Here is a 72,089-nt window from a genome sequence, read left to right as displayed (position 1 = left end):
CCAACTTTATTATTATTATTATTATTATTATTATTATTATTATTATTATTATTATTATTATTATTATTATTATTATTATTATTATTATTATTATTGTTATTATTATTGTTATTATTACTACTACTACTACTACTACTACTACTACTACTACGGATGCTTAGGAGGGTTTTAATTGGTTTGTGTGATATGCTGATGCCACATGGTTGTAATAGTCTGTTGTTGATTTCTGGGATGCTTTTGATGTATGGCAATGTTATTCTTTTTATGGCTTGGCTTGGTTTTATTATATTGGATTAAGTGGTCAGGCACTTTTTGATGAAGTTGTGTGGATATCCATTTTGTTAGAGATAGTATATAGATGATCTGTTTCTTTTTTCTGCTGCCCAGGATTGTTGTAGTATATTTGTGCTTGTCTAAATAGTGTTCTTACACAACTTCTCATATGGGAAGTTAGGTTATTATTTTGGTAGTATAGCAGTTGTTTTGATTTGGGTGGTTTCTCTGTACACCTGTGTTTCTAGTTTGCCATCGTAATCTGTGTGCTGATAAGGATATGCAGGAAGGGAAGCATAGGAGGATGGATCCACTGCTTCTCATCCGCCACTATCCCTCTTTGGGAATTTAGCCTTTCTTGGTGAGGCCACTGAGAGTTCTCTTGATCCAGTTATCTAGTTTCTATTTTGGATTGGTATTCATGAGATCTTCCCAAAACACCAGCCTGATATCTCTCTGTCCAATTGTATCATTATCAGGGACCCCTAGCTACAACATCACAAAAGAATTAAAAATAAAGCTTGGGCACCTCATAGGGGGAAACAAATTCTCCATCAACTCCCCATGACATTTACTTCAAAGAATCAGCGACATGACAATGGATGAGGATGAAATCATGGTTTTATTTGATATCACAAATGTGCCTATGGATTTACTTCCATAGGCGCAGAATTAGCCAACATAGACATAAACAACATCTACATACCATACAAAAGAGATAATCAGGAAGGCAAAAGGGGAATAAAAAAAATCAAATATCTACCCACCAGCAACCAACAGCCAGATGAGCATAGATTAACACCAAGATTAACATCAGACCAACAATCAAGAAGTAAACAATGCACCAATCAAAGAACTGCCAAACAAGTCAACAGTAAACAGCCCAACCAAAACCTACAACAAACAAATAACCTATCAAAATCATTCCCACCAACCCTGACAGGGCAAGCCACCAGTATATAAATGGACAATAACCCCACTCCCTACTAGCACTGATAATGTTACCAGTTTGTGTAATAAAATGTCCACAGGAAACCAACCAAGCTCAGAGAGCCCCAAGGACTCCTCATTTCAAACCTGAGCAACAAATATTCTCCTTTATGAGAAAGGTGTCCCTATGGAAAACCAATAAGAATTTTAAGGGGTTACCTGTGTTCAAAACAGCACAATGCAGATATGAACTATTACAGACTTTTCAACCGGTGGTACGTGTACCACCAGTGGTACTTTGGCACCTGGCAGGTGGTATGCGACCATCCTAGAGAAGTGGTAGCGGGGTAGAGAGGAATGAGCTGAAGCGGCAACAGCACCGCATAAGCCTGAGGGAGAGACAGCTGGAGCTGCAGGGTGTCGGGGCTCGGCAGAAGCACCAGGACCAGTGCCATGCTCCAGCTGATCGGCGCTTCTGGAAGCTGGAGGTGCACTGAAGAGAAAAGAAGGAGGAGGGGCGAGAGATGATAGGATACAAAAGGACTTTGGCGGGAAAGGGCCAGCAAGGATCTAAGGCTGAATGCGTTCCGGCTTTGATGGCCCACACCGGTAGATCAGCGCCACGCCAGCTCGCTGACCGAGCATGGCCACCAGCAGTGCTGGCAATCTCTCCCCCTTCTGTCATCCCTTCCTGAGTGCAGAGGAAGGAAAGAGAAGCAGAGGAGGAAGGAAGGAAAGAGGGGAGGGAGGGAGGGAGGGAGGGAGGGAGGGAGGAAGGAAGGAAGGAAGAAAGGAAGGAAGGAAGGAAGGAAGGAAGGAAGGAAGGAAGGAAGGAGCAAGCTGGGAAAGCGACTGTCTTTTGAGTGCTTCTCAGGTTTACTTTTTTTTAGCTGCCAGAGGCTCCAGGCAGAAGGCTTCCCATTTTGACCCCTCCCCCATCGTTGCTTCTGTGCCTGAAGGGTCTCTGCATGGCTCTCAGCTCACTTCTTCCAGACCCACAAACGTGTTTGTGTTTGTGTCTGTGTGTCTGTGTGTGCATGCACGTGGGGGGGGGGGTCTCATTCCTTGCAGCCCCACACTGTGACATTGGGGAGGAAAAGAACGGGAGAGATAAGAGAAGCTATGATGGGAGCTTCTTGCAGCCTTCCACTGGGCTGGGGGAGGGAACTGAGAGGGGCAGGGTACGATGTGAGCGGCGGCACGTTGAGAAAAAGAAACAAGTTCTTCAAAAAAACAGCTTTCATTAATTTGCAGCCTGCCATCGCAGAAGGTCTCTGTTGAGGACACAGGGCTGCAAGGGGTGAGACCCACCCACCCATGCACCCACACACACACAAATACAAACAAACACATGCATGGGTCTGGGAGAGGTGAGCTGAGTTGACAGCAACGCAAAGGCAACAACAGGGGGGAGGGATCAAAATGTGAAGCCTCTGCCCACTGCTGCCTGCCTGCTGCCACCTCTGCCTGGAGCTTCTGGCAGCTTAAAAAAAAAAGCAAGGGAGAGAAGGTGGAAGGAAGGAAGGAAGGAAGGAAGGAAGGAAGGAAGGAAGGAAGGAAGGAAGGAAGGAAGGAAGGAAGGAAGGAAGGAAGGAAGGAAGGAAGGAAAAGAAGGAGGGAGGAGGGAGGGAGGAAGAGAGGAAGAAAAAAGGAGGGAGAAGAAGGAAGGAAAGGGGAAGAAGGAAGGAAAAGGGGGCAAGAAGGCATTGAGAAATGTTTTCCCTTTTGCATTTGAGCATCCAAGAAGGGACAGGGAAAGAGGAAGGACAAAGAAAAAGAAGGAAAGAGGGGAAGAGAGCAAGGAAGGAAAAACAAGGAAAGAGGGGGAGGAAGAAAAAAGAAAGGAGAATGAAGAGGGAAGAAAAAAGAAAAGGGAAGAAGGAAGGAAGGAAGGAAGGAAGGAAGGAAGGAAGGAAGGAAGGAAGGAAGGAAGGAAGGAAGGAAGGAAGGAAGGAAGGAGTTTATGATGAGAGGAAGGGAGGCTCTGAGGGAAGTCCTGCCTTAGAACTTGGCCACCAGCAGCCCTGCTGCCCTTTGGCCATCCCCTTGCCCTTTCCTCCTTGCCTAACCTGGTGGTCTCTCATCCTATTGCAAAGGATGCTTTGGTTACAAAGCCAGATCTCCTTGCATGGAGAGGGAGTGGGCCTCCCTCTGACTCATGCACTTTGCCCGCCTGCACCATCATGAGCAAGCTGGCCAAGGAGAGTAAGCACAGCAGCAGCAGCCTCAAGTAGGAGGTAAGTGCAGCCAGCACCCCCTCAGGAAAGTGGGGCTGGACGGGGTTGAGTTGCAGGGTCCTGGTGCCCTGGGAGCTCAAGAGCCAGGCTGTGCGCTTGCTCTCTGCTGCCCAGTGCTCTGGGCAGCCCGCACCACTGTCTGGGAGTCCCCCGTGCAGCCCAAGAAAGACGGTGAGGCTCCTCTGATGGACCGTGCCCACCCCAGTCCCACCCCCTCCACTGGAAACCCCTGGATCTCCCCCACAGCCCCCCACCCAGTGGTGGGATTCAGCTGGTTCACACCACTTCGGCAGCACTGGTAGCTAATTTTTTGTTGCCCAGGCCCAGAATGGACTTCCGGAAGCAGCATCCACACAACATCACATATCTGAATCCCACCACTGCCCCCACCCCCACCCCCCACAAGCACCACCCCAGCCATTGACTTCGCTTGTCAAAAGGTTGGAAAAGGGGACCACATAACCCTGGGACACTGTGACCATCAGAAATATGAATCAGTTGCCAAGCATCCAAATGTAAATCACGTGACTCTGGGGATGCTGCAGTGGTCATAAGTGTGGGAAATGGTCCTAAGTCACTTTTTTCAGTGCCATTGTAACTTTGAACAGTCACTAAGCGAACTGCTATAAGTTGAGGACTGCCTGTACTTTATCACTTTGTTCCCTTTTTTTGGTCATCAAGTTTTTGACACCTTGCTAGGCGACTGGTGGTACTCGAATATTGCCTTATCGTAAAAGTGGTACAATCGGTGGAAAGGTTGAAAAGCCCTGCTCTATTAGACTCCCCAATTTCAGCCTGGAAGCATTTCTATTCATTTCCACTTTCTGTGAATTAAATGTGAACCAATCAGCTTGAATCTCAAACTGGAGCAAAAATTCTTCCAGCAGCCTTTCTGGGAATTTAGGGTAGCTGACAAATGCAGAAGTGAACCCCACAGTGAAGGAGAAACCTGGAGAAAATATGAGAGATGATCAAGATAGATCAAGCAATGATGCTGAAATAGGCCTCGTGCTGCCTTCTGTTCAAGCAAAGACTTGACTCTTCTAGCCCCGCGTGCTTATTTTCCATTTGTAATTAGGGCAACGAAAAAAAACCAGGTCTTTTTTCCTGTTCTGCTCCATCAGCATAGCCACAGCAAACATCCTCATTTTCAATAACTCTTCCCCTTTATCTCCCACTGCCTGATGCCTAATAAGCTGATTGCTATTTACTTTGGACTAGGAGCTAATCTGTTAATGATTGATTTTGAATTTTTACAGCCATTTGTCTTTGGCAGGGCTTGAGACAGTGAACAACGGTTCTATGTTTCTACCTGATGAATTGGCTTTTATTTAAAAAAAATTAAGTCAAAAGTCCTCAATGTAGTGTTTTGCTGAAGAATAGCTGATGTACAGTAGGCAAAGAAGATATGGTTGCTCCTTGCAAAAAAAAAAAAAAAACTCATTGGCCTTTGAAACAGTCAGCAAATAATATAAAGGGACATTTGGTTAATAGTAGTGGTAGGGTAAAGGCCTTTCTGTGGGCAAAGTAAAACATAATTGTGCTATAAATTTGCAGAGCTTAAAAATTCTTAATTAACAAAATTGATGTTCATCACTGAGCTGCAGCAAGGGAATATGAACTTATACAAGTACTGTCCTTTTAAAATGATCTTAATTGTGTACCATATGATATATGTATTGGCATGATATACACTTTCAAATGAATTTCATTTCCCATTAAAGAACTGCCAAATAGACAGTTGTTATTTTTAATTGGTACAACCCAGCAATGCGGTGCAGTTTAATCACTGGGTCTAAAAATCAAGGAGAAAATCACTGTTTTCCTCAGGATTGCTCAGGAAAGAATGCTAAAAAAAAATCTACAGCTGACTGCTTTGGATTATTTATTAGATTCTCACCTAAAACACACTGACAGGCAGTGTCAAGAACCTAATACTTAATTTTCTGATTCTCTTTTCTTTCATTTCAAAAACATTAGTATCACCAAACAGTGTGATTTATCAGGAGTGCTCAGCTCGACCCAAAGCTTTAAATGGATCTGCCATGATTTGGCAGACCACCCATAAACATCTCAAGAGTTTTCAGAAGAGAAAGACAGCTTGTCACTTAGACCTGTCAGAAAGAAAGCATTTCATGCTACCAATCAAATCACATTCTGTAGCACCCCTAAGTGTTATTTCCTTTTCTGATGAGAAAGTTGGAATACTGTATATGGTAAGGTATCATTCAATGGCATATTCCAGAATATCCCATGAATGAAATTCTGCTGTTTTAGTAATATTTAGTAATATTTCTGATCTCTGTTGTAGATCACCAAGCAGAGTTAGTTACCATTAAGCAGACTTAATGGTAACTAACTCTGCTTGGTGATCTACAACAGAGATCAGAAATATTACTAATCTGGCCCAGAGAAACTAGTGAACAGGAGGGATACACGAAATGGAAATATTCCTGTAATAAGGCTTCAAGATTTGGTGTGATCTGCCTGAGCAACACAATTTGCTTGGCCTCAAACCCTCAACCTCAACCAACTTCTCTAACAGTCGAAAGAGGTTTCTGAGCATGAACAGAAGCCTCTTTCAGCGTCTGCAAGGGCTGATCAAAGCTGGGGAGGAATTGTCATAGGCCAGATGAGCTGAAGCTATTTTGGTTCTGTTTTGGAATGCCCCTTTGAAACGTCACATAAGCCTATAATAAACAATAAACAGTAGCTTGAGTACAGTTTATTTTATTCATAGTGGAGATTCCTCTTATACAGTAAGTAACCACAGACCTTGGTGCTGATCAGGAGCACACTTTTAGGTCAAGACTATTGGGAGCTTTGATTTCCATACTGTAGTTAATTGCAAAAAAAATAAAAATCTCCCAAAACACAATGACCTCATGTGTAGTTTGGCTTTTTTATTTGCTTTATGCATAGATTTATCTGCTTTAGGTGCATGTTTTTCTATTAGACACAGTTTTGAATATCAGTGCTATCTTTAGAAAAAAAAATGGATAAAATAATTACAAACAATAAAAATACTACATTTAACCCAATACTTTCATCATAATGTGTAAACAAGATAAGATCCTGTCTATTTTCCCACTCCTGATGCAGAACAATATAACCACTGCAAAATATATCAGACAGAAACATCATGAAAGGCAACCCCGTGCAACAGACTTGTAGAATGTGCCTTTTCTTTTTATCTTGGTTATCTTTGAATGTCAGAAAGAAAATGTTTGCCATGCCTACAAAACTTCCACTTCCAAAAGAAAATTGTAATACAGATAGTCCTCAAGTTACGGGCCCAAAATTTCTGTTGCTAAGCAAGGTATTTGTTAAGTGAGTTTTGACTCATTTTATGACCTTTCTTGCCACAGTTGTTAAGTGAATCATTTAAGTTGTTAAGTGAGCAACACAGTTGTGAAGTGAGTCTGGCTTCCCCAATGACTTTGTTTGTCAGAAGGTCGCAAAAGATGATCACATGATCCTGGGACACAACCATCATAAATATGAACTAGTTGTTAAGAGTCTGAATTGTGATCATGTGACCATGGGGATGTTACAATGGTCATAAATGTGAAAAACAGTCACTTTTTTCAGTGCACTGTAACTTTGAATGGTTACTAAATCAATGGTTGTAAGAGTACAGGACTACCTGAACTCAAAGCATCAACTACAGAGATATAGTTAGGATACAGTTACCTTCATTTAGATTCTGCTTTTATTATAGCCTACTTCCAATATTTGCAAATCAAAATAAATATTCTAAATGCATGTGAGCTTCTATATTTTCTCCCTACATAATGAGTGCAATGACAGAGAAAGTGGACTGATATAGTTTGTGTGTACGGAGGCTATATGTTTTGCAAATGCAAAAATCAACTGGAATTATTTCCAGTGTTAAAATATGTCTGTTGCATGCTTTATATATCAAATTTAACTCCCAACATCTCCAGGTAAGTTGGAGAACCACTTATCTAAAACATGAAGGAGCCGCTGCCAGTCAGTGTTGTCACTCATGCATCAGAAGAGCAATGGTTCGATGCATTACAAGGCAGCTTCTAATAACCCATAATTATGTTTATAAAGAAATATTTTACACTCAGTGTCTGGTTAATTCCATTGCACCAGAAAAAAAGAGCACTTGGCCATTTGAAAAATAAAATGTTGCTCATTAATATTTTAGATGCCATAAGACATAGAGACTCCACAGCAGTATCATGCATGGAAAGAATCAAAGTCAGCTTTGGAGCAAAAAGCTGGTCTCTATTGACCTTCTTGTGAAGCAGATATCATGTGACAGAGATTGCCTATCTCAGCAGATGCACTGGAAACAGGAGAAAGTGTTAAATATAATCAGGTAGACAGTGATGAATTGACGTGCTGAAAAATCGAACACTTCAGTAATCAGCCTAAGGATCTGATATCAACAACATTTTTCAGTTTTGTCCAAATTCATTGAAAGGTGTAGTTTAGCAAGTTCACTTCTCATTGGCAAAATCTTTTATCTTTATGCAGGGTTCCTGATTGAATTCTTAGCCATCTGGAATGGATTTCATGTCATCATGGTTCTTTGCATAAAATAACTGTCTAAATGTTTACATAAGATCAAAAAATGTACACATAGCCACATGAAAGTTGGCAGTTATTCCTTTATGTGCATTTGACCTTGCAGTCTTCAGTGCCAAAATGGAAAAGGTCCTAAAAAGGAGGATTTGGGAAAATAATATGATTCTGAACATTCCTCAAGCTGTGATAAATTCCTGAATAATTGTGTTTAAAAAACTAAAGAGAACTAACACATTTTTTTAACTTTTGATGCTCATGGAAATCTGTACTATCTTCATAAGGTCTTCATTTTTTCAGCAAGCTATTCAAAACTCTAATCAGTGAATAGCATGCCATGTTATTCAAAGCATTCATATATACAGAGGCAGAAAAGAAGCCCTGTTCAGGCATTAAATTGATTCACAGAAGGCTACATTAGATGTTCCTGCCTTTAGTTGCCAAGACCATCAATGCTGCCCAAGAGCATTTTCAGTAGCAATGCCAGGATTACCTATGTTGTGTACATATGGCATTCTGGATTATAGCAGAGGAACATAATCAGGTATGTTCACACCTTTCTCCAACTTGATGCTCTCTGTCAATCGTATAATTGGAGTTCAGATCCCATAATTCTTACCAGCATGTGCTATGGAAACTAGTGCAATTAACACAAGTTTGAGGTGAAGGGAACTGTAACCCCATCTAAAAGACAGTGTGATGATTAAGGGAAAGACTAATTGGGCAAACAGTTTTGTCTGTGAATGAGGGGTTTGCACACCTAAATTATTTTGAGTATGGCCAGGAATCATCCTGAATACATAAAAGAAATTACAAAAGGAAGCATTTAAGGTTTTATGAAGGAACATAAGATACTGAATATATAGTACTGGGCCTAAGATGGAACCTTGTGGTACCCCACTGATTACTTTTCTCCATGTGGATGTAGTACCATTGAGGACTACTCGCTGAGTACGGTTTGTCAGCCAACCTCAGATCCATCTGATGGTGTTGTTGTCTATCCCACCTTTAGAGAGGATATGCTGTTATATCTGCTGCTATATTATACATAGTATTGTTATATTAATGTTCACAGATCCCGAATGCTTTATTTATAAAAATGATAGACATTACCTTTTATAGGTATATAATTTTACTAGCAGATGGACTAAGAAAAAGGCATCTTAAGAACTCCAGTCTAGTTATAATAAAAAAAAAGTTCATTGAAAAGGGATATAAATATCATATATCAAGTGCACAAAATGATGTTTTCTGATATTTAAAACTATAAAATATTACCTTTATAATTCTGATGTATTATAATTCTAATTACAGTTACCTAATTAATGTCTTCATGATTTCATTAAATCTTTAGGCTATTTATACTATCCACAGAAATAATATCTATCCATTAAGAGTGCATAAATCCTCAGACTTATCTTTAAAAATGCTGTATGCTTATTTCATCACAAAATACATTAATGGTTATCCATTAATGATATAATACTCTATTTCGATCAAATGTATTTCCCTGTAATACAAAATCAGATTGCTTGCTCTGAAAGGTAGAAGACAGTATTGGAAGATAATTAGCTGCATGGTCAAATAAGCAAAAATTATATTGTCAATATACTTTCTATTGTTTCTGCAGAATCAATCTCACAACCAAAGAAAGAAAATGTGAAAGGAAGTGAAATACACCGTGGAAGTAAAGAAAAGAAAAATAAGTAGTTCTGAGATGAGCAGGGGTATTTTTTTTCTTAAGATTCTGCATAAGCTTGAAAAATGGATACAACTATCTGAATGACTTGCATTAATGAATCAAGCTGCTTTAATGAATGATGTCTCTTTTTTAGGCTTGTACGGTTTTACATGGTCCCTTAGCCTTCTTTTAAAAGTCATCACCAAATTGCAATTTCAATTAGGCAGAATGAGAAATTGTTACCCATAAGGAGAGTATTTAGTTATTTAAATTAAATGGAATTTGGGACGGCAGAGAGGGTCTGACTCTGCTTATCCTAACAGAAGGTCTCATTTCCCAGCAAACCCTATCTAGTTATTTCTTAACTTATAACTACTTTTTTATTGACCAGGATAATATCCTGAGTTTTAAGACATAAATCATATGCATCAACATTAACATTGTCAATTTCCAAATTCTGAGGAGATGGGTAAACTGTTTGGGGTTATTTTGCCCTTATAAAATCCTGTTTATCTTTATTGCACTCTCATTGTGAGCATGTAACTCTTTTAGCCTCTGTAACTCATTGATTCCATCCTTGAATATTAATCTGATTGTGATAGTTGGATGTTATCATTCTTTAGGTATACCAATATAATCTTAGAATTTTGGCTTTTTGAAAAATTTATTATGTTTGAGTGTGTTTCTGAAAATGTCTATTATTTTGCAGCCTGCTTCTTCTCTGGAAGTAGCTTCAAGTAGCTTCTGTTGTGATTTTGTTTTGATAATATAAAATCCAGATATCTGGCATTGTCCTGTATAGTTGCAAGTTCTGATATACTTCCTGATCACGTAATTTAAATCCACGCTTAGTAGTTAGTAGTTCTTAGTAGTTCTGTCAAACACACATTTCATGAGTGTTCTCCACATTTTGTATCTGATGCATGGACTTGTTTTATATATACATTTTATATAAGCTCAATATTACCAGTAGCTCTAATTTAGAAGTAATAGTGTAGCATGCACACTGAAGAAATTGATCAGAAATAGACTTTGAGGCACTCAGTGCTGTTTTGTACTGTTTTCTTCTAAATTCTGAACTGAATCTAGATTAGAGAATTTTAATGCATGTTGAGACAAGACACTTGGACAACATTCAACATGAGATCATAGCTCATATTGTGATGTCTGATTGATTTCATTGGGATAATCAGTTAAAGGAAGTCTATAAATATTGTTTGAGAATCATCATGCTGGTGCAAGACACTTTTACTCAGTTTGGGCATGCTACTGGAGTTTTCTGGAAGTAAAAAATTGCCATTTCTGGATGCATCTCAAGAATTGACAGTCACAATTCTACATCTGCTGGCATCTTTGGCATCACTGAATGCCAGCAATTGTTAGCTTTGTCATTTATGTCCCCCATTGGCATTGGTGTCCATTTTGAGCAGTAGAGTGAAAGGGTCAAGTAACTCTGCCACTTGCAGTATAAATCTCTCGAGATATTGCACTATTCTTTGACTTAAATCCTAGAATATGTGCCATTATTTTGCGCTGGTTCACTTAGTGTTCATTTATATACTGTCAACAATAAGTGACCTCTTTTAGATATGGATGTGTTGCTCTTGTTCAATTTTAGACTTGGCTAGCATTTTGGGCAATCTGTTGTTATGTTGATCCTCACTAATACCATAAACCAAGAGTAATGACAGCTTCTGATTGGAGGATAGGTAGCTTTTTGTTAGTAAGTAGAATGGGTCTTGGAAAAAATGAACATGGAAGAAAAGAGTGAAAATAGAATTACAGAAAATACAAAATTTCTACAAAAATATTTAGAAGATTTGTGTAGAGAGAAAAGGACAGTTGCAGAACTTATATTCAAGGACTGAAATAGATAAATTAAAGTTAAAACAGGAAGACAAAAAGTAGAATGATTTTGATGGAAATAAAAATTGTTTTGGAAGTGAGCAAACAAAGATTTTATGATGGAATTATTTGAGGTGACACTGAAGTCAAGTATAGAGATAATACATACTATAAAGTCTTGTATGGAAATGGCAGTGATATATCAGAGAAAAACTAAAATGAAAGCTACAAATATTAGTGTCTAAGAAAAAGATTCTGAAACAGAAAACAAATCCTGAGTGGATGTTGAAAACTGTTATATCTGTTGGGATAAATGGTGTAATTAGATAGATTTTAAATACAGGCAACTTATGACCACAGCTAAGATCAGAATTTATGTTGCTAAGTAAGAAATTTGTAAGTGAGTTTTGCTCCATTTTATGACTTTTCTTGCCACATTTATTAAGTGAATCACTGCAGTTATTAAATTAGTAACAAAGTTGTTAAGTGAATCTGGCTTCCTCATTGACTTTGCTTGTCATGAACCCAAGACACTGCAACTGTCATAAATATGAGTCAGTTGTCAAGCATCCGAATGTAAATCATGTGAGCATGGAGATGCTGCAATAGCCATAAGTGTGAAAGATGGTCATGTATTACTTTTTTCAGTGCTGTTGTAACTTTGAATGGTCACTAAATGAACTGTTTTAAGTTGAGGACTACCTATACTGTATTTGAGTGCAATTTGCTTATGGAGAGTTTATGGGCAAAGTCTCTCTCTCTCTCTCTCTCTCTCTCTCTCTCTCTCTCTCTCTCTCTCTCTCTCTCTCTTTCTCTCCCTCCCACCCTCCCTCCCTCCCTTCTTCTCTCTCTCTCTCTCTCTCTCTCACACACACACATATTTTATACCTTGAATTTATAAAGCAATAGGAATCAAAAGTTCCCAAAGGAACTTATTTCCAACAGTTATGTAGCATTAACTGCATTTTTATTCTATACTGCTCTTGCCAAAACATCTAAGACACTTTTAAAATGAGAATGTAGCTCAAACGTTCTTTCATAAATAATCTTAAAAATATTAGTATAAAATATTAAAGGATGTTGGGTCATTGTACAATTGTTTCTTTCTGACCAAACCACCTTTATAAGAAAATAAAATAACTCCTTACAGCTGTCACCTAGAAAATTATTTTCCCAGAACATATGGTAGAAAAGGCCAGGTGGCTTTAATGTGAATATGTGAAAACAATTTTCAACACTATTTTGGCAGCAACTCAGAAACACGTTGAGGGTAGGATGAGCAGTGCAAGTGAGGACTGACTGAAGGCAGCTCTTTTCAACCAACAGATGTGCTTGTTACATAAAATAGCAGTTTTGCCCTAAAAATTATTGACCTAAATGTCATGGGTTAAGAAACTGATAGGTCTGGTCAGATTAAAGAGCAATGCAGATAGAGGGCATGGTGTAGGGCTCCCTACATAGATGCTTCTTAAAACATCATAAATTTTGACCTGATATCACTTTGTTCTTCTAAAATAGTAGCTATGATAATATGATCAGAGAACAAGAGCTACCTAAATGAAATAGGTGCACAAAGGAATTCTTAAGAAATATGGGAAGGAGGGAGGGAGGGAGGGAGAGAAGGGAAGGGAAGGGAAGGGAGGGGAGGGGAGGGGAGGGGAGGGGGAAGGGACAGGCAGACATGCTGCTCTATGTTGAATACTCTTCCTGCTTTTTCATGCTTGTTGCGTTCTTTTGTTGCAACAGATGATCAGAGGAGGACATGTAGCAATTACATATACAGTAGGAAAGAGAAAATTAATTTCATATATATTCAGGTTACAATTAAAATGCAAGTTTTATTGGTTACCAATTACAAGTGCTTGGCATGAAAACTTCCGGAGCCATCCATTCTCAGTTTCTCCTCAGCTACTTGGGCAAGACCAAAAAAATGACAGTCATTAAATCAGTCTATTAAGTTTTTGTCCTTACTATACCCGAAAGCAAAATTATCAGAAGCTTTTTAACCAATTTTGGGATAAGGGAAATGAAAGGGAAGATGAAAGGGAACAACTTTAATTATCAAAATCTCAGTACTCGCTGGTTTTAATTTTCAGAAATCATTTTATTTCCTAGCCTAATTAGGTGGGAACTTTCTTAGGCTCTTAACCATGGCCTCTTATGAAAAAAAAGAAAAAAAAGAACTGTTCTTTTAAATAAAAAAACATATCTGATGTTGTAGAAAAGGAATCTGTTGATGAACAAACCACAATATATCATTCCTTGTGGAAACCTGCCTTTAAATTGTATTTTTCCTAATGTCCAGATTCTCATTAAATGGATCAAGCCCAATAGCCCAATGGCTTGGAAAGGTAGGCAAAGTTTACTGTCCTGTGCTATTTGGAACTTTATTTATTTATATTTGTATCCTACCTGATTATTTTTACTAATAACTCAAGGTGGCAAACATATCCAACACATCTTCCCCCTCTTAATTTCCCCACAACCACCCTGTAAGATGAGTTGGGCTAAGAGTACTGGCCCAAAACCCTCCAGCTGATTTTCATGGCTAAGGCAGGACTAGAACTCAAGGTATCCTGGTTTCTAGCCTGGAGTCTTAACCATTAGACCAATTGTTTAGGTGAGATCTGATATCAGCTCAACTACCTTCGTTTCCTGCAAATGTCTGTCTCCAGTTAAGCTTTATGTTCAAGGACAATGGCCAAATGATTACAATTGGGAAATAGATAGGAAAGACTTGTGGGCATTATCCATAATTTATAATAACTTAGTCCACTGTTCATCAATATATTTTCTGATTTTTTTTATTATGTAATATCTTAGTGCTTCAGAATATATACATGTACATCTGTTTCTATGAGTATATGTTATGCACATAGAAAAATCCTGATTCTCCTATGGATTTTAAGAACTTTTACCTTAGTAGATTTCACCTGGCACTTTCTTTATCCTTGGATCATTTACATTACACCCAACTCCAATTCATCATATCAATATAAACTGATGAAGATCTTAATCAAAGAATTATTAATGCTGTTCAATTTCTGCAGAACCTGTCATGATGCAATCATTCAATGGACACTTAGAAACACCTCCTTCTGTGTCTTGTTTATAATGTACCATGTCAGTAGATACTTAGAAGAGCTTTTAACTCATTTGTAATGTCAAGTAACAAGCTGTAATAAAAAGATTTTATTCAATACTAAAAATATTAGGTGTTACAATATGCTATGCAACATTCTAAAAGTATTTGGTTGGTACACTATAAATGAAAAAATAAAATATTATGCATGGCAGTAAAATTTATATTTGCATAACCTGGATTTTTTCTATAATTGGTCCTAAATAGTCAACATTATCCTACAATATATCTCTAAAAGTCAAGCAAACTCAATGCTGCATTTTTTTCATGTTAGATTTTATGAAGCATTTAAATATATAGCATAATTCCAGTGTTACATAAACATAGTGCAGAAATCCATTCTTTGCTGCAGCATGGTAAAATGATTAAATGCACAATTAAACATTACAAAAGAAAGGAAGTATACTGTTTTTATTCATCTTTCTTTCTTAATAGTTAAAATATTAGCTTTCAAAGAATTATACCTAAAAGGTAATGCTAACCATGTGCCCTGAATGGAGTCAGTGGCTTTAGTAAAATAACTGTTTCGTAAAAGAGCTACTAAATTCCATCATAGTGTAATACTGGCAAAGAATAATCATTTGGTACACAGTGCTATTCTTTTATCAATTACAATACACTATCTGCCCATTCAATACAATAAATGGTAATAAAATGCAATGCTATTGTATTAGTCTACAAGTCAATTCTCATATTCAAAAAGCATCCTTCCCCCAAAATGACCAGATCCTAAAACAGATGAAGCTTGATGAACCCTTTAGTTTCTGAGGATTACAGATAGGAATATAGTGTGAAATTCTCCTTGCTAACAAGTCTATCTTCTAATTTCAAGCAGAGATTTACCAAGGTTTTCTAATAAAGGAAAATATAATGAATTCTAAATAATACTGCCTTTAAATTTGCTCTCTCTTTTTGTTCATTTTCTCAGTCGGCTATGCCTATTATTACTGATAATAATATAGTATAAATTTTGTGTAGTTTTTACATTGCTATTACACTTTATTGGTTCTAAAACCTATTTAAATATGTGCAACTTTTCCTATGATTCTTTTAAATGAAACTTTGGCTAATATATAGCTGTAATTTTTCACACAAATGTCCTAGTCCTTTTTGTGATATAAAATTCTACAAACATTTTTAAATTTCATCAGCAAAGTTTTTGTATTTCATTATTGTATCCATTATTGCACTTTTTTGTAGTGTATGAATTTCTAGTTTGGTTGTGTATAACTATACATGTGGAAAAAAATTATAATGAAACAATGAGTGTACATACAAAAAGAAACACAAATCAGCTTTCTAACTGAAGGATGAGGAGTGAGGGAAGATCAATTGTTCATAGCCATAGTCAGCTCAGCAATGCTTGGATTTCTATAAAGGTTATTAACAATCCAATGCCTCTAAAATACTACTAACAATTTTTTCTCTCTCCAGAGATTTCAGGACTAATAGTTATTGATCATTTTCATAAGTGCACTGAAAGTATACTTTACTGTCAATAATTAACAAATCAATGACTTAACATTGAGAATGAGAATATTGGCATAGAAAGTTATCAATAAAATCAGTTAGTTAATGGCCCAAAGTCTATGGTGTTATATTGAAAGCATCTTGAAAACGAAGTGATTAAACTACAAAAATTAAAACAAAAAACAAAGTGGTAACTTTGTTAGCATTCAAAAAAATCACTGCAACTATTATAACTTCAAAATACAATTCTGTGCAGATCAAATGTGCAAAGAAAAATCATGACTTTCTATAATTTTGCTGAATCTGGGCCATACTCTATGTTTGATATCAAATAATTGTAAAGCAGGTTAATGTCAAACAATAAGGTGGACATGTTTTTAAGCATATATATATATATGTATTGCCTTGGAAACTGAAACTACTCAAGTTGTTGAGGAGTTTAAAAATACTGTAAATAAGCATGTCAGGACAATTTTTTCACATTGTAAAGTTTAGATTCATTTAATTGCTTTGTAACTTGACTTTTCTCAGGACCTCAGCACTGCACAAACGGGGATCTTTTCTCATTTTATCTTCACAAAAGCAACCTTGGTAGGATAAACTGAGAGTGAGTTGCACAAAGACTGCCACGTGATAGGATGCTTTCATTTGGTGTCATGCACTGACCAGGAGAATGAATATAATGTCTTAAGTGGCCCCTTTAAATTCTATGGTCCTAAGTCAATCAGCGACTACTATGTTTCAGTGAAGTTTAGGTCTCTCAGATTAGAGTCCAATTATGACATTTCCCAAATCATGTAAGTAATTATGCATAAGATTGCACTTCAAGAGACACCATGCAGTCCAATGTATAGAAAGATGGATTTAAACTCTTGACTGTCTTTGCTCAAATCTGGGCAATTGTTGATTATTTCATAGTCTTAATTCTCCATCTCTGAAATAGGAATCATACCAAACTATGTCACAAGCTTATTGGAAAAGACATCAGCAGGACTGTAAAGCATGTTTTTATGGAAAAAATAAATAAATAACAGTACTCCTGAGGCTATAGTGTAGTAGAATGAAAGAATGCTGACCTCACACAATTTATTAACACAAATTTTCTACGCAGAGACATTGTGCTTAGTATGCTTCGTAATTTAAAATACACATTTTATCACCCTTAATTTTACATTTCCCTCTATTGTGGAATTCATATGCAAATCAATAGATTCCTGCAGACGCTGGCAGTTGCAGAATCTACGACTTTTAAAAAAAATCTGCCAGAATGCCTATAATAGCAACCATATGCAAAATCTAAAAACTATTAAAAGTTTTTGTGGAACATCCCTCTTTATGACCTTGTACAAAAATATAAACTGGAATAGATGCAACTAAAATCTGACAAATATCCAAGGCCAATCAAGAAAGAATCCCTATTACTATTGAGAAAAGTAACTGACACAGCAGAAAGCAATCCAGCTTCAATATCTCAAGTTCTCACTACTCACCATAGCATCTTTTCTTTCTTCTTAATTGTTTAATGAGCATGCATATTGTTGCAGATGCTCATGTTATTGGTCTATTTTTTTCCCCCTGAAAGAAAATGATTCTTATTGCCTACAAAGCCATACAGCTGTCTAAAGATAGCAGCAGATTGTTCTTACAATTACATCTACAATATAAAATTAGCTAGTGGTACCTTTACAAAGTACTATAATGCTGTATATCCTCGAGATTTCTAGAAATTTATGTAACTATGAAATATTAGAGACACCAAGAAAAGTAATCCAGTATAATGCAACACAAACAGGCAAATACTGTCTGTGTGAGTGTGAGTGTGAGTTTGTGTGAGGGTGAGCACGCTGTCATTAGCAGTCAGACTGTGACATTTACTATCTGCAACCAGTCTGAGCCAGTGTGGCCACCCATAGCTTCACAAATGCAGACGTAGCTGTGATGCTTCTTCTCCAATGCAGAAAACAAGAGGGGGGAAGGGATCAAGGATGAGCATTCAGTGAGAGTAAGAATATGAAATGGTTCCCTTGGCTGTTTTCTGATCAGCTATGGGAAGGGGGGGGAAAGGGGAGTGCCATGTCTATTCGAATATCAAGCCCAGCCACACTCAGAGCTTTGTTGACAACTTCATTACCTCCACATATAAAAATGACTGCAGGGTAATGCAAATGGCTTTTGCGTTACACTCTCCTGCATTCCACATGCATGCTGCAGCAGAAAAGGCCCTGAGAGGTAGCCCAGAGGCAGAGAAGCTTTTGTCCAATTTAATAAGCTCTCTCTTGGAGACATTATCCTATCCTCCCACTCATCCTGCTTTATGCAGTCAAGGGATCCAGCGTTTCAGACAATCGGTATGGGTGTATATGTACAAGACATAGGGAGGATAGTCTTGGCTTGACCTCCCTGTCCATCAAAGCTGAATGAAAGGTAGAAATAAGGAAAAAGATGCCCATTTATCTTTAAAAAAAATATAAACATTTAGCAAATTTTCTACAAACCTGACAAGATGATCTGATTAATATTATAACACTGTCAACAGAGTATCATTCGGAGATAGGATTTATCACCAAGGACAGCTGCATAACTGTAGACAAAGGAATTGACACCTTACTACCCTACCATGCTGATGAAATAAGACAAATATCAATGGGATATTTTTAGAGGCCAGAAATGCCATGCTATTGTTCATCAGTTCTTTGGAGAAGGGGATTTTTTTTTAAAGAATTAGGCTATTTTTGTCGCCATTATTAAAAACAGAAAGGAGAGGGAAATCAAAAAGCAAAGATGATTGATAACTCTACAGCATGCAGAATGATTCAAAAACTTAATTAGAGATATTCAGGACCATTGACTTTTGTGATAAATATGTAGCCTAATTATATTTAAGCTCTTTGGAGGGACTTGAATTTTCCAATGATGTAAAAAAATATTTGCAAGGAAATCTTGTTTTGCTACCACTTTATGTCATTATGTTTGTTTATGAAAAGGCCTATAGGCATTTGACCACAGTAGCAATTGGAAAGAGTAGCAAATCATTGTCTGGAATGTAATTTCCCAACGATACCTTATAGTGAAGTGAACTTGTCAGTTAGCAATTTGAAGACAAAAAAGTTATATATCTAGACAAGTAGTACTGGAAAATAGACAAGCTAAGCAGGTAACTGGAGACAGGTAATTGGACAAGACAGAACATATCTTCTAGTATCTGAGCAACAAAGTCCAAAATATGCATAAGGTGGTCTATTCTATTTTAGAATTAGGTCAGTTAAAAGTTGTATCCTGCTAGCTAGAATGTTTCTAGTATAGAGCAGTAGAGGATATAAGCCAGAAATTCTGGCAGTGTAATCTAGATGCCTCTCTGAATCATCAGCCAGTTCTAAAAGACTTTATTGGATTACATGTGGTCCTCTATATTGGCCAAGAATACCATGATTCAGTGACTTAAGAACCAATAGCGATTGAGTTCCAAGCCTGATTTCTCGGTTTGAATATCTGCATCCTGAACTGTAGCAGAAAGCAGACTAGCAGTTTCTTCTACTGCTAATGGTGTATCAAGTGAGACATCCTTGATTCCTAGTTTGAATCGATTAAGCTATTCTTGGGAGCTTTGAGTCATGTAAAACAGAACTGATTTCTTCTGAATCAACACATTCTGTTTCAAATAGTAGATTCTTCAACCTCTTTGTATTTCAGTGCAATAGTTCTTATACTATTTTGAGATTTAGATAGGGGCACTAAATGGCTTCTTCTGACCATATAATTAAAACATGTTCAATTTAGACAAAAGAGGTAATAGGATTACAAAGAATGTCTTCTAGGTGAACATGGGAAGAGGTATAGATCTACTGGGTTTCTGGCAGGATCACAAATGTATTTCCCAATTGTTCTTCCTACCCAATTTGCCTTTAAAGAGTGCAAACAAACTACACAACTTCAACTAATTTGAAAATATAAACTACCAGCCCCTTAGCAACTGATCAAACCATATGCAAGACACTAACTTGTGGAGAGAAAAAAACCTAAACAAGCAAACCTTATAAAATAATTGCTGATTTAAAATGGCTATGAAAAAATTATGTCTTTAACTACTTCCATGATCTTATCAATTGGCATCTATTCATAAAGTTTCTCTGGTATCCAGTTCCCTAGTGAATAATCCTTTTCTCGGTAGAACAGAAAGAAAATAAAATTGTATCATGGTTTTTCAACCACCCTAAATGCTGAAGAAATAAGTAAGAACTTTTTTTTTTGCAATGAACATAGCCCTTTACTAATGAGTAGATGGTTAGGGAATTTCTTCACTTAGCATTTCTCATTATTAATAAATTTTGCACTGACAACTATTAAGTGAACATTTTGGATTTATGCACCTAACCTAATTACATATGCTGCATGTACGCATTTCATTATTTACTTGACAGATTCATTCCTTGAAATCATACATAATTAAAGAAGGATCAAATATTAACAATTAGATACATGTTAATTTTCTCCAGATCTAGTGAAACAAATACATTATATTATTCTATACAACACAGGCAGCAAAAGATGCATTGTTTTATAAAGCCAAATTCTCTTGTTTTATTTTACTTGTAATGAAAATGATATGTACAATTAATTGTCCCCACCCCACCCCTTCACTGAAAAATGTATCAGTGGCTTTAATAAATGTAAGAGGTTAGTAATTTCTTCCTGACATTTTATAAATGAAACAATTTGTTCTGGTTGTTTCTTAGCAATTCCCAATAAAAGGTCTGTTCTTGGCCTCACTAAGTCAGTGGCAAACTTTTGGTGGCCTCAGATGAAGTCTATAGTAAACTGAAACACTTCTGTTAACTTTTTCAAGGAGTAAACATGGGATGGAGAAGGAGGGATAGCAGAACTTGAGAGCAGAGTGAAGAGGGGATCAGCCTAGAATCCCATGTAGCTACAAGAGAACTAAGCCCAACCCAATCCCTGTCTCTTATCTAATTCTAAGCAGGTGCTGGCCATTAGTTGAAAAAATTCCTGTGCATAGGCTTTTAGCAATAAATCAGCTTAACTGAATCTTCATATGTGGATCTGGTCTTTTGGTCCTGAGAGCAGGGGTATATCCACAACAAGCACTGATGCTTCAGACTAATAAGTTCATACTTTTTCATTGTTACATTTTTAACAATTATCTTCCATTGTCATAGATTGTAATAATTTCATTACTACAGGTGTAAACCACAATGATGTACCAGTTGTTCTTTCCCATCCAAACAGTATAAATAGTTTTATTGCTAAAAATGCTCGTTTTACCCATTATAATTGTGACACCTTCTCCTAATTATTATTATTGTATTGTGGAATAGTAAAAACTGAAATAGGCATAATGTACTTTCTTTTTTAAAATATAGACCAGTGATGGCAAACCTTTTAGAGACCGAGTGCCCAAAAACTGGCCCCGCCCATGCTCCACCCCCCTGCCCCGCCCCCACCCCGCTTGCCCGCAGGGCCACTCACCTCCTCCAGGGCCCCCAATCGCCCAAGCAGCCCAGCAGTGCCATTGCGGCCATGCCCTCTGCCCGCGCCCCGCAGCATCAACTGCGTGACGGGGCGTGAGGGCAGAGTCTTGTCTACGCTGCCTGGCTGCCATGTCCTTAGCTGCGCTGCTCCGCGTGGGCCACGCTCGGGGGAGACTTTCCTCCAGGGAGGCTGCTGGTGAGGAGGGGGTCACGGGGGGAGGCAAGGCTGGGGCAACGGCACATGTGCCCATAGAGAGGGCTCCGAGTGCCGCCTCTGGCACACATGCCCTAGGTTCGCCATCACTGGTCTACACATTGCTTTTAAAATGCCAGGTTTTTGACATGTAAAAAAAACAGATCAAGATAAACCATTTCAGAATTTTTTATATCTTTTAATATATAAGCTATACTAAATTGGTGTGTAGACATTTTATATCCATTGTAAAAGGTAGGAATCCATTCCTACTAAGCTACTGTAATTCAGATTAAGTAATATACAATAATTACCAATCAAGAATTGTGAACATACACAAAGTATCCTAAATACATTATCTGTATTAAATCCTAGGCATGCACACATATGCCAAATGTAATTAAGAAATTAAATATGTGTATACATTTATAAAACAGATGGTATGTGTTAATGAAACTGAGTTTTTAAATACTATAGATATTTTATGAGAACCTCTGTTCCCCTCGATCTGGAAAAAATTAAAGTGATAGTGAACTTAGATAAGCTTGGTCTATATCAGTGGTGGCGAACCTATGGCACGCGTGCCAGAGGCGGCACTCAGAGCCTTCTCTATAGGCACACGTGCTGTTGCCCCAGCCTTGCCTCCCCCCATGGCCCCCTCCTCACCAGCAGCCCCCCTGGAGGAAAGTCGCCCCTGAGCGTGGCCCACGCGGAGCAGCGCAGCCAAGGACATGGCAGCCAGGCAGCGTAGATAAGATTCTGCCCTCACGCCCCGTTGCACAATTGATGCTGCGGGGCGCGGGCAGAGGGCGTGGCCACAATAGTGGTGCTGGGCTGCCTGGATGATCGGGGGCCCTGGAGGAGGTGAGTGGCCCTGCGGGCAGGTGGAGTGGGGGCGGGGCAGGGGGTGGAGCATGGCCGGGGCCAGTTTTTGAACACTCAGTCTCTAAAAGGTTCGCCATCACTAATGTAGACTTTCCATATCCACTGTGTCTTTCTGAATTGGACTTTTATCCCGGCAAGTGTGGATAGCATGTTTTGATCCAAGAGTCAAACCGACTCTGCAAGCTATAGATGTGACTTCAGTGAGGTGGAAAGGAAAACTAAGACATGTGCTACTTAACATACTTTTTTCCATGTGCAATCCATTCATGTAAAATATGTACGCACATACACAGGCTTTAGAATATAAAGGAACTGTCCTTGAAGAGTAGAAGCTATAGCTAATGCAGCATGCAATGACCTGATAGTTAAGGGCATGACTAGGTTTGCCCATTTAACTTCTTCTGCAGGTATTGGTAAACTTTTGGGTGCAATTCAAAGTGATTTGTCACCTTTACATCTTGACACAGCTTAGGTCACAGCTTAGGTCACAACTAGACAGGGGTTTCCAGGAGGAGGCAGAATCAGGAGATGAGGGGATTCTCCATAATTGCTTCAGCTGCAAACGGAGTCTTTTTAAGGTTTGTATTTTCTTTGCTAACCATTTTCTGAAATTTAGTATTTGGTTTATATTAGGATACTGGGATCTAAATGGGGATTTGTTTATAGTTGATATGGAATGTTTATTTCACTAGAATATGTTGCCATTTGGGGTGGTTTCCTTGAAATTGTTGATATTTGGAATGGAAAATGTTGTGTATTGAAGCTTGTCTTTTTAAAGGAAAAATGTCCTTCTTTATCATGTTAAAAAAAATTTAAAGTTTTTTTTTTAACTAGAATATAGTACCATTGCATGCCTTTAAATGGAGTTTTGCTTACAGTCAAGATTTGAGATGTTGAAAGCAGATTTATATATATAATCAATGTTAATATTTTAGAGTTCTGTTTGGATTTTTTGCTGATAACCGGATAAGGAGAAAATATTACTTATTTGATTTGTCTATTACTAAGAGGTGGATTATGGGATGAAGAGTTTCATATTTGTTATGAAGGTAAAGAAATTATGAAATGGTTTATGCTTGTGATGAGGCTAGGAAGCTTCTTGCAGGGGGGGTTTCTTTTTTGTTTGTTTTCTTGCACTTTTTTATTCTTTAGTATATATTATCTTTTATTGTTGAAGCAAAAACTTTTCTTTCTCTTTTAATTTTAAGAAAAGAAAAGAGCTGTTAAAGGTCCCACTACTAAAGAAATGTTATCATCAGGGACCCTGTGATTGAGCCTTCTCAGAGATAGCTCTCTTGTCTAGAAAAGTTCAGTCTTTCCCTGATATAAGGAGAATCCATTCTCTATTACTTTTCCAATGAGCCTTGAGAACTAGCTCCTTTACAGTGCATTTGGATCAAGATGGAGTCATGAACTATACCTGAAAAAGAAGCATGCTAGAATAGTACTGATCTATTAATGGACTCTCTTCAGCTCTTTATGAATTTAGAATGCTCAGAGTTTTACAAAATTGGAGATAGCTTTCAAGATTTTGGATACCACTAAGTGGAGTCACAATCACTACCATATAATAATAATTATAGATTATTTGATTCACACCTGACCCATCACAAGACCCATCACATGACCCTCACTGGACATACCCAGCCCTTTTAAACAGAAGAACACTGACACTGACATCCCTTAAATTCTACTGAAAATGTTACCTAGCCTGGTAACGAAACGTTCAGAAATCAAGCTCAGAGAACGAACATTCACCTTCATCCTACACCTGACCTACCAATATTCACCACCATTGCAAACAGTTTAATTGTTTTAGAGAATTAAGAAATCCATTGCTTCCATTTTTCTTACCATTAAATTTGCAAATTTATTAAATGACCTACTTAACTTCCCAGGACAAACTAATATAAATATTGTTTTATTATCATACTATATAATATTGCACCTAAATGTATGTTTAAACACTGTTATTATGTTATATTATTCACTATTTCCATTTGATAAGAAATAATCTCATATTTGATCAAATTTACATTTGCCTATATCATCTTACAGTCTCATCATTTTAAAGATGTTAAAAATTCACAAGTTGCCACGTTATTCATCTCATAAAATTAATGCATGCTTGACAGGTTTTGTAAACATCTGAGTCTCCCTACTGCTCTCAGTCCACCCTCATGTATAGCCCACCCTCTTGAGTGCATATAGCGTCTCTGAAGACGATGTGTTTTGGATGTTGACTATTGATTTCTCCCATCTTTTCTTTCTAATGCTAACGGGAGAATATTGTTATTAGGATGTGATTGCAAGGATTAGTAATCTTTGACCTAACATGTATGATTAATAATGTATGAGTGGATTCAAAACAGATATCCATGGAATAAGCAGGCAATAAGCATTGCTGTTTAAGATTCAGAAAGGGACAATTAGAATACAGAAAAAAAAGAAAAAGTTTTCTTTTTCAAGCATAAAAAAGATTTGAATACAGGTTCAATAACTCTTTATCCTATTAGAATCTACTTCACTTTCTACAGAATTTCTCTGACATTCTGTTCATCTGAATGTAAGCTTGATTGCAGATTGGATTAGGTTCAGGGTAAAAAATATAATAGCAACTGCTGTTTAGCCACTGCAGGTCAAAGATGTAGATATAGATACTGAATAGACCTAGACATAGACTTGCATACAACTACATGAGAATCAATTTCTTTTCACAGATATGAGTGATGGAATATTGGTATGGGTTTAACAAATCAGATATTGACTATTATTAATCATAAGAAGGGGACTCAATGCTGTGGGCTTATTTTCTGTCACTGGAGAAATTGACTATCTCCATTATCTTGACTTAGTGGCACCCTACTTCATATTTAAAATGTCTAGAGAACTTTAAAGAACTAGATGTAGCAAAGAACCAGGTGATTTAGATCTTTAAAGAACTGAGGCAATGTAGGAAATGTAAAATGGCAGTTCATTCCCATGTCTATTGGAGCCATGACAGTATGACCAATCGCTGCAGGGTATAAATCAGCAATTATTGTGAGTGGAGAATCTGTGCCTGTCTGTGCCAATCCTGTCCAACCTGGCTATTGATAAGAGATGATGAACATTTTAGTTCAGCATTGCCCAGATGTTCCTAATCCTTGGTCTACCAGGTTCCATAGCTGACTCAGGCAGTTGATCCGGGACTGTTGTAGAATTAATCCACTACAAAAATAAGTATACAAGAAAAAGAAATGTTGTTTCTTTTTATGCAGTACCTTCCTTGTCTGCATACACAGATAAAGGCTTGCCAAATCAGAATGTTTCTGGTGATAAAAATAACCAAATACACATTTTCCTCACCTAAGAAAATTATCTCTGTGAAGATAAAACTATCTAGGAACGAGTATGAGATATTACAAATACACAGCAAAAACAATTTTATTTCAGATTTTGCCTAAAATAGACAATATGACAATATGAAAACAATCCATTCTTAAGAGCCAGCAACAGCCATCAAATTTTTTTAAATACTTTTGCTATACTCAGCGAACCAAATAGAAACTGAATGGATAATTTACACTTACAGGTGCTACAGAACAATTCATTGAAGCATGATCTAAAAATTGTGTACTCATCTATGAATTTCTACAAAATAGTGTAGTGGTAACATCTTGTAAATAATCTTACATCATTTTTTCAGATGTATTTATCTCACAGGACCTGTCTATTTTGATTGTCTCAAAAGTAACACTATGTATTTACTCATTTAGTAAGATAAGTCTCACCTTCAATCAATCAAGTAACTGGTCTAGCAATAATTATATGTATAAATAAGAATCAAATAGTTCATATTACGAGGAATGAATTTTTTGAATTATATTTCTATGTTGAAAGCGATCTGATTCAACTGAAACAAACTACACTTTTCCAGTAAGAGGATTAAACATAAAGAGGGATATTATCTGAACTGTCAGAAGTTGGCAGAAACAGAAATCTCCTACCTCTTTGTCCATCTTATGATAATCAGATTGTTTGGCAATCAGATGAAGGAGCCCTAATTTAAGTAACCCTTTTAAGCATTTGTCTCACTGGGACTATGAAATGTGGCAGTTAAAGTCTGAGCTACGAACTTGAAGTAAGAGCTTCACTTTTTTTTAATGAAATAAATGACTCCTTAAACTCTTTGAACATTATGAAGTGCTATACGAGTGCTAACTATCCTGTGAAGCAAGGAGGCAGTGGACCCTGGGGATCAGGATAAAGAGCTGCAAATCAAAGGCACAAAGCAGGCATACACACTTGAGCACTGAAATGCTATCCCAAGTTACATGCATGTATACCATTCTTATACACAAAGATCAAGTGGGCATTGTTCACATTCCTATGATTTCTTTTAGTCATGGTTTATTGAGTAACTTACAGCTGACTGAGTTCATACATATTATTTTATAAATCATAAAGGCTGAATTTGCACAATATTATAAGGGCCAAATTCAAACAAACAAAATGCCAAATTGGAATAATTTAAGGTAGTTGGTACAGCAGAACCACTGCACAAGATTCATGGCTTGATTCATGTCCCCCCTTCCCATTCAATAATCTTTTTGCAAATGTTTGAAAGATACCACACTGGTTAGGCAAATGAAATTTATCCCATTTATACTGTATACGGGGGAAATTTCAAGACAGTCAAATATCTACCAGAGCAGAGAATTCAATTCAACAAGTAGCCAACTCAAGATATCCCTAAAAACCTAGTAAGAAGTCTGAAATAAAAATGTTCAACAGATACCAGCTGTGGAAAAAAAAAGGTGGGAAGGAGAGAGAACAGTCTATCGGATTCATGCAAGTGCTATGCTATAGTGACATATACACAATAAAATGGAATAACACAGCCTTTCTCAACATAAAGGTTTTTTTCCTCCTGTTGCCTCCAGGGAGCTTCCTTTTTTGTTTTGTAGGAAACCTTTCAACTAAACATGTCAGGAAGCCCCTTTGAGGTCTTATTAAAATTCTTCCTTCATGCTGCAATATATGTTGTACAAGGCAGATGACAGCACCCCAACAGTTAATTCTTTATAGTGTAAAAATGGAGGCAACAGAAGCAAAGCAAGTAAGCAGCTGACATCTCTGGATAAAATGCACAGTTGGCAACTTGGAACAAGAAATTAATCAGGAGGGAGAATCAGTTCATAATCCCATGGCCAGCAGTCCTGAGGAGCTGGTCTGCATTATTTACAGTGCACAGCTGTGAACCAGATTTACAAGCAATGGCTGCAATCTTGCACCTGGTTATACAAGCCCAAGATCCAGTGACCTCAAGGGGATCATGTTTAGTAAAGATCTATAGAACCAGATTAGTACACATTCTTGACTGATCATGCAGTAGCTATTTTGACACTTTATGAACTAGAATCATTTCTTTAGTCTGCTCCTGGTTGTGTAAAAGTTTGCTTCATATTCATATACAAATACGAAAACCACTCTAAAAGAGTCAGATCTTTATAAGTCTATTAATCCCACTGACTGAAATTCTGCTCTTGAAATTCTGGTCATCAGTGTTCTAGAATCAAATTACAAAATTGGATATTATAGCATCCAATTAATTTAATTACTTGTTAAGATGTTTAGTCTGGAGATGGATAAACAAAAAATTAGTATCCTTTAATGAAAAACACAAACTATTATTAGAATTAATGCATAGTTATAAGCCTAATATACAAAATGAGGTAGCAGAAATTGCAGATCTTCCTTATCTTACCTTCTAAGGTACTGTATATTCATTTCTGTACAAGGGCTAGACCTCAGCATGCAGCCTTTTGTATACTATTTTATTTGCAGTTATAAAAAGATTATCAACATAAAAATGAGCTATTGTGAGAATTAGCATGAGTGTGGTCTGTAAGGAGAAGTTAGTCAGATATGTAAATGTCATAGTAACTTATCTGCACTACCTGCCAATAAAGGATTCAAGCTGAGAAGCGAGAAATGCCAAATCCAAGAGTCCAAATCTATAGGGGGTGACCTTTATTCATCAAATTATTTTTACAGCCTAGAGCATTTCTACTGCTTGGAACAATAATTCTCAGTCATATGATCCTCAATATTGTTGGGCTACAACATGAATCATTTCAGACCACTGCCCCTTCTGCCTAGACATAATGTGAGTTTTAATCTGGAACCTAATGTTGAAAGCCACAACTCTAGAGCAATCTTCCCAGCTCGCAAGGCATTTTGGGACTATAGTCTCCAAAATTCTTCACCAGAAATTCTGGGTGCTGCTCCCCCAGACTACTGAAAGTTGGAGAAGACTGATAGACACAAATCACAAAATAATTTTGCTTCCATTTACAAAATTATTGCCTTTTTGGAGACCTATTTATTTATTGAAAACATTTACATGTCAACCCTTGCCATATTCCAATTTCAGGAAGAAGTGCAATGCAAAATTTTGTATTATATAAAATATATTAATAAAATAGCAAATAAAGATTTATTTTTCAGAAGAGTGAGACATTAAAACAATTTATAATGCTTGGGTCAGTTAAATGTTTTTGCCTGATGTACAAAGTACTGCAGTGAGAGCTCCAGGTGAATACCTTCCATAATCAGAGTACAATTGTCAGAAGTTTGTCTCACTTTCTACTGAATAACCTGCCTCTGATAACACACTGCATCTGAACAAGAATCTTACCAGAAAAACGTAGTGTATGGGTAACCTTGTATAATTCTGTTTCAAGGGTTTGGGTCCCAAGACATTTTAAGGCTTGAAAATAATCTTGAACTAATTTTCTAAGAGTAAAATTAATTAATTAATTAATGGGAGACAAAAAGTGCCCATCTTTTGAGAACTGAAAGTATTAACTTGATATCATGAATTAAGAAGTATGCAACTAAGGCTGTTTAATAGTTTCCAGCAAACAGACAGAAAACCTGGAATGCAAAAAACATCTACTTTCTTAAGCCTTTTTCAGCTTACAACCTTTTGGATTTGATATATGTTAATCCCCAAAATAAGGCCATTCTTATTAGAGGTATGGATCCAAAATATTGTAACATGTAGACAAATATTGCAGAGATATTTTTTTTCCATTAAGATAGCCAATCATATCTTCATTCAGATGCATGGTTCAATGCACAAGGGATAAAAATATGAATAGATTGATGTACCCAAATCATTACTTCCAACTGAAGGTGCTTTTCAAAAATGGATTTTCTTATGTGTTTTTTTCTTGAAAATGTTTCACTTCTCATCCAAGAAGCTTTTTCAGTTCTCAGTTCAATTCTCAAGGAAAATAAACAAGACACTCCAATTGCCTTCTGAAAAGCAGCTTTGGAACAACCATGACTTAGATCACGGGTGTCAAACTTGCCACGTCAAGTGACGTGTTGCGATGTATCACGAGTTTTTTTGCATTGCCAGAGCTGGATTGGGCGCAGCCTCGGTATGATGCAACTGGCCCGCGGCCCCGCAGTTTAACACCCCTGACCTAGATGATTGAGAATCTTCGTGGACATTACCTCCAACATTTGTTTGTTTACATATTTATGTTTCTGAAATCAAAATTCCTTTGGTTGTCTCAAATTCTGCTGTATTATTCCCAAATACATACTTCTAGCCATCCAAATGTCTAAATTTTCTTGCATGGAGATTATTGAAATCTTTAGGTTCTAGAAAGTCAGCAACAAGAAAACATAATTTCACCATGAAAGTTAACTTTTTCTTTCCACTCTTCAAAAGGTCCACAGCAAATTATAATCAATGTCATGCAAATTCTTAAGAAAACATTTTTCCTACTTGAATTACATTCCCATACCCACTTTTCTGGAATATGTCCAACTGAATTCAGTGAATTTATTGAATTGATATAACTAGGGTTCCACCATTTTCCCGTTATTCTCAACTCATTTTTCCTTTTTCTCTCTTCAAAAAATTCTACTTGCTAGTTAATTACATAATACAGTTGGAAGGGACTTTGGAGGTCTTCTAATCTAACCTTCTGTTCAAGCAGGAGACCCTATACCATTTCAGACAAGTGGCTGTCCAGTGTCTTCTTAAAAACCTCCACTGATGATGCACCAATAATTTCTGAAGGCAAGCTGTTTCACTTGTTAATTGTTCAGTTAGAAAGTTTCTCCTTAATTCTAGGTTGCTTCTCTCCTTGATTAGTTTCCATCCATTATTTCTTGTTTTGCCTTCTGATGCTATAAACTTAACCCCATTTTTTGTGGCAGCCCCTCAAATATTGGAATAATGCTATCATGTCACCCCTAGTTCTTCTTTTCTCTAGACTAGCCATATACAATTCCTACAATCATTCCTCATGTTTTAGTCTCCAGGACCTTAATCATCTTAATTGTTCTTCTCTGCACTTTTTCTAGTCTTTATCTTTTTTGTAATATGGTGAAACTGAATGCAGTATTCCAGGTGTGGTCTTACTAAGATTTCATAAAGTGGTACTAATTCTTCACATGATCTTTATGCCTCTGTTTATGCAACCAAGGACTGCATTAGCTTTTTGGCTGCTGCTGCACACTGCTGGCTTATACGAGGGCAATTCAGAAATAAACCTCCGTTTGGTTATCAATGACAAACACTTGCAGATACAGAACTTTTATTATACATTAGAAAACTACAACATTACATTATTTTTGACATAATTGCCATTCAAATTGATGCACTTGTCATAATATCTTACAAGGTTTGAAATTCCTTACTAGTAGTCACTTGGTGCCAAATCTGGGCTATTGTGGGGGGAGATTAAAAATATCCCAACAGAACTGCTTCAAAAGTTCTTGGGTGCATCTAGCTGTGTGCGGGTGGGTATTATCATGAACCAACACCACATTTGCCCCGACACTTGTTATGGATGGCTTGTATGAGTTTTCATAACATTTCACAGTAGACTTCTGAATTGATGGTTGAACCACGCTCCATGAACTTCACTAGCAGTACTTCTTTGGCATCTTCACATTTGGCAGGATTTTCTATGGCACCACTTCCAGTGTGGTGTTGGTTCATGATAATGCTCACCCGATACCACTAGACGCACCCAAAAACTTTTGAAGCAGTTGTCTTGGGATGTTTTTGATCACCTCCCCAGATTTGGCGCTAAATTTCAAAACTTGTAAGACATTATGACAAGTGCCTTAATTTGAATGGCGATTATGTCAAAAAGTAATGTAATGTTATAGTTTTCTAATGTGTATAATAAAAATTCTGTATCTGGGAGTGTCTGTCATTGATAACCAAATGGAGGTTTGTTTCCAAATTGCCCTCATATTTAAGTGATCGTCTACTACAGGGGTGTCAAACTGCCAGCCGGATGCATCACACCAAAACCCCATCCCATTGCCGGCAATGGGGAAAAAATTGCAATACGTCGTGACACGTCATGTGATGTCGCGAGTTTGACACCTGTGGTCTACTACTGTAGGACTCCAAGATCCCTCTCATAGTTACTGTTTTTGAGCCAGATTTCACCTAATCTGTACTTGTACCTTTTCTTTACTGTACTTGCCTAAGATTCATATCTGCCACATTGTTTGTTACTATAGGTTAGATTGATTTTTACACAACTGGCTAAACTATACACTATGGATTATAGCACAGTCAGAATCAAGCATATCTCAATATGGCTACCAAAATGTATGAAAAACTATTTTTATGCATGTTTGGTTTTCAATATGACAAATATACATGCAAAAGCAGTGAGGCAGAATCCCAACATGTGTTCTTGTTTTATTTGCTTATTACATTTAAATCCTGGTTTTCCTCTAAAACTGTAGCATACATGGTTCTCTCCATTTCACCCATTTTACTCAACCCAAGAGGAGGGTCAGCCTAAAAGATATTGATTTCTACTCAGAAACAAGCATGAAAGGACATAATAGTGACTGGTGAACTGATGTGTCCTGAGCCTTGAATCTGCTTTAAATCCATTTCCTCAATGAGTTCTAAGGATCCATTCTTCTAACTGTCTTCTATTGGCTTTACAGGTAGAAAGAAAGAACACAAATATGTTGCCATTCATATTCAGAATGGTATAACAGCACAAAATACACATTCATAGGAAACACAGTATTTCAAACAGCTGAAGGATCAAGAGGTGCACATGGGTAGGAAAGAGGGGAAAAGGAAACTGGCAAATAGTTCTTCAGTTATGGTGGCAATGATCTCATATTTTCCACCAAATAATTTTTATAATATCACATGTTAGTATTGACAACCCACAGGAAATGTACAACAGGCCCTTCCCCTAGTGTCCATTTGTGGGGCCTGGAACTCTTCAGTGGATTTGATTTGCTGCCAAAATTCAGCTCTGTAATTTGTTGTCAGTGCTATTCAAGAGTTGTAATGTTCATTTTAATTCTAATGTTTTAAAATGAGTTGGAGGTAAAGATTTGATTTCTCTTCCCGTGCTTCTTCCCATGGCATGGCTTTGTAGCCCTCAGCCAAGTGGAAAAAAAGAGCAAGTGAGCCCTTACCTATAGTCAGTGAAAGGCTGCCCACCCGTCATATATTTTACCTTCTTTGAAAAGTGTTAACCTCAAAACCCATTTTAAAATAATGAAAATAAAATAGCCTGGCAATAAGACAAGGCTTTGAGGTTTTCTCCATTTCCTTTTCTCCAAAAAGAGTTTCCTTCACTTTATGATTGCAATTAATATTTCCATTCTACTGCAAATGCTGGTGTTCAGTATAAATATTAGCCGAGCGAGCAAAACTGCCATCCTTTCCTCTGCAGTCAGGGTAAACTCCCCCAACCCACCACCGCCCAGCTGTATTTTTCCCATTATTCGTTTAATGCAGAGCAGGGCTGCTGATTACAAAGAGGCAGTTTGACTCCAACAATAGGTCTTCTTCACTAATCCTCACTGTCATAGAAATTCCAGCTGCTACATGAATAAGAAGCTCAATCCATATTTGCCAGCTCTAATATGAAATCTGTCAGCGCCCAAATTAATGAGTTCCAAATTCCTTACATCACGATAACAGGTTAAGACTGGTCAATTAATTACATAAATCCTTCCCGATTCATTGTGCATTTTCAAGCAAGATTGTGTCTTACATTACTCCATGACACAAGGCCTTTTGGCTCTTGTTGTTATGGACGAAAAGGCCCCTCATTTAAGCTCAGCTTGGCTGCCACCAAGAAGTGTTAAATGTCATGCACTGGATTTGCACTTTTCTGTAATTGCTTTTGTTTAAAAAAAAATTAAATTAAAAGCTTTAGCACAATAGTGCTTTCAGGAAAGAGAGGGGACACGGAGGAAATCCTGTATTTCTTGTTACCTTGAGACTAACTCAATGAATGTGAGTGGGATTCCCAGAGTCAACTAAATCTTCCATATACGTTTTTACTGGTTAAAACAATTTCAATATAAAAAATGTAGACTTTGAAAAATACCCTCAGGTTTTGTGATCAAATGAGTAGCATTTGCTCTTATTCTAGATTATCCTGTAACCAATGAGAAGACACTGTACTTTTACTCTATCTACACCAGATTATTGTATTTTTTGCAAAACTGTTCCTCTGTACAGGCCCCCTTGTGGTAAGATCTAAATTTATCACAGTTTTAGTCTCAGTTTTCAGTATACTTTCCCTGATTATTCCCAAACTACTTTTAATATCTTCTTTATGTTCTTTTAAATGATGCATGTAGGAATCTTATATAAAACTACAGAACATGAATAGAACAATTGGAAAATTCACATTTGCATTTACTATTTCTCTCCTTGCAGCATCTTTTTTTCTTTTTTGGGGAGAGTGTAACAGCCTTGCCCAACTTCCATCATCCAAAGGTCTTTGATTTCAATTCCTAACATTCCCATTCAGAGGGCATTAGATTAGGGGGGAAAAACCTGCTGAATAGCATGCTACAGAACACTTATAATACCTTTATGCATGATTTCAATTTTGGATAAATTAAAACATTCCCAAGAACACTTTACTGCAATAAAATTTATGGAACGTCCCTCTTTCATCTAGTGAATGTAGTATTTCCTGAGCATGTTTCTGTGGTTTAAAATATAGAAGGGTAAAATATAATTTGTGCAAATAATCATCCTGATCATCCTGTGGCTAATGTAGTAGTTTGCTCCTTCCACATGACTGCCAGTTACTACCATACCTCTATAATTATGGGAATTGAATTTGAAACTTCTGTTCAGGCTGAGTGTATGCAGTTAAAAATAACAATGTATGATGAATACTGTGTTTCTAGAATTAGGAAATTATTCCTTTAAAACTATTGGTGACAATAGAGCATTGCATATGATGACTTCAGTTGGATGGGAAATTATGCAGAAACAGAAAATTCTAATGTATTTCATCCTTAGGTCCTTATATTTTTGATGATGCATCAATAGCGCCACACCCATTGCTCTTTCATTTACATATACACAGAAACTTGGGTGGTGGTGGTAATCACATAGATTTTATCAATGATATGCCATTCTTTTCCTTGTTAAGTATTTGTTTATTGGATTTATATTCCACCACCTTTTGTGAGGAATGTAAAATGTTCATATTCCATGAAGTAAGTTGTTCTGAGTGTAACTGACTCAAAATGATCTGCAGAGATTCGATATTAGAAGCTAGGTCTTCTCTATACTAGATTCTGAATAAAAAGGTGGACTATAAATTGAAATTCAGTATCATTTGCAGCACTTAAAGCTCGAGTCCTTTATTTTCCCATTAAAAAAACCTGCAAGCTTCAATACAGCCATAATCTTTTCTTAGGTCTTTCATTGTAAGAAGTGTTCAATATCTGGTATGCCACTAGTTCTTCAAAGCCATCTCTTAATGAATAAAATATTTAAATAAAAAGGCCAACAGTAAACAATAAAATAGGATCTGGAATAATGTGGTTAAATATCAGATGTAAGAGGATGCAATTTAAGAATTACAGTATTGTACTTCAGTCAGCTATTCCCAGTCAGGATTTCCTATCTCCTCTACAACTTACAGCCAGTATAAGGAAGATGTACTTGCACAAACAATAATATATTTTGCCTGATTTTGGATTAGTTTATTGTTGCTATGATCCATAAATCACAAATTATGGCTTAGTATTACATGAATCCAGCCAGTTAATTCAGTAAATCAGGGTTTCAGATCAGGCCATTTGAAGTTTGAAAATCTCCAGTGACCAACCGGAGATTGAGCCAGTTGGAGCTTGCAAACCTCCAAGGAGACCTTCTCCAACCAAGGGGAAATCAGGTTTTATGGGCCCGCATAAAGACTCACAACCCAGGGATTTGCAAGACATGGTCTGCTCAAAGGTCCAGCACACTCAACTTTTTTTTCAGATTCTGAGAGAAGTACCCAGCCTGATATAGGACCGGCTTTCTTGAGGTGGACTTCTGTGTCACTGCAGGTCAAGGAATGTATGCATTTGTCATTCAGAAATGGTTGCATAGCTGTTGCATTTATACATCTGTGAATGTTAACATTCTGGCAAGAAAGCACTCAAACAACAAAATACAGAACACATATTACAGAACACAAAATACAGAACACATGTTAAATGAGTTTTGCCCCACTTTATCATCTTTCTTGCCACAGTTGCTAAGTGAATTGCTGCAGTTGTTAAATTAGCAACACAGTTGTTAAGTGAATCTGGCTTCCCTTCGCAAAATGGGATTACATGATCCCAGGACACTGCAACCATCATAAATACGAGCTAGTTACCAAATGTACGAATTTTGATTCTGTGACCATAGGGATGTGCAACAATCATAAATGTGAAAAACGATCGTTTAAGTCCCTTTTTCTTAGTGCCATTGTAGCTTCGAATGTCACTAAACAAATGGTTGTAAATTGAGTATTATTTATACTTTCAGATTGTCCATGTAAAGGAAGTGGGATAGCTTGGCAGATATTTTTGATGCTTGATAGCCATGGCCTGACTTGTTCAGTTTTGTTGACAGAGAAATCAATGCAATGACAAAGAGTAGCAGTGATAGTTAGTCTCCTTGAAAGATTCCTCTCTTGATAACCTGTCCCAATCTATCACCATTGTGGTACTGATCTTTGCACAGATCTTCTCATGTTTCTACTGTTATTCTGTTATTTCTAGATACTTGATTATCCAGTCATGTGTCAAGGAGTCAAATGTCTTTTTGTAATTAGTTCAAACTACATTCAAGAGTTTTCTTCTTTTGCAGTTTTCCAAAATCATCTTAGTCTCTGTCTCACACTGCCTCTTTCAGATCCGCCATGGTCATCCTGGTGTCATCCTTTATAGTGTCCAGCCAGCAGGTACTAGGGCAGCCCTTTCTCCTTCTTCCGCTGATCACTCCCAGCACGATTGACTTTTCAAGTGAGTCAGCTCTCATGACATGACCAAAGAATGACAGCCTGTTTGATGATCTTGGTTTCAAGTGATATTTTTGGTGAGGTTCAGTCTAGGACCTTTTTGTTATTTTTGCAATCTATGGGATGTGTAATAGTTGCCTCCAGCACCACAGTTCAAAGGCATCCATCTTTCTCCTTTCTGCCTTTTTCAGAGTCCAAGTTTCATAGACACAATTAGCAATTGGGAAAAAATATTGTGTTAACTAATCTGCATTGGTTGTGAGGCTGATATCTTTACTCTTCCACATATTATTCATGCCAGACATTGCAGTTCTTCCTATACACTTTCTGATCTCAGGGCTGCAGTCACAATTTTGGTTGATATAGAGCCCAGGAAGATGAATTCCTTTACCATTTTGATGATCTTATTGTCGATCTACACTTTGACACCTATGTGCAGTTGTCACCTAAAAATATGGAACCACCTGAATAGAAGCAGGACAGCTCATGCCAGAACTAAGGCAAAGCTTTTTAACTGAGTATTGGCAGAGAGCCCACAATGTGACTGTGGTGCATCAGAACAAACAGTAACACATATAGTACAAGTATGTCTCCTCAGGAAATTTCATGTACCTGGGTTGATCTCATCAACCAGAAGCAGTTAGATGATTAGCTTTCTTAGCTATCAAATTATACATCTATGCTATTGCAGCTTATTATTGAGATTTTATCATGGTTTTACCCTAATTTAATATTTTATCACATCTATTGTATTGTCCACATACCTTATATACAAGTATTTGTTGATGATTTAAATATATATTTATATTTGTACATATGTGTTTTATCAATGTTGTATATAAGTGACTGTATGATCTATGCCATACAATAAGTAAATAAAAAGTAGGACCTGATCTTTTGACCCTCTGCTTTTTGGCTGGTTGACTGATTGGTTGATTGATTGATTCGATTTAGTTTGGTTTGCTACTCCTCTTGCCTCAAGGCAACTCTGGGCAACTTAAAACATTAAAAGCCAATAAAACCATCAAATAAATATTTCTAATAACAGTAAAAATACAATTAAAAAGATGGGCAGGAAGGAAGCAGGCTAAACAATGGGGGAAGGTGGGGGGTCTTTTCTTAATTCATCAATCACCTCCAGCATGATGCACACACTAAAACACAAACAACTGTAATCACATTAACTGAGTTCATAAATATACTGAGCCAGAGTACCAAACTACACTATTGCTTATATGATAGAAACTGAACTCTAGTGACATGACAAATATGTAGTAAATCATTTTCAAGAGTCACAGATGAAGTCAAACTGTGGTTTGCCTATAGGTAGTTTAACTAGTGTGTGATATTAACACCAACCAGTGGCCTCATAAGCTTAGTTTATAGTTAATAACCTGAGTGAACTCTCCAGCTGTGATTCCTTCAGTATATCATGTTTAAGCCAATCATATCTTAGCGTGTTGCATGGTCATGTGATATTTGAAGATTTTTATTTCAAGAGGAGCTTGAGAAATTACTAGACTATGCCTTATTCTGAAAAATTCATGGCCACTGAGAATGGAAAAGTCTTGCTGTCTCTTCTTTAGAAAATGTGTCTTAGGTTTGGATCTTTAAGGATATTTTAAACCATGCAATCTTTCTCGTTTTTAAAAGGAGTCCAATCTCCCAAACCAGGCTTGCAAGCACATCCTGCTTTTCTTTCCCAGCGTTTAAGCTCCTGTATCACTGCACAGCGCTGAGAAAACAATAACCCTCTTCTGCTGTCCGCCCTCCCTCACCAGCTCTGCTGACCTTTATTTCAAGGAGTCATCCGACTACCTCGGTCCCTGCACAGAAAACGACAGCCGGCTGCCTATGCGTTTGCATAACAAAAGCCCACCATCCAGCCGACGCTTGGGAATGTCGTCGTCACCCCTCGCCCTCCTTCCCTGACTTTCCCCCCCCCCGCCGCCCCCACAGCATATTTGCCTCTCATTTTCCAGCCTCCTGTGTCTGTCATTTCATACATTCATCCAAAAACGCAGGGGGGAGGGGAGGAAGCAATGAAGTATTTGCAAGGAGAGCAAAGCCTTGAAAATCCTTTGTCGTTTGCAACCCCCGTCTCCGCATTGATGTTCCAGAGCGACCGCATCGCTTTCTGGGAGGAGGGAGGGAGAGGCGCGCGTTGACGTATTCTCTATGGGCCTTTTGGAGCAGCGGGCTACTGCTCCCTTGATTTGGGCCGTTGCTATGGGTTACGGGATTACGGTCGGCGACAGGCTTCTCTCTCTCCCTGACAAACAGCCCGCAGCAAAGCTCAGGCACATGGAGGGCGCCTGGAACACACATTCCCCGGGCGGGAGGGGCAGCGAGCGAGCGGGCGAACTGCTGCTGCTGCTGCTGCTGAGCCAGCGCCCTGCGCGCGCCGGCGGTTCCGCGTGCGGCATTTGCAGCTGCGGGGGCAAATGTCCAGCATGTGGGGTTGAAAACGGGGGGGCGGGTGGAAGAAAAAAAAATGAATCAAGGCCTTGAGGTAAGAAACCAGCGAACTACTATGCACCAGGTCGAAGGTGCAAAACTGGCCCACGAAACCATGGTTTGGAGAGAGAGAGGAACGCTAATGGCTAACTGATGACGAGGCATTCCTGTTTCGCTTCTCCTAAAATGAAGCCAGATGGCTTACGGATGGATTATTTTTTGCTTCGTGCAGGGAGACGGGGGAATCTTGAAGCTGCAGGCGATCCCAAAAACCGGGGAACGAGGTATCGCTGAATAGAGTATCTTTTAAAAAAAAAAAAAAAAAAATCCTATCCAGCATAACAATTAACAATGACAGGGAAAGTTTTTGAGCTTGAAGAGGCGGTTTGACGGCGCAATGCTAAGCAGTTGGGTTGTCGGTTGCGGCTGTGTTTGCAAAGCAGAGGCCAGCAAGGAAAGGGTTACGTGGAAAAGCGGAAAAGATGCGTCAGCCCGTGTCCACTGATTCTTTTTCTTACCCGCTTGGCCTTTTGCAATTATAATTCTGTTTTTCTGATTTTATGAGGTTAAACTCGAGAGCTAACCAATTCTTCCTAGTTGATGGATAATTGTAGGTAAAAAGAATTATATTCCCCAATTATTTCTAATCGACATAAAATGATGAGGAAGAGAGAGTAATGTATCCGCAGAAGAGCTAAGCGTATTCGAATAATAAAAAGGTGTATAGAATTTCTTTCTTTCTTTAAATTTTGTGAAATATGATCTTCTAAAAAGAAAGGGTTGTCAAATCCACATTTTATAAAGGATTTGTTAGAAAAAAAACTGGAACAAAAACTTTAAAAAATTTAGCCAAAGTTAAAAGTATCATTGCAAAAGCACTTTAAAAATACACTTTTAAAAAGTGAAGACATTAAGGAAAATATTGAATTAATACACTATTGTTTATAACTACTAAGAAAATAAGCTTTATACTCTGCTAGATATTTTTGCCTGCTTTACATGAACATTTACCAGATTTAATTTATAAAATGAGCTGTACAAATAAATGTGAATTTATTTGCAAAGCTTTGTAATAGCAAGTTACAAGAAAAACTCTTCAGAAATGAAGGTGTGGGAATTACATAAAACCTATGTAAACCATAAAATTAGTCTTACCATAATATATTTAACAATAACAAAAATATGACTGGCAGACTATAAAAATATGTAAACTTAGAAAACAAATTCCTTTTCCTTGTCTTTATAATGCATAAAAGGAACAATTTAAACCTGAGAGAGAACAGACTGAATCCCAAAATAGGACATGTGACTTGGAAAATTCATGGGATTATTTTTAGAAAATTAACCACTTGTTTTATTCATGCTTCCTTAAATATGTTATTAAGTTCAGTATGTATATATATGTGTGTGTGTGTATTTGTATGTGTGTGTGCACACACAAACACGCTATATAATTGAATATCTTGCAATTTTCAAAATCAAGACCACAAAGACAAAAATAAATCAACATAGAAGATGTTTTATTTTGGAAATATAACAAAATAGAAGTGTTTTCTAGACATTTTAAGAGTCCACATATTTCCGTTTTAAGCATTTCACTAATATTTGATAGACATAAAATATGTAAAGGGTCACGCTGCAATCAGATACACTCTAAATAATTTAGATGGATTTACATCATGGTAAGCATGTAGAGCTTTGCTGTATAAAAAGTATGAATATAGTAATACTGAAGCAACATGGTTAATATGCACAGTATTGATAAAACAAATGACAAACTGCATTAAATCCAGCAATTCACAGTGGAATTTTAATGTAACAGTGGTTCCCAAGCCTTCTATTTGCCATACTTAAGGCTGAAATAATTGTTTATCCTCCAGCAGGCATCAATTAAATGACATCACATAAGTCTTTACACATCATATACTAAAATTAGCAATCAATAAATTTATAGCATACACATTGCTTCAAATTGCTTGACAGTAATAACTAGATTTCTATAATTTTAGTAGGCTACAATATCTTATTCCATTTTGTTTGGTCTTTTTTATCTTCTCTTTCCTCAGTTAGAATGCCTTTTGTTCATTTTATGTAACAGTAGCAAACGCTGCACTTGTGATTTTACTTTCATGTTCAGGCTGTTACCTAAGCATAAGTGCCTAGCACTTTTTCTTATTTAGGCCTAAATAGTTTTATCCAATTAAATAAAATAATCTGCAAGATTATTTAATGTTCAACCATAATAGCAAAAGGATTGTTGGCTCTAAATATTTACCACTTCTTCCCCCTCCCTCATTCCAAAATATACTCCATGACCTTCAAAAAGTATTGCTTAATATGAATAGAATATGAAAATTAGTTCCATAATAAATGCATTTTTTGGATTGGGTACCAGTTAATTTTACTGAGGATTTCCAAAATGAATTGAGTTTACGATGCTTTAAACATACATATCCCTAAAAAAATTAAATTATCTTTTGGTATTTCCTGCTCCTCTGGCTAAAATCTAGTTCCTTCACTGTTATATCTAGAAAGAGAAATTTGAAAATATAGCATAACACTTTTATAATGCAAAGAGAGTTTGCTATACAACATTGTTTCTTTATTGCATCAAAGAGCAAGACATATTAGGTTCCTTCAACCTGGTGCCCTCAAATGCGATGTACTTCGATTCCAAAAAGATAAAGTAACGTTTATTGCCTTTTTTTTTATTGTGAGCACACTGGCCCACATAAAAAATGAAATCCCGTTGCCTGCTGTCAATGGGAGTATGGGTCTGAAATATATATTTACACAACCTGTGACAATTGTTAGGCAAGCTTAAACCTACTGACTTCAGTTGCATCTAAGCATACTGACTCAAGCACTTGATGAAACTCTGTAAGTTTGATTATAACATAGTGTTCAAGTATTTATTGAGATGAAGCTAATATTTTAGAATGTTTATTTAAAAGTAATTTGGTCATTTATTCCTGTATTGCTGAGTACATACGCATACTTACCTCGCAATAAGTGTAATTAAAAACAGTGTTTTTTAAATTACATTTTACATTCAGTTAAGTTTGGTTTGTACAATATGATGGAATTATGTGGCCATATTGTCATTTAAAATGCCAAATGAAAATAGAATTTGTACATTTTGAGGTCAGATATTCCAACATATTTCAACATCATTCATTTAGAGGTTTTCTCTGCTCTCTCTTATAATGACCCCCAAAGGATTACATCAGGAAATCTAAGATACTGAAGGTGTCTCTACAGATGTAATTCATAACTGTTCAATAACATAAATCAGGTTTCTCCTGCTTGGCTTGCAAAAGACTTGGACTATTATTTTCATAATTCCCAGCCCATACAACCTCTACTGCATATACTGTATATTTTTCAAAACCGTTTTGAAAACAAAAAGCACGTGCTTTGGGAAGTAGTTTGAAGGGTCACATGCAACTTTCAAGTTATGCCTGTCATTCCAGGAACAGTAGAGTGCAAATAATATTTCAGGGTTCTTCATGAGCTGTGCTTGCCTTATGTCTGTGTGAATTGCTATCATCGCCACTGTGTTCAAGCCCAGAGGATGAACTGCAGAGGAAAAAAAAAGGGGGGGGGGAATTGGTTTTCACAACACACTCAAAGCCTGAGTAACAGAGGAGAACTTTAATTATCCCCAGTCACAAAAGAGAGACAGGAAATTTGGACTTTTAATTAGTCATTTGGAGTGCAGTTGGATATTTTTTTTTAGCGAGATAATTTAAACGCGAATAATTCAAGTCTGACTAAATGAAATTCACATAATCAGAATGCAGATAATTGAATTTCTACTGCATTCATTAATTCAATGTGGAGGTGTATGCAAAGACTTCTATGATGAGCTGTCACAGCTCAATAAAATCTCAGTCAATTAATTTTTCCATTATCTTAGCATTGCATCAACAACAAAAATGCTGAAGTGTTTTTATTATCGTGTATGCCTGTTTAGCAGAATGTAAGGAAGTAACCTCTCAGAATCTGAATCGGCATAATTTTCTTTTTTCTTCTCTTCATGTTCTACAGGAAATCGTCGTTTCAAATAAGCAAAGCCATGGATTGCTTCAGCTACAGAATATTTCGTATTTCCAGAAACACAGGCCTCAATGTCTTCAGGACTCAGTTGTGTTTGTACGAACAGATGAAGTCTACTGTCTGAAAGCAAAACTGGATTCTGGAGCACCCTTTAAAAAATACAAAAAATTTCAGCTGCCTTCCAAGAACATTTACTCAATATTTTTTTGCCTTAAAATTACTTTTAACTTCATACCCATTGCAATTTGACTGCAGTATAAATGTTAGAATGTTTGAGTAAGTGATACTTACCTTTATTAAAGTATTTGGAATTTTAGGTGAGTAAAAAAACATGAAGCTAATAGTTATGAACATCTGTTATATAAGTAATTTTCAAGGACATTTTTTTTAATTTATCCATCTGTTGCTACCATGTGGATCGATTACTACTTTGGCTGGGAAAAGAATGTGCCTCTGTATGTGTGGGGGAACTAACATAATATGGGAAATGATGCATAATCAGTAATTTTGAATATGTAATAAAACTATTGCCTTAAAATAAGGGCATTATAGAATTTACAGAAATTAAATGCCTATGTAAAACAGAAATTTATTTTGCAAATATATCTATTTTTCTATATAAAATATAAAAAATAGTTTACCACTAATGTATGTTAGGTTCAAGGGTGATAAAACTATTTGAGATGAATGTGAAAAAGAATCTTTTACTTCAGTTAATTTTTAAAAGTGTTTTGACTCTAGCATATAATCTTAAAATGAGAATGCCCAATTCAGCAAACATTTAAGACAATTTAATACAACATTAAATATATCCAACTATATTTTTATTAACAACAGAATGGTATTGCTTCTATCACACCATGTCATAAAATCTATTTTTTCCAATCTAGTTTTATTCAACATTAAAATACATTTCTATTGGTTTATTTAGTTCAGCAAATACAAATCCCAAAGTAACATTACTTCAATATTAAAGTTATGGAAGTTTAGATCCCTTGCTTTTTTATTTAATATTTGTTGATGTCAGTTAATTACTTGTATCATTCTGAATAACTGAGGGGGTAGTAAAGTAAACAATTTCAGGACTCCAGTTTATAATTGGCAAGCATTCAGGATAATTTCTACCAGAGAATTCATTATTTTAATATGAGTAACCAATGCTATACTCTGCCTTCTATACAAGGTTATCTAAAAATATCTCATAATCCTGTTCTAGAGAAAGCACATTTGGATTAATTCTATTACAAATAGCTGCGAGAGGATCAATATGGACATTATGCAGCCTTCCTAACCTGGTGCCTTATAGATATTATGAAATTAAAGCCTACAGTATTTGTCATCAAAACAATGGGACCTGTAGTCTAAAATATTTCAAAGATGTCAGATAAAGAAAGTTTGATACAGTGAAGAATATTTTGATATTCATCAGGTCAATAAAACAGAAAACAAGGGTTGGAACTATTTCCTGCAGGCTAACTAATATGAAAAATAATGGCCGTGGCATACCTTTGAGTGGAAGGAAGACAAAAATTAAATCATTTCAAAATTGAGATGATAAAGAAGAGAGAAATAAAATGAGGTTTAGACCAGCCTCAATTATGTGTGCTAGAAAAGAAACACAAAGGCATCTCTTTTGACCTAGATAACCAACTTACATATCTAAGCAAACAAAACAAAACAAAATTAGGCAAGAATAATGAAATTAGTATTGAAATTCTAATTATTCCACTAAGTATATGTAATGTCATGATGCACATATAAAGGGAATCATACTTGTATCATGATCCCTGTTTCATCATTTACCCCCACAATGGACATCCATACTCATTTGTTTCCTGAATTTAAGCCCCCACTTAGCCATAAATGCCCTTGGATTTATCTTCATTCTATCCAAGCCCACTTAAGTTTAACCCACTTTACAAAGTTGTTATGAAAATAAAATTGGGGAGGGGGGAATCATGTATGCTACCTTGAGACCTTGGGGAAATAAAGTGAAATATAGATGAAATAAACACGAATCATACCAGTCCTTGAAACTGTTCTCCCTTAAAATCAAAACTAGTCTACTCACTTCCTTCCTCCAAGTTTCTAATTTAGTCTTTAAAACAAGGACATCTTGGATAATACAGAATTTATCAGTGCCTGAAGCAGCACTCCTGTCTGGAACCACCTCAACCTCCAGTTGAGGGCAAGGTAGCACCTTGATAAAAACAAAAGCAGGTTCCTACACTTGTAGATGTCAATTTTTTTTTTCTGCTGTGAAAATATATTCTGCATATGCATGCTCAGAACACTACTGAACATTTGTCATGTAGCAGCTCCAATACAATACTTGAAAGGATGCAATGAAGAGCTGTGTTCAGAGAATGCTTTGCCTAAGCGACAATCAAATCAAAGGGTTCCCTCTTTTTGTACAGATATAATTCATATATACAGACAATACTGCTCCGATATATTATCTAATTGCATGCACATTAACATAAACATGCAGGAAGCTCAGATATTTGTCAACTCTAGCGGATTCAGCTAATTGCCGTGGTCATTAAAGGTGCTGCATATGTCATACTCCTCAGACCACAATGATGAAAGAAAAGGGGACAAAAATATTACTGATAATCTAACCTGGTATTTTATCTTAATCATACATAGAATATTAAAAAATTCTAAAATATTTAATATTTATTTTTGATCAAGTATAAATTGTCCTTATCATTTCCAATACATCTGCATCAGTGTAAGATATTGGACATTGTTCATAAACAAAGGCACAATGTAGTAAAAAAATAAGCAGTTTACTGGAAAAAATTACTATCTTCTAGAATTCATGAAAATCAGTTGGGATGCGAATGGAGAACAGCAGTAACGTCCACGGCTTTAAACAAATGGTACATAATCTCAGCTTTACTTTCAGTTTCCAGATATACTCTTATAGCTAAATCAAATTGTAATTTTAATTGATAAATAGGGGGAAATGGTAAAGAATGTGGAAAGCAATCACATTAATGATATCTTTAAAATGTATGTTAAATTAAAGTGTGAATCAAATTAAAATTATTTTTAAATGTCTATTTGTTCCCAAAAGTGTTTTGTTTTCAGTAGCATACCTCTACCTCAGCAACCCATTGAAAGGTTAAGTGTAACCTACATCTGAAAAATGTATGCAACTTTACTTTAAATTCAATTTCAAGCTGAATCATGTTACATTAGAAATCCCAAACAAACTAAGCATTAATCATCCCTCTCCCACAAAGGAGAAACCTATTTATTTCCTAACAGAATGTCATAACCAGATACTATTGTTTAAAGTATATATATAATGTTGGAGATAAAGAGAGGGCAAAAATATTACTGATAATCCAACTTGGTATTATTTTATCTTAATCATACATGATCATACATACAATTTAATTCTCAATAGATATTTTCAGGGGTTACTTTAGAAGTGTGATTGTGTCACCACACTAAAACCTAAGTAACTGTTGATACGATTACACCACAGTTACTTCTTTATAACTGTTTGAAATGCGTTTTAGTTTATAAAATAATGGGTAATCTTTAAAATTGATTTTTGATGCTTTGAGGCACTGCACCACAAAAATAATGAACACTAATGTCAATGATATTGGACAGAAATTCATTTTAGCTTTATTTCATGTCCAGTGCAATTTTGCTAAGCCTTGAACTGCCAAAGCACTATTATTAACTTGCTGGTAACCTAACATATGGGAACAGCAAGCAAAAGTGATAAGAGTACAGGTTGATCTAAGCACATCAGGGCTACCAACAGCCCTCCCCTGCCACTACAATTCAATTTCCACTTTTATTTTTCACTGGATTCATTACTTTACAGTCATTCTTTTTTCTGCTTAATAGTGCCATCTGGAGGCTTAAAAAATGATCAGATCAAAGATAATAAATTAAAAACATGTAGGGTGTCTTAGAAACGCAAACATGCCAAGTGTGAACAGACATGTATTGAAAGATCTGTAACGTCTTTCTGTCAGTCCTTTGAGGTAGACCAGGTCAAGAAAAGGGCACTGCGGGAATTCCAGAAATGCTCTTTATTGCAACAAAATAGAGTAACAGAATCTTACTGCAATATTGTTTCTATCCCATCTTAAACAAAATCAACATGGGATTATTTTGAGGCTTTTTTTCCCCAAGCGTCCCTCTATTTCAAAACTCTATAATCTTTTCCTTAAGTCTTCCTTTAACAGCTTGTACCTTCCTTCTGTATCCCCAAGGTCAGTTCTATATTCCCATATACTTTCCAGCAATATTTAATATTTGCTCTTTGTATCCATGATCCAGATTTTGATTGGAAAGGGGGACAGTTTAAATCATGGTTTGATCAGCTATTATGTCTTTCCCCGTCTTGCCTTGTACACTTGGCTTCTAGTTTACTGGCTTGTAAACAGTGCTTAAAACTGCTTTAGGAATCACAGGAGGAGGGAATAAATGAAATCTGTTCCTTCTTTCCACATACCTTAATAGAGATGTGGGGAAACCAAATCCACATGATAAATCCCTATTTGAATACAAGTAGTCTAATCCCTAATCCATTTTACTATCTGGCTGTGCTAAGCTATAATGTGGCTAGTTTGGGTTTGGCTTAACATGAATCATAATATATAGAGGATGATTATATATCTGACTCTCACAGTTGTCATTTGTTTAAAAAAAATCTCTAATATTAAGATATATTTTACCATACTGTTGAATGGTATGGCACTATGGTACTATATAATATGTAGCTATAGATAATACTCGAATTACAATCATTCATTCAGCAGCAGTTACAACTGCCAAATAAATGATGGTTAGCCCCGATCCAGTTCCAGTGAGCCCAGTAGACATGTCTCAATTTAGCCACTTGGCAATCAATTCGCATTTACAACAGTTGCAGCATCGCACATCACACGATCTCGATTTGCAATCTTTCCTGCCAGCTTCCCACAAGTCAATGGGGAAGCCTGCAGAGAAACTTCCCCACATCTCTGCACAACACTCACTGCTCATCAATCTCCTTCATTTGGCAGCAACCACATAACTTACCTGCCCGTTTGCTTATAAACAAACTGAGATTATGCAATTTCCTGCTAGTTCCCTCTCTGACTTTGATTATGAGAAGCTAGCAGGGAAGTGCGAGTAGGTACTTACTTAATGACTCACTTAATGACAGTATCCCAATCCCAATTGTCAACTTCCTGTACCTCAGCCTTAGTAATTTAAATGCATTACCATAATAGGAATTTTTAAAATTTTGTTAGTAAGTACAGGAGATGCTGAAATTATGTATGCAACCATTTATTCTGGTGTTCATGCAACATAACTTGTCAGCTTGAGATTTGATCTGGCCCTTGTTTACAGTTATCAGAAAAGTTAATTAGACTGCAGAGGTCTGCCAAGGGAAACTTGGTTTCATCTAATCAGCTGAGATCTCAAAAGCGTAGTTTGCAGCCCTCTGTTGGACAGAAATAGCTATAGTTGAAATATATTAATTCCAATTAACTAACTGCATATATGGGTGAAGAAAACAAGCTTTCCATTTTATTCATAACTAGTTTTCTATATGCTTTAAAAATATTTTATCTTCTATTTTAGTCTAAGCAATCGCAGGTGACAATGAAGCCTTCAACAGCAATCGGCCTAGTTGATACAAATGTTCTGCAATGTTCACAAACATTTCAACTATTGAGATAAGGACAAACATGTTCTAAATTCGAATATTTACAAACTGTACTTTGCTGAAAGAAGCAAAAATCACTATGGGTATAGTGATGGAGAGAAATGAACACAAACTGCGAGAGAGGGGGGCAGACTACAGTCCAAAACAATGACAGGATGGAGAGATCAGTGCAAAGAATCAATTGAAATAGAACTGCTTAAAGAGCAAAAAGCTTAAAAGGAATGTGATAGAAAACAGGAATTTGTTGTTTTTTTTTTAAAGGCACTTAATAATCACCAGGATGGACAATACAAATTGTTGAGAATATGATGGACTGAAAATTGACTTGAAATAAAGGGAAGTTTTTTTAGCATCACTGAATAAGAAATGTCTCTGTGGCCACTAAGTATCTCCTTTCTATAGATTCTATGTCTTAACCACTTTTTTAAAATGATTCTTGTGGTTTAAATAAGAAACTAGCTTACTATTAAACAAGAACTAGCATAATATATTATTGTGATGTTAGAATAAGATCACACTGGAATGGTTGACATTATCCTCAGCAGCTAATTTACTCTTCCAGTAAATTGATATTTTGGCATCTATGGCAGGCATTTTGTGATTGGGCGACTATTTGTGAAATGAGCCTTACCACATCCTCTAAATGCACTTCCAGCCTCAAATCTATCTCTGCGGTAACAAAAGTCATACCTGTGTCTGTGGAGTAGCTACTTACTATCTATCTATCTATCTATCTATCTATCTATCTATCTATCTATCTATCTATCTATCTATCTATCTATCTATCTATCTATCTATCTATCTACCTACCTACCTACCTACCTACCTACCTACCTATTTGTTTACTTATTTATTTACTCATTTGTTCGTTCATTCATTCATTCATTTATTTAAAATGTATATGCCCCCCCTCCGCCAATCTTGCTGTCCAGGGAGACTGTGGGTAGCTTGCTGTCATACACATAGAATCTCATTCACACGAGGCCAGAAAATTGCTCTAGCTTATGATGTATGAAAGAAGAAAAGCAGAATAATTGTCAAGGGTATCACAGATATTAGGCCCATAACTCCTATTACTCTCAAATTGCTTGAGGCAGTACTGTTGTGGGACTGATGGATGTTCTGGGCTAAAACTGACAAGATTCAGATTGGAAGGAGGCTAATTAAAACCTTGCTCAAATACACACATCTGTGAAAAAGGGGGAAAGAAAATGGGAACAGATAAGCACTAAACTCAAAGTGTTTGAACAGGTCTACGCTATAGTACTGTACTAAAACACAAGATAACTGAAAGTTTTGTTGCATCTTAAATTATAAGAGTTTAAGGTGGTATCAATTACTTTGTATCAGATATTATTGAGATATACATATATACAAAATATTACAAAATATTAAATGTTGGTGCATGCTAGTGCTCAATATAGATCTACGTATTATTAAACTCCAATTCTAAAAGCTGGTCAGGTAGGAAGAGTGGAAAACAGGCATGTGCTTCCTTATTCAGATCTACTGCTTCTATTTCATTATATTCAGCCTAGAGAACTTAAATATATTAAGAACAGAGTTCCAGAGATTAAAATAAACTTATTGTGTATGAGGCAGTCCTCAAGACATTTTGTTTATTTAAAATTTCTATGTGAAGTCTGGATGTTTTAAAAATAAAACCATATTTTTAAAATGTAAACAAAATGAATAGTTGCTTTGTTGGACAAAAATGGAGGGGGGCAGATTGCAATGTTTTGTTATGTATTTTGTAAACTATTCTGTTAGAAGAGAACATATAGCGGAAATGGACTGTAACCTATTCTAAATAAAACTTTTGTTGTATCTTATGTAGGCCAATATAGTGACAAGTGCATTCTTGCATGTGTGCAGAAAGCTAAAACACTGATTTGTTTTCAACAAATTTACTCAGCCTATTTACTTCATTTCTTGACTCTAGGTACGTGTTCATGAGAAATCTAATCTATAGAAACAAGCAAACACAGCCTGTGTTTTGGTGCCCTCTATTGAATACATACACACAGATTTCAACAGGACTTCATCAAAAATTCAGCCTACAGTAACATACAATAGATGAGGTTGCCCCTTTTCGCTCTTAAAAAGAAAACAAATAATGAGTATTAAAGTTTGAATACAGAGTTAATTAATATTAAAAGTAGACTCTGTTAAGAATAGGCTCAATGGAACCAAATGGGAAATTACATCTCATTGATTTCAATGGTTTTGCTCTATGAATTGTTGGAAACAATTCCTACATAACTTATTATTATTCTTGAATAGAAAAAAAATCCAGAAACAAATTATGTTTGTATTTAAATGGAAAGAAACAAAACTAAACATTCTGAGCTTGAAACAGCTGTTTCAACTTTTCTTCTACTCTGACTTGATTTACAGATAGTGCTCGACCTAAACAATTCATTTAATGACCATTCAAAGTTACAAAGGCACTGAAAAAAGTGACTTATGACCATTCTTCACATTTACGACCTTTGCAACATCCCCATGATCATGTGATCAAAATTCAGATGCTTGCCAACTGTTTCATATTTATGACCATTGCAGCGTCCCAGGGTCATGTAATTCCCTTTTGCAACCTTCTGACAAGCAGTCAATGGGGAAGCCAGATTCACTTAACAACCAAGTTACTAACTTATCAACTGCAGTGATCCACTTAACAACTATGGTAGGAAATTTCATAAAATGGGGCAAAACTCAACAAATGTCTCATTAACAACAGAAATTTTAGAGCATTTGTGGTCATAGGTTGAGGACTACCTGTAGTTGTTTAATTCCTTTAACCATGGAACCTTGCAGAGAACCTTAGCAAATAACAGGCACAAAATTAATTTCTCCTGCTATAAACTATTGAAAGGAGCAATTGGGACCGAAGGTAAGTTAAATGCATGCTCCAAGATTGGAGCCGTTTTGGATATAAGCCACATTAGAACTACTGTTATCTAGAAGTCAGTTGGCATTTATGGTATCCTTGGTTCTCTCTCTCTCTCTCTCTCTCTTTAATGTATTTCACACTTGAGTACCCATGCAAGATTATGTTGCTGCACTCTGCAAGAAGAAATCAATTACTCCAGATCTCATAGCTTCCAGGAATTAAAGACCTAGTAGTAGTAAGCCACCACTGATGAGTCTTCAAGAAGTGACAAGGAGAAAGTTCAAGGTCGACTCAGCCTTCCATCCTTCTAAGGTTGGATGGCTGAGGACCCAGATTGTTGGGGGCAATATGCTAACTCTGTAAACAACTTAGAAGGAGCTGTAAAGCACTATGAAGCGGTATATAAGTCTAAGTGCTATTGTTGTTATTATTATTGTTTTCATCTGGGATCTGATATGGGGAGGAGGTAATGGAAATCATGTAATAGTTTCTCAGAACTTGAAAAAGAGGGTGGCAATTTGATGATATTACAAGCACAATCTTTATCACAAAGGTGAGCTAACCACTTGTCAGTGTATCACTAAGTGATTAGCAAAAGGTTCAAGAATTCCATCCTAAAGAATTTAAGAGATAAAGTGGACATTAAAATAAATATATCCTGTTATCAAGATATCTGTAATCTGTAACTCTTCCTTCTGCATAAACCTTGTTAAAGAAGATTCCACGAGGACTTTGATTCTAGTTATAAGTGGCTGCTAACTGCTTGAAAAATAAAATAGGATAAGCTATTACAGAAAAAGTTAGATATGTGGGGTCAATATTACTAAAATTTAAATATTTGAATTTGTAATGCTTTTATACCTTGACAAGATAGTATATAATAGGTATAGAATAGAAGATGTTCAAAGTCAGTCAATAGACGTGAGCACCAGGGAATACAATAAATAATTTAATAATAATAATTTAGAAATAAAAGTTCTTAAGAATATTAAAAACCTTTAAAACACATAGAAATCAATAAAAGTGCCTAGCTTTCGTCGGCATCTACCGACATCTTCAGGGCTTAGAATGCTGGTCAATGGGAAAGTCCCTTTATAGGTTTAATTAGGGCGTGTGCACGACTCTTCGATCTCGTCACTGGGCCGGTTATACTAGAGGGACTTTCCCATTGACCAGCATTCTAAGCCCTGAAGATGTCGGTAGATGCCGACGAAAGCTAGGCACTTTTATTGATTTCTATGTGTTCTATGTGTTTTAAAGGTTTTTAATATTCTTAAGAACTGTTATTTCTAAATTATTATTATTAAATTATTTATTGTATTCCCTGGTGCTCACGTCTATTGACTGACTTTGAACATGGATATACCTGGGGATCACATTTTTAAAGTAATTTCAGAATAGAAGATATAAATATGATATAAATAAAATATGAGGATAGCTGACTAGAGCAACTTCGGTACAGGTTCAGGAACAAATCTGACAAAACATATCATAGGTTTTATTGTGAGGTTTATACTGCAGTAATTAAGTAAAAGGAAAAAGCAGTGAAACTATCTTAAGAATGTTCTTCTAGGCTGCAAGTAGAAAACCAAACTTCCAAAACATTTGGTTGATGCCCTGGTGCCATCTGAGCTGTTATGAGCAACCATTGATGGTCTTTAACAAACAAGTTCACTTGGATTTGTTCCAAGCTCAGTGTCATTTCTTATTACCATGGCATATCTTATTACCATCTGTCTGATGTCATCAATATGCTAGTTACATTCAGCTAATAACCTCAAGCCTGAACTATTTTATTGTGCTCTTCATGGGAGGTCCTTGAAATGTGAAAAAATGGCAGGATGGTTGATGAATAGATCCTCTTTGAGATCCTTGATTATTTCCATGTTGAAATAATTTATTGATTGCCAATTGTCTTTCACATCTAATTCAAGGTGCTGATGATGCTACTTTATATAGCTTACAGCCAAGCTAATTACAGGACTCCTGTTTCCATATACGCCAAGTCATCAATATACCATGGGTATGTTTGATATCAAAAACTAATTTAATTTTCTCTACTAACTAAAAAACAACAACTAACTCTACTTCTCACTTCTCTACTCCCTTTTCCCTTCCCCATCTTTTCCTCTATTTACTTTGTATTTCGATTGTATCATGTATCATAAATTAATAAAACTTTAAAAATAATAATTTAGTTTTCTCTTTGTAATTTAGGAGGTATCTCAAAGCCTTTTGTGTTTTGGCTTTCATGTGGAGAAGACTTCCTGGCCTGATTAACCTAATGAGGCTGACACCAATTAAAATGTTTCAATCCATTTTGCCTAAGTAATGGTTCTTGTATAGGCTATCAAAGTCATCTTCCTTATACTCCAAAGCAGCTTTCTAAAAACAAAACATCTAAGTTGATTTTTTAAAAAGAAAATATATAGCTAACATTGCTAACATTGTCAACAAATATCAATCTTTAAATTCTACAAGAACCACAGAAAAAGAGTCACATGGCTCATGGCCTGCCATGCTTTACCTAATCTGATGAATGTCTAATATTCAACTATTGAAAGCTTTACTATCATTTTTTCTTTAAAACATCAAAGAGAATACTGGTTCTTTATTACCTCCACATGATTGACTATGGAGCATATCTTTGCCTTGTATGGATTAATTAAATTCTTTTGCTTTTCTTCACACTGCTAAAAAGATTCATCCACGTATCGTTATTTTAAAACAACTTGGTTTTCAAATTCAATAATAACAATACACTATTTAACAAATTGTTGGTTCAAAAAAGGAAACCCCAAAAATTCAAATGCCAGAGTAAAGAAAGCACATCTGCTATGTAAACTTCTTCCATAGAAGATTAGAAGTGCAAATTCATAATTATGGCCACAAGGTGGCTGCCGTGCACAAGAGATGAACTGGTATTGCAGGTATAAGAAATTAACCACTTCATTAAAGCCAATAAGCAACAAACAATTCTCAAAGTTAATCTACTCACTTTTGGAGAAATTCTTGCAAACCTTGGCGACGCTGGTCTACATGCTGAGAATTATTTGAATTAAAAAAGGGAGTTTTAGGTGGAAGGTCTGGTAATTTTCTTTAAAAAAAGAAAAGAACAATTAGTGTTCCGAATGAATACATGACTGAAATTACTTTAGAAGAAATACTGGATTCTTATAAAAAAGAGAAAGAAAAAGAAAAAAGCAGATTCATAATTAATTCATTCACTTATATTCAATTCAATTCAATTCTAGAAAGAGTACAGAGAAGAGCAATAAAGATGATTAGGGGACTGGAGGCTAAAACATATAAGGAACGGCTGCTGGAATTGGGTATGTCTAGTTTAATGAAGAGAAGGACGAGGGGGAACATGATAGCAGTGTTCCAATATCTCAGGGGCTGCCATAAAGAAGAGGGAGTCAAGCTATTTTCCAAGGCGCCTGAAGGCAGGACAAGAAGCAACGGGTGGAAACTAAGCAAGGAGAGAAGCAACCTAGAACTAAGGAGAAACTTCCTGACAGTTAGAACAATTGATCAGTGGAACAACCAGCCTCCAGAAGCTGTGAATGCTCCCAACACTGGAAGATTTTAAGAAAAAACTGAACAATGATTTGTCTGAAATGGTATAGGGTTACCTGCCTGAGCAGGGGTTTGGACTAGAAGACCTCCAAGGTCCCTTCCAACTACTACTACTACTACTACTACTACTACTACTACTACTACTACTACTACTACTACTACTACTACTACTATTATTATTATTATTATTATTATTATTATTATTATTATTAAATGTCAGCTCTATTAATTTGTTGTCAAAAGTGGTCTTGGATTATAATTAAATATAAAGACTTCCACAGACTCCAGTAAAGACAGCTGTTTTCTGCAACCCAAAGATGCCATCGGAAAACTGATAACTTTATGATGAGTGGACAGAACTCATCTTCGACTTATGACCACAACTTATGACCCAAAATTTCTGTTGCTAAGTGAGACTGTTATGTGATTTTAACCCCATTTTACAATCTTTCTTGCCAGAGTTGTTAAGTGAATCACTATAGTTGTTAAGTTAGTTACACGGTTGTTAAATAAATTTCACTTCCCCATTGACTTTGCTTGTCAGAAGTCCACAATAAGTGATCACATGACCCCTGGACAGTGCAATCATCATAAACATGAGATAATTGCCATCCATCCGAATTTTGATCACGTGACCATGGGGATGTTGCAACGGTCATCAGTGTAAAAAACGGTCACAAATCACTTTTTTCAGTGCCGATGTAACTTTGAATGGTCACTAAATGAACTGTTGTAAGTTGAGGACTACCTGTACTTCATTTGATTTTTTTTTATTCCCTAAATATTCTAAGCTTTTCATATGCCTTTTATCTGAAAATTAATGACAAATCCACTTTTCACAATTCCTACCAAAACCTCTAAAATGTCAGGAGCTGCAAAATAAAAAAGGGTTGGATGGTCTCATCATGTTCATGGAATCCAGGAGTGTTGCTATTTATTGGATATCATCTATTGGATTATCTCTTTGATCTAGGAGTATTATCTCTTTGATCTAGGACATGTTATTGGATTAAAATTATTCCGTTCTATTCCTAGGAAAGGAACATTCCAAATCTGAAGTAAAAGTCGAGGATAAAGGAAAGCCCTTGAAAACAATGATTCAGCAATATACAAATTCACAGTTAGGAAGGTTTTAAAACAGTTTGATGTGGTATCTGCATTGATAAACTCTGATTTGTGAATCAAATATGTGTGGATCAAAAAGTATGGTTTGTTAAGTGTCTAAACTGCCAATTCAGTGAAAGTTATAACTGTTTCCTGAAATTATGCCAATTGCTAAAGTATTAAGCAAATGGGAAACAGGAACAGACAAGTAGTTCTAAACACATATTCTTTTATATGCAGAATATTTGACTGTGCATCCCTCTTCTAGCAGCGATCTCAGATGATTTTTTTTATATTGATTTGCTTCTTGTGGCCTCAACTACTGTTATTCGATGCTACTATAATGTCTTTATTATATCTTTCTGTCTTCTTCTGGGTCTGCCTCATGCTCTTTGACCTTCTCCTCTTTGTATATATTCCTTATATGGTATGCAATTCCCAGACATTCTCTCCAGAATGACAAATCTTTTTATTTGCCATCTTTGTTTGTAGTTTAATATTGGTTCTATCCCAATTCTTTCGTTTATAATCTCATTCCTGAGTTTATGCCTTCTAGTTATTCCAGCAACTTTCCTCAAACATCTCATTTCCACAGTAACTTGCATTTATGCTTTATTATAAGTGTCTATATTTGGTACTGGTAACATACGGCGGTGATGAATATGCTTTCTATGAGATGCTCCTTAATACTAATCAGTACTCCAGATTATGTTGTAGGACTGGAACTACTGCCTACAGCGGTTTGCCTTACTGCAAAGCATGTTAATCTCTGTATCTATATTTCCATCTTCTGTAAATGTTGTTTCTAAATATTTGAACTCTGATACTTGTTTTATGCTTATTCCCTCTATTACTATGTTTAAGGTGTACTTTTCTCTTCCGATTACCCTTACTTCTGTTTTTTGTTTACTAATTCTCATATTATTTGTCTTATATTCCTGGCTCATGTACATGAGTTGTTGTTGCAGTTCTTATCAATGCCTGATCATCTGCAAACAATAGTTCTTTGATATTATTTTCTTTTCTGGCCTTAGCTTCTTTGCTTATTCTACCGGTATCAATGTAAAATAAATAACAGTGGTGATAAGATGCAACCATGTTTCCAGATGTTATTATGAAGGGTTCTTATGTGGTTTGTTTTGTTCTGAACTACACTTCTGCAATCACTATGTAAACTTGTATATAATCTAATAGATTATATACAAGTTATATTAAACTTGTATATAATCTAATAGATTTACTCCTCTTACTATGTTTGTCATAGTAATTTCCTATCAACTCTATAAAATGCTTTCTTTTGGTCTACAAATGTGACAAAGAGATTCTTATTGCATGCTATATTCTTTTATATTAGTTATACTAGCTGCATCTGTGCAATTTCTGTGTCTCCTAAAAAGTCCTCCCGTTCTGCTAATTGTGATTCTATAGTTGGACTTAACCTCATTTTTATTATCTTGGCATATATCAGTGATGGCGAACCTTTTAGAGACCGAGTGCCCAAACTGCAACCCAAAACCCACTTATGCATCGTCGGGTGCCAGGTGGGTGTGGCCCATTGGCTGGGTGAGGCCAATTGTGTGGGCGTGGCCCATTGGGTGGGCGTGGCTGCAGTGGTAACAGCAGACTGGGTGGGACTAAAAAGTTCAATCAATCAATTCCAACTTTACAAGATCTTTTTTTTTTCCGTGAGAAGTTGAAATTGACTGATCGATTGAACCTCTTTTTTTTTTTTGCACATGGCGGTGGAGGCCTAAAGTGAAAAGGTTTTATAAAACCCAGCTGAAGGCCTAGGACTGGGGCGACGGCGCGCGTGCCCACAGAAAGGGCTCTGAGTGCCGCCTCTGGCACCTGTGCCATAGGTTCGCCACCACTGGCATACATTTTCCCTGCATGGCTCAAGAATGAGATGCTTCAGTACTGTGTGCATTCTCATTGGCTCCCTTTCTTTTGCCATAGTAATATTATTATTGCTGGTTATCGGTTAGTGGATGCAGTTAGTTGTGTCCATGCTGCATTAAAGATTCTATATATCCATCTGATGTTATTTTCCCCAGATGCTTGAATTATTTCTGTTGGTAGCCCATTCTGGTGATTTATATTTATATGACTCTTGCTACTTGTTCAATTAATATTTCTGGTTCTAGTGCTGTTACATTGTAGTCTTGCATTGTTTTTTCATCATAGTTTCCTAAGGGATTGAGGAGTTCTTTGAAGCATTCTCTCCACTTTTTTATTATTTCCGATGGTTCCGTTAGTGGCTTTCTGTTCTTATCATTAATTATTTCTGTGGGGTTATACTTCTCTTCTTTTTTCCATATACTTATGACTACTTTGTAAAACATCCTGCAGGTTGTTCTCTCATTGTCTGCTAAAGATTTTCTCAAGCACTCCCAGGATTGTTGATTGCTTGCTTGATTATACTGTTGGTATCTCTACACTGTAATCTACAGTTTATATAATCTTCTCTGATTTTACCAACATTTATACAAGTAGTCCTCAACGTACGACCACAAGTGAGCCCAAAATTTCTGTTGTTAAGTGAGACATTTATTAAGTGAGTTTTGCCCCATTTTACAACATTTCTTGCCAAAGTTGTTAAGTGAATCACTGCAGCTGATAAGTTAGTAACCTGGTTGTTATATGAATCTGCCTTCCCCATTAACATTGCTTATCAGAAGGCTGCAAAAGGAGATCACATGACCCTGGGACGCTGAATCATCATAAATATGAACCAGTTGGCAAGCATTTGAATTTTGATCACACGTTCATGGGGATGCTGCAAAGTCGTAACTGTAAAAAAAGGTCAAGTCACTTCCAGTGCCGTTGTAACTTCAAATGGTCACTAAATGAACGCTTGTAAGTCGAGGACTACCTGTATAACTCTTTTTTCAATTTTATTGCTTCTTTAGCCTCTTTAGCCTCTTCACACCATCATGCAGTGGGTTTGTTCCATTCCGCCTTTTTCCACTTTTCCTTTTTTTCACAGAGTTCTTCTGTGAAATTAAGCAGGATAGTTCTGTATTCTTTCCATTCATCCTCCATGTTTCCCACCTGTAGTGGCAGTTGACTAAATGCTGTCTCCACCTCTTGTTGCAATTGTTCTACCACTTCCTTTTAAGTTTTGCTGTCTTAATGATTTCCTCTTTTTATTTGGTATTTTTCTGTTAATATTAGGTTTATCTTTTTTTTTGTTATTAGCACTACAATCTTATTATTAGCACCACATAGTCCACTGGGATTGTTTTTGTATCTTTTATTTTATTTTATTTTATTTTATTTCCTTTTTATTGCTTTTGCACTGAGTGTTATGTATCTTCTGCTTATTTTTATTAATGTGTAATTGATCTGACTTTTGGTAGTGATCTCATTCCATTTATATGTTGAGTCTTGATGTTCAAAAAAGGTATTAATGATAAAAAGATGATGTTGGCTGCATAAATCCAGTATATTTTGCCCATTCTCATTCCTTTCACTCTGTTCTTAGCAACATGTGAGCCAATGAACTGCTCAGACTTCATAGTACCCATTCTAGCACTTAAATCTCCCATTACATACTAGTACACTGTTAGCTTCCATTTTCTCTATTTCCTCAGTAGTTCATTGAAGAATTAATCCTTTTGTTCTTCTGCGTAATTATCATTACATGATGCATATAATTGTACATAGGTTTTAATTTGCTCTTCTGTCTTGATTTTCAGTATTATTATTCTGTCAAGAAGAAATGCATCAGCTTAATGTGAAGCTTGTGAAAAAGGCAATTGAAGAAAACTAAGGGATTAACAGAGCAAAATGCAAGCTTATAAATACAAGAAAGGTTTGTGAATTAAAATGTGAAGATGTCTCTGTGTGTAGAACAATACAGGAAATATTAGAAATAATAGGAAAAAAATCTATTCAGAGCTATACAAAGATCAAGACTACTCAAAAGTAACAACTCCCATGAAAAAGGAAATGGCAGATATACTAGTGGAGGAAATATTACGTTTCCTAAAATCAATAAAAAATGCCAAAGCTTCAGGAAATGACTGTGTTACGGTTGAAATGCTGAAAGCTGGTGGTCCGAGTTAACACAAGATACTAGCAAAACTATACTCGAGATGCCTCAGAAAAGAAAAATACCTGATGCATGAAAAAATGCTGAAGTGATTGTTATACACAAGAAAGGGGCCAAGATGATTTAAAGAACTATCGCCCAACAAGCCTTCTTTCAGTCATTTACAAGGTTTTCACCAAAATAATAGCAGTAAGAATGTTGACAACATCAAACGATGAACAGCCAAATGAACAGATAGAGTTCAAAAGTGGCTAGAGCACAATGGATCACATCCAGGTTGTTCGGCAAGTCATTGAAAGGCACAATGAGTATACCATACCTCTGTGCATGGCTTTCATTTACTATGAAAAGGCTTTTGACTCAGTTTTCCAGCAAGCAATAATTAATGCATTGGTAGATACTGCTTACATAAACTTACTACAATCAATATATGAAAAAATGCCAATTTGCCTTAAGGATCTTAAAGTGGAAATCAACATAGAAATCGTATATTGCAAGGTGATACAATATCACCTATCCTTTTGTCAGCCTGCCTTGAAGAAGTATTTCACAAACTAGATTGGGCAAAAAGATGGAATAAAAATCAATGGCTCCTATTTAAATCACTTAAGATTTGCAGATGATGTTTTTTCTTCTCACAAGACCCAGAAGAGTTACAAAGACACATACAAGAGCTGCAGAAAGCAAGAGAACCATATGGCTTAAAAATAAACCTGAAAAAGAGCCAGGTTATGTTTAATAAATCACCAAATAAAGAAAAAAATATTATCTGGAAAAGAACTAGATGTAGTACACCACTACATATACCTTGGCCAATGGATCTCAATGAAGGTAATACAATAAAGGAAATTGAATGGTGTGCTAAATGTGGTTGGCAGGCATTTGGCAAGCTAAGCATAATTTTCAAGAACAACATTCCCCTACGCCTGAAAAGAAAAGTTTTCAATTAACGTGTGCTGGTGAAATAGGGACACTAACCTCACAATAGATACAAACGCTTCAAGTGGCGCAATGAGCCATGGAAAAATACATGCTCGACATTACGAAACAATTTAGAAAGACCTACACATGGATTAGAGAACAAACGAAAAGTATACAATATCATCAAGAGAGTAAAAGAATGGAAATGGAAATGGGCTGATAATGGCAGGTGGGCCAAGGCAATCATAGAATGGATCCCACTTGATAAAAAGCATCCATGAAAGAGACGTAAAACAAGTTGGATCAATGACATCAGCAAGTATTGTGGGTCCAATTGGCAAAATAAAGCTCAGGACCATATTAGTTGGAAACATGTGGAAGAGGCCTTCATCCTGCAGTGGATAGACAATAGCTAAAATGATGGTGATGATGACTAAAATGAGTTAATGTCTAGTATGCATTTTGCTGTGTCTGAATCTGCCAAGAAGATCATTCCATTCTTTGCTGTATCCCCTCCTAAGCAGATAAGTATCCTTTATGAATTTTATTACTACCATGTCCTTTGTGTCTTATATCGGCTAGTCCCATTATTTTGATTTCTTCTTCTTTCCATTATTTCAAAATTTTCTGTTTTATTTCCTAAGCCGGTCATATTCAAAATTCCTGTTTTGTACTTTGCTGTTCTATGATCCTTTGACATTGCCACGATTATTTCTCATTGGCTGTGTCCATTTGTATTCCATGTGGATTTGTGTAGCTCTATAATGTCCATTGCTGACTTACAGGGTCTGTCGCAACTTCACTAGATCCCCTTTAGCCAGGCCATTTCAGGATGGCCCAGGATGCTCTTCATGGCTGCCATAACAGTCCTGTGGCAGCAGGCCATGCCATACTTCTGCAGTCTTAAAAATCTCTGATTTTATCCTGTTACCACCTCTCACAAAATGGACATGGGGTTGGGCTTTGAGATTTTAATATGCAATGTTGCTAAATTTAATTTTCAAGCTTCAAGATTGTGTCAGGGATGTACAGTGTACAGTGAAAAATAAGTCATAATAAGTCATAAGTTGTATATGTTCATTATATTAGTTCTCTAATTTTTGCCTTTCCTTCGTTGGAAAAGGAACATAACAAACTGAAACTGAAATTTAATCTAAGGATTGCCTAACCACTTAGATTTGAATTCTGTGCTATTGAATTAGTATGTCAAAAAAGACTTACAGATAGATAAAGATCAGTGACCGGAAAAAAAGCAAAGAGATGAAATTTCTAAGGATCATACTGCATATTATGCAAATTATATAAAATGCTGTAGGTTTTACAGGTTCTACCTATTCACTGTATATGTGCCGGATTCCAATTAGGATTATCATGGGTGGGTACCGCTGTATAAATCTTGAATTATTTTAATGTTTTGTAAATTACTTACATTAATACAGCATTGCTTTGAAGTTTCTTTCTGAGCCACACAAATTCTCGAAAACGGCGTCGAACACAAGATGTTTTTCTTGTAAAACACATGCTATTTGTCTACAGAAACATAGAATGTGTTTGATTAGTTGAGATTAGTGACACAGTATTTTCCCAGAACCAATAATTTGCAATCCAAAATATTGATAGTCTGAATAGTTAGCTAATGAATGCGCCATACCTTCATTTCTAAACTGATTCTGTTTCCTAGGAAGCATGAGAAACATTCTGTTCCCATCTAACAAGAAAAAAATTTGTTTCTTGAAAAGGGGGAGGATTAAACAAAAGGATTGAAAATTTCCACTGAACTTTCTTTCTTGTTCCATCTCTATTTATTCCTCTACCCAGTGAGAGGGTTTTTACATTTTATAAAGGATAGCTCTAGACTGAAAAAATATCCAAACAAAAATCTTAGCAAAAATGTTAAAATATTCAGTATAAATATTCAGCCCACAAAATTCCCCAGCCTTTCCATGACACTAAATCTATTTCTATTTCTACTTCTAGATCTAGATCTAAATATATATTATTATACCTGTTAGGCCTTGTCCATGCCCTAAGGCATTTTGTCCTCTGCTTCTCGCCACCCACTTTGCCTTTACCGCACTCACTTACTTTTGTCATTTCCACATCTACCTTTGACCTCCAGCACTAGGGAATGGCAGAGAATGGAACCGGCAAAGGTAAGCAGCGGGCCTGAATGCACATTCAAGATTTGCAAGATTTTGTTACTAAAGCAGGATTTTCTTGTAATAAGAGCAAAGGTATTGACTTACGGGTGAAGAGTTATAAAAAGGAGCATACTCTAATCAATGAAACAATTCAGTAAGGCAAAAAAGAAAAGAAAATCCAGAGAAATCAATTAATAATAATTTATTGAGCACATATGCAACTAAACAACTCTGGGCAGCTCACAAAAATCAAACAAGAAATCACAATAAAATCAATAAAATAAAAAAATAAAAAAACACTAATCCCCTTAATATTTTAAACCAAAAAATGCACTTATGATTCAATCCTTGAAAAGTAGGGTCAGCTTTTGATATACGGGCCAGGGATGATTTGAGTAGCAATTTAAACTGGGAAAGCTGCTGTTAAGCCTTCTGCCCTTTACCTTATTTCTAAGGCAGCCTTCCCCAATCTGTAGACTTCAAGAAAAGTATAGACCAGATTTCAAAATTCTTAAATTCCACAACTGGGATGGCTAGAGCAGGGCTTTTCAACCAGTGGTACGGGTACCACCTGTGGTACACTGGCACCTGGCAGGTGGTACGCAAGCATCCTAGAAAAGTGGTACCAGGGGAGGGAATATTGCAGCCTCTCCAGGGTCTTGTGATTTACATTCAGATGCTTGGCAACTGATTCATATTTATGACGGTCACAGTGTCCCAGGGTCATGTGAAGGGACCAAAACCTGCTGCAACCACCCAGCACACGGGGGGGGGGATAAAAACCAAACACCCCCCACCCCCACTGCCAATTCTCAACTGAAATGCTCACAACAATGAAAACCTCGGACAGGAGGAAGAGCGTGGCGGGCGGGCAGGCGGGTGTCTTGCTTGGCTGTGGCTTGGGGGGCACATTTTCAGTGCCATTGTAACTTCGAACAGTCACTAAGCAAACTGTTGTAAGTCGAGGACTACCTGTACTTTATCACTTTTTTCCTTTTTTTTTTTTGGTCATCAAAGTTTTGACACCTTGCTAGGCGACTGGTGGTACTCGGATGTTGCATATCCTAAAAGTGGTACAATGGGTGAAAAGGTTGAAAAGCCCTGGGCTAGAGAATCGCTCATAAGCACCCTCCATATAGCTTATCACATATATAATTCAGAGATTATGGCTAGAAATGCCTTAAAAACCATTTTCACAGAAGAGCACATCTACTTACATGAATGAAGATTTCATAATCTATATAGGAATGCCAAAAATCTTCCTTCTGTAACCTGGGATCTCGCACCCATACTGTTACAAATTCCTGCAAGAGCATAATAAAGCAATTAATGGATAAAGAGCCTTAACAAAGCTGTCCTCTCTGCTGACTGGAAATGTTTTTGTCACTCTTAAGTTATATGTATTAGTAATAATTCTGAAAGAGGAAAAACAACATTGAAACAAATGTGAAACCAATCAACTACTTTGAAAAGCAATGACTCATCTCTGCTGGTGTGGGGAAATTTCTTGTCAACTAGCCAAGGGGGAAATTCTAAGTTAGATAACACTGTGTATTTCCAACCAGGAAATGTATTTCTTACAAATAAATGTTTTTGTAATTTTCAGTTAGTCTCCTTTAGGCAATAACTGCTGCTGAACTAATGAAAACAAATGCCATTATTTCTTTACAGCTAACTTATCATAATACCCAGAAATAGTAAATACCTTTGCTGATGTTGAAAAACAATGTTTAAACTACTGATTACAAAGGTATTTGTTTAAAAGTTCAATTCCAAGTCTAAGTCTTACACATTAATTGTTTAATACAGTGTTTCTCAACCTTGACAATGTTAAGGCATGTGGACTTCAACTCCCAGAATTCCACAGCCAGCTGGCTGTGGAATTCTGGGAGTTGAAGTCCACATGCCTTAACATTGTCAAGGTTGAGAAACACTGGTTTAATAATAGCAAATTGCAATATAACCAAGAAATGAAGAGCACAGTAAAAAGTTACTGTGGGCACAAAAAGGTCTGATGTGGGCATGAAATAAGTCCAGTAAATGCCATCGTGTGCTGCGCCACAGTGCAAACCCAAATAGGAGAATATCCATGTATCATTAAGTGATATCCAAGCCAAGGTAGATTCTGTAGCCTTGCAGCTTTGGGTCTGTCAGTTAAGCAGCCTTTCCTAGTGGACAGGTTGAAGGAAGGAAAGCAGTCTAACCAGGATGCCAGAGGGAAGTAGACCTCTAAAGAGGGGAGGGGAAGCAACAATGGAAAAAATGTCAGTTAGTTACAAAACATGTTGACAATTCAGCAATTTTCTTCCTCAAATCATATTGTTTACCACTCAATTCCTGCAAGCTCTGTAGTAAAGTGGTTTCCCCCCCCCCCTATTCTTTTCAATCATGTCTGATTATCTCAGAAACTGCCTGGACAGGTTTCTGCAGTTTTCTTGGCAAGGTTTTTCAGAAGTAGTTTGCTATTGCCTCCTTCCTAGGTCTGAGAGAAAGTGACTAGCCAGGTTCATCTAGCTGGCTTCATGCTATCTTCATGCCTTAACCACTATACCAAACTGGTTCCCTAAGAAACCATTAGGTAAGACTAACTCTAATAGAAGGAAAGCAAAAAGTCAAAATAAATTTGGTCTTAAGATTTATATAATGTATATTAAAGATTGGACACTATTTTTAATTAGACATTTTAATAAGTTCTTGACCTATGGGCGTAATGGAGCCTCCCCTATACTGATTGAAGTCAGATGATTGTTATGTGATCATCTCACTTAATCCCTGCTCTCCCCAATGCAGTCATTAAACAAATGTATGGATTGTTAAGCAGACAAGAGTGCCTTGGGCCCAAGAGGAAGCAATGGCTGAAGTAGATCAAGTTCTGCCTAGGGTCTCTCAAGGCATCCCCCATGCCCAAATGCATTTCGTGCTCTGCTTCTCACCTCCCACCTTGTCTTCACCACACTCAAAGCCAGCCACTCCCTTTCGCCATTTCCACCACTCCCTTTGCCTTCAAGCACCAGGAGAACGGCAATAAGTGGACCCAGCAAAGGTAAGCAGCTGGCTTGAATGCACATTCATATTTGCAAGATTTTATAATAATAACAGTAGTACTGATGTACCTGGTATTGGTTTTTGAATCTGGTTTACCATGAAGGAAGAACAGAAATCCGAGGTTACAAAGATACCCAAAAGAGAGAAAGTCTCAATAAACTTCATTCATATATTAATTGCACTAAGGACAATACACAAGAAATAACACCCCTGTTCAGGTTCATAATCAAGTCTCTGTAACGTTCATGGTTATCAAACTATGATTACAAATATACATTCTGTGGATAGACAGCTTAGTTTTAGTTCTTACTCTATTGTTGTAAAGGAAGGGAGGGATGCTTGTGTGTGTGTGTGTGTGTGTGTGTGTGTCTACCAAAGTTATTTAACATTCAAAACACATTTGTTGTACAAATAGAAGCTATGTTTGCAAAGGGGGAAAATGGCTAAGAAGATTAATAGCAACAGGGCAAGAACACTATAATTGTTCACCTACAAGAAAAATATTTCTGTATTACCTATCAGAATCCTGTAGGAAATTAAAATGAGAGGCTTGATTTAGTTGACTAGCATCACTCCTACTGCCAAGTAAAATTGTCAGGGCCCACTGATGGAAATAGAGAAATTTTGTCGAGAACCTCTCTAACCTCTCTATTCACAATTAGGTCAGAAATTTCACTTGGGGAAAATTACTTTAAGAAAGTTTAATATTTTAAAGAAATATACATGCCAAAAGTCTCCAGTTTTTCTTTGCTTTCAAACCTTAAGAAACAGAAAGTGTCAGTGAAATTTCCTCTGGTTGCAACTTTCAAAATCTGCATGGCTCTAAGCATTTCATATTCCGTGAAAAGGACTTTTTGCCATTTCTTCAGAGTAGTAGTTACACAATCTTCTTCACATCCTAAGATGCTACCAAAAATATCTGAAAAGGGGAACTTGAGTTGCACAGTTTATTCATAGCAGTTGGTCGTATGTCCACTTTCACTGAGGCAAAAACAAACTTAGTGTTTTTAAAATGTAACATTGCAGTTCTTACCTGTTTTTCATGCTTTGGAGTCATCTTCAAAGCCGTATGTAAATCAATCTAAAATATAAAAAGTAGTAAACCCTGGTTAAATACAACTGAAGCAATTGGGCCACTTTTTAAACATTTGCAGTTTTCTTGGCATGATTTTGGAAGTAGTTTGCCACTGACTGCATCTTGGGAACTGAGAAAGTTTGACTGGCACAAGGTCACCAAGCTAGCTTTGTGCCTAAAGTGGAACTTGAACTTGGAGTTTACTGTTTTGTAGCCTGGTGTTCTAACTACTATATCAAACTAATTCTCTCATCGGAAATATGCTACCATTGAGAAGAGTATTATATAATTTGCCAGTTCCGTATTCTGGAATAGTCAGAGAAGTGAAATGGAAAGATACACGTTTGAATCTCATAGTTTGCCATGAAGCCGTCTCTAAATGGCTTTGGCCCAATGACTTTTTCTCCTACTTCATAGGATTATTGTAAAGATGAAATAAACTGCCCAAAGCATTTTGGGGAAAAACTAATGTAATAAACAAAAATTGAAAGCACTGTCGCTCCCATGCTTGCTTATTAGATATTTAAAACATTTCCCTGCCACATATCATGCAATGTATACCTGGGCAGTGTGCAAGAAAAAAAAATCAACAAATTAAAATAATAAAACATGTAAAACAATATAAAAAACATACAAATGATATGACATTTTCTGAAAGTAACTCAAAAATACTATTATGAAATCTTAAATGCCCAGGGGAAAAATATATTTTAGCATAAATCTAATTGTACAAAAACTGGTGCATAGTTCATAGGCAGAGGAAAATATATTAAAAAGACAGACTTTAAACGAATGTGATGCTTTTGTGGCCCTTATTCAAAAATCAGATTCCTCTCTCTTTCTTGCAGTCTATATATATATATAAATATGGGAGAGAGAGAAGGGTATGTCTGACTGATGAAAACCAAATAAGGTTAGAAATAGCTATCTCAGTACTCCCTTAATTCTTTGTTAGCATTCCAAATTTTGAAATATATATATATATATATATATATATATATATATATATATATATATATATATGTTTTCTGAGGTTTTCGCGGGTGTTTGTATGTAGGTCTTTGGTCATTCGGGTTCTCTTCCAATTTTACTTCCAATTTTACGCGGGAGAGAACCCGAATGACCAAAGACCTACATATATATATATATATATTCCTTTGTCTTTCTATTTCTATATATAAATCTCTATCAGACCAAACAGGAATGGAGTTTCTCTTAACATTTCCCTTTTTTTGCACTGGGAAAAGTCAAGGAACACAGATAATAACACTCAGACAACCACATGCTTACATGGTTTTCTTGAGATATGAGGTTGAATTTACATGCTCTGCCATGCACACTAGTTTGTCTCCAAATCGTGGTGGGAGATAATACATCAAATGAATCAAAAATTACATTAACCATGAGCAATAGGAAAAAAAGAGGTATGCTATGCCACCCTCTTAGTGCAATCGAAGAGCTCTGCCCTTGGATAAAAGACAACAAAAGACAAATTATGTTGGTTACCCAACATAATTAAACACCCAAAAATATTGGCATGTTTATTATTTCATTAGCCCAAATTTCTATCCAAACTTCACTTTATGTTTTAATTAAACCACATGCTGGCTGAGGAATTCTGGGAGTGAAGTCCACACATCTTAAATTCGCTCAAGTTTGAGAAACACTGGTCCAAAATACCCTTTAAACAGTTGTTACTCCCTTATCTATAGTGAAGAAGCTATGGAAGCTTCCAAACCAGTTTGTAATGAACTATATTAACTCTGCAACTAGCCAAAAACAGCTTCAAAATGGTACAGTGAGCATAACAGATCTGCTGTCTTCACTAGCTGAGCATGTACTCCCAAGCTATAGCATCTTTTTTTATATGTCCTAACCAAGTACCATGTAAGTACTAATCAGATCTGAGTTATTTAAGCTTTCTGAAGATTGCCCAAGAAATAACTATTTTTCAATGGCAAGCTGTTTTTCAATGGCAAGTTACTTTCTATCTAGGTAGCATTGTATATTTAGACTGATTCCTGGCCTGTCTAACAGAATGTTTCTTCCAGACTTGACTTTTTTGTAGCCCTCCTGAAAATGCCAGTGTTGAGACATAGGATCTTGTACATGAAAAGTACATTCTGACCACTTCTTCTACACTCAGTGAAAGCAAGAGCTTTTTGCAGAAGTGTTCAATCACATTCTTTGCAAATGAAGCTTAATTATGTTTGCTTAGTCCTTAGTGCTGAAATGATTAAAAACACATCCCAGCCAGTTTTCAGCTGAGTGCAGAAGTAAACAAAATGTTCAGGAACTGAATTAAGAACATAAGCAAGCAGAGTTTTAAAATAAAACACAGGTACTAGAACAAGCAATGCTTTATGACCATAAAGCAAAAATTACTAATGCCACTGTACATCAAGTTTCCAGCAGGCTGGTACAATAATGATTATGAGACACGAGCATGTTATTCATCATATCTTGTGACACACTAAGTATTTATCATGAGTACTGCACAAAGTAATTTGGAAAATTGTTGTTAGTCCCCCTCCAAGATCTTCTGATATCTCATTTCATGATAGCTCTCCAACCAGTTTCATTGGGGGGAGGGAGAAAAAAATAATTGCATGATGGCCAAAGTAAGTTCAAGAATCATCTCAAATAGGTCCCCATTTTTTGTGGCACTGGGGACTGGTTTCCTGGAAGACAATTTTTTCACACACTGGGTAGAGGACAATTTTAGTTTCGCTCGCTTGCCTGTCGCTCATCTCCAGCTGTGTGGCCCCGTTCCTAACAGGCCATGGACCTATAAAGGAACCTCCACTTATGCCCATTAGATGTAAAATTGAACTTGCAGAACAGCAGTTCAAGCTAGTCTTAATTTTGGTTCACATAACATGGCAAAACCATGGTCAGAACAGAAAAGGTCCAAAACAAGCCATGGTTTCTGTGGGTTAAATTTGTCTTTACTACAATCTTAAATGACTTTCCAATTCTCATGTAATGCTAAGTTCAACCACAACAGATCTCATGAGCTGTAGCAACATAACTGATAACAGTTTAATGCTGAATGGTAAAATTAGCTTTTATATTGGTTAGACAGCTATTGTATCTCTGTATCCTGAGCATGACCTCCTGACCTAGTTTTTTTTCTCTTTTGTTCCTTGCCAGAGTGGAAAGATTGCCTAAACATATCTTTCTGAGCTGCTTTTCTTCACTGATTCCTACAGAGTCAGCTGCAAGTTAACAAACTCAGCTATTACCTTAACTTGTTGATTAGAAGGTTTGGTCCATTTACAGCTATGTAAAATTGACAATGCCTTAATCAGTTTCATCCTAAAATCTTTTGTTTGCCTCTTAAGTACTAAGTAAACAGCTGGTGCTAGCACTTCTTTTCAATGCATAGTCCCCAATGTATGCTTTCTTGCAATATCCACATCTCCAATGAGTCTAAATATAAACATTAATTTCTGTTTGATAATTATCCCAGCATTGGGATTAGTATTTCAAAGAGCAGGAAAGTGGTGTATGGGAGGATGGAGGCTATAAAGACTTACCTTTCCCCCAACTTCTTGTGTTCCAAAAACCTTTCCCAGTTTTAGGTTCACCCTACTATTTGGGGCTCACTTGATTGACTGGGATCATATTTTTCTGGTACTGTAAATACAGATAATCCTTGGCTTACAAACATTTGTTTAATAACCATTCAAAGTTACAGTGGCACTGAAAAACATTATTTACAGCTGATCCTTGTACTAACTTCATCACAGTGCCCCCATGGTCACATGATCTGATTTGTGCACTTGGCAATAATCGCACATTTACAGTGGTTGCAGCATCCCACATCACAGGATTGCCACCTGTGATCTTCCTAGCCAGCAAACAAAGTCAACAAGGCAAACCAGCAGAGAAGATCTTGCAGTCATGTGATGACTTGCTTAATAAAGATTGACATCAAGTACTGGCAATAGTGCTTATATACTGCTTTATGATTGACATCAAGTACTGGCAATAGTGCTTATATACTGCTTTACAGTGCTTTACAGCCCTCTCTAAGTGGTTTACAGCAGGGCTTTTCA

The 72,089-nt window shown here is 36.5% G+C and overlaps 1 protein-coding gene across 1 annotated transcript; it reads right to left on the bottom strand.

Moving 5' to 3' along the window:
- Nucleotides 1–40,980: 40,980 nt before the first annotated feature.
- Nucleotides 40,981–71,598, bottom strand: SNX10 (sorting nexin 10). Its single transcript, XM_015810591.1, has 7 exons — nucleotides 71,568–71,598; nucleotides 67,987–68,034; nucleotides 65,126–65,212; nucleotides 63,197–63,297; nucleotides 55,108–55,206; nucleotides 43,464–43,676; nucleotides 40,981–43,047 (listed from the first exon to the last, which is right to left on the bottom strand). Exons 2-7 carry the CDS (start codon nucleotides 68,008–68,010, stop codon nucleotides 42,966–42,968), a joined length of 606 nt encoding a protein of 201 aa, XP_015666077.1. The 5' UTR covers nucleotides 68,011–68,034; nucleotides 71,568–71,598; the 3' UTR covers nucleotides 40,981–42,965.
- Between the last annotated feature and the right edge of the window lie 491 nt (nucleotides 71,599–72,089).

Source organism: Protobothrops mucrosquamatus, unplaced genomic scaffold (genome assembly GCF_001527695.2).
Source record: "Protobothrops mucrosquamatus isolate PMUCROS unplaced genomic scaffold, P.Mucros_1.0 scaffold12, whole genome shotgun sequence".
In the NCBI taxonomy this organism is placed as follows: domain Eukaryota; kingdom Metazoa; phylum Chordata; class Lepidosauria; order Squamata; family Viperidae; genus Protobothrops; species Protobothrops mucrosquamatus.
This window is presented reverse-complemented; position numbering and strand designations above follow the sequence as displayed.

Bases quoted from the DNA above. Each gene is read 5' to 3' on its own strand.
- SNX10 (XM_015810591.1), bottom strand. From the start codon at position 68,010: ATGACTCCAAAGCATGAAAAACAG. The intron at 65,213-67,986 runs GTAAGAACTGCA...ATGCTCTTGCAG, and splicing joins CTCCAAAGCATGAAAAACAG to GAATTTGTAACAGTATGGGT. The intron at 43,048-43,463 runs GTTACTTCCTTA...TTTCCTCTGCAG, and splicing joins GCCGATTCAGATTCTGAGAG to TTCATCCTCTGGGCTTGAAC.